Source organism: Mustelus asterias, chromosome 20 (assembly GCF_964213995.1).
Source record: "Mustelus asterias chromosome 20, sMusAst1.hap1.1, whole genome shotgun sequence".
Lineage (NCBI taxonomy): Eukaryota > Metazoa > Chordata > Chondrichthyes > Carcharhiniformes > Triakidae > Mustelus > Mustelus asterias.
The window spans coordinates 74284234-74356322 of record NC_135820.1 but is presented as its reverse complement, the minus strand read 5'-3'; the positions used below and the strand labels follow the sequence as shown (position 1 = coordinate 74356322).

Genomic DNA, 72089 nt, shown 5'->3' with positions numbered 1-72089 from the left:
GTTAACTGATCTCTGATGGGGTGATGGTGGTTTAAAGTGCTGGTTAATAACGCCTTGGGATTAGTGAATGGGGAAATAGTGAGGGCTCCTGCTCATAATCACCGACAGGGGCGGGGGGGGGGGGGGGGGTTTGCAGCTGTGGCCACTGGGATATGCCAGCGAGGGGCTTTTGTAGTGTGAAGAGACTGGAGAAGCTGGGATTCCTCTCCTTAGGGCAGAGAAGGTGAAGGGGAGAGGAGATTAAATGGAGGCGAATTGTGAAGGGGCTTGATAGTGTGCATCTGGAGAAACTGTTTCCACTCGCAGGCAGGTCAGTAATTAGACTCAAGATAACTGACAACAGAACGAGAGGGGAGATGAGGATAATAAAGTCTTTATGCAGTGAGTGGCTATTTTCTGAAATACACTTTCTGAAAGGGTGATGACGATTTGGAGATGCTGGTGTTGGACCGGGGTGGACGAGATAAGAGGTCACACGACACCAGGGTCGGGATTTTAAGGCCTCACTCAGGCGAGACTGGAAAATTCCGCCTGAGGTCAACAGAGATTTCCGTTTGTGGTAAACCACTGTTAGCTTATTGCCTGTGTGTGTGTGACACGCCTGGACACATCCCTGCCGGCCCTGCCCGAGACTCCTCCCCCCCGTGGTCCAGGTATAAAGGTGACTGCTCCCCACCCCCCTGCCTCAGTCTCTGGACCAGTTCATCAGCATGGGTGTGCTCCAAGTCTTTTGCTAATAAAAGCCTATTTGTTCTTGCATACAAACTAGTTTTTGCTTGATTGATAGTGCATCACCATTGTTGGACCCTCACCTGTGCCGATTCTGTGGTGGGTGAGGTGGTGGAGTTCTGGCCCCGGTTATAGTCCAACAGGTTTACTTGGAATCACAAACAGCGCTCCGAAAGCTCGTGATTGCAAATAAACCTGTTGGACTTTAACCTGGTGTCAGGTGAGTTCTCATCTCGAAAGGGCGATGGATGCACATTCAGCAGTCAATGTCAAAGGGGGGATTGGTTACACATTTGAAAAGGAAAAATTGGCAGGGTAGAAAGTGCAGTCAGGTTGGACTAATTGGGTCAAATAACTTACACGGGCGCAACAGGCTAAATGGCCACTTTCTGAACTGGATGATTCAATGATTTGTCAGTGACACCTGTCAAGGCTTGGTTGTGTAAATTGGCCACTTGGTAAGAAAATGGAGGGCACCTTCTAGCCTCAAAAACTACACTGAAGGAATGAGACAAAGTGGGAGCAAAATAGACTTAAGGGGCAACAAACATAATGTTTGTCTTGAGAAAGTGGTAACCTCTGGACACAGCTGGATATTAAGCCATCAAATACACAAAACATGACTACAACGAAAGTGAATGAACTTACCTTTCGAAAAGAAGGGAGAACTCGTGTAGAAATTATGAACAGGTACTGCTACTTCACCAGAGAAATTATATATTAGGGATAAGTCTTCCCATAACGGTGGCACAGTGGTTAGCGCTGCTGCCTCACAGCGCCAGGGACCTAGGTTCAATTCCTGGCTTGGGTCACTGTCCGTGTGGAGTCTGCACGTTCTCCCTGTATCTGTGTGGGTTTCCTCTGAGTGCTCCAGTTTCCTCCCACACTCCAAAGATGTGCGGGTTAAGTGGATTGGCCGTGATAAATTAACCCTAGCGTCAGGGGGATTAGCAGGGTAAATATGTGGGGTTACGGGGATAGGGCCTGGGTGGCATTGTGGTTGGTGCAGACTCGATGGACTGAATGGCCTCCTTCTGCACTGTAGGGATTCTATGAAAAAGCAGATGAACTGTAGGTTTGAGCACCAGGCCTCTGGTGCATCGAGATAGGCAGCAGTTACTTTAAGAAGCGGCCAGGTATTGCATTTTCACACTGAGGGATGGGGGAGACCCAAAGCAGGTATCATTGTGGATCACTCACACACAAGGCGAGCTGTCTCCTATCACTTGTTTTCCAAATGTCCCTGTGAGCCTGGCCTTCCAAACGTTTGATTCTATTTATAGAGATGGGCCACAGGGAAAGGCATAACAAGCCTAAGCTGCAGCTGCACAGTGCAGGCCTTGGCCAGCAAGGGAAACAGTAATGGTGGGAAAAGCCTGATGGAGAAGCAGTCATCAATGTGGAGCTCAGGGATACCCGGGAGCATTAACCCTTTGAAGTGCTCAGAATCTCCCTCATAATCTACTGCAAACAACCTCGCGCTAAACCTTCAGCTAACGACATGACAGCTGGTAATCTCCTCTGCCTGTCCAATGTTTACCCGTGGTGTGTGAGTCTACACGCAGAGTGTTGACGTGCTGTTGGACAGTGGAGCCTGCTCCTGTTCTCATCTGATCCTCGAGTGTGGACTTTACAACAGGGGTCATTCGACATCAGCTGCGCGTTGACAATACGGAACCCGATAACTATTTACTTTCTTCAAAGTGGACCCCAAACTGAATAAAACCAACTCAGAAGTCAGTTGAGTTTATTTTGATTCCTCACTGGGGGTTATAGTTCTGTGGGTGCTGCCTGCCCTCTGAAACCTCGCTCCGTAGGGCAGTCTAGATATGGACAGAGGGGTAAGCTCACTGTTGAGCTTGTTTCTGTCCTCACTTGATGGCCACACAAACAGTTTCCAGTGGGAGCCATTAGGCAGCGGACGGGAGCAGGAACTGTGGCTGACTGATTTTTCTCAGGGCACAGAAGGGAGATGTTTAAAAAATATATGTCCTACGGGATATAGTGGTATTTGTCCTTAAGTATCTGTATTCCAATGGAAGTTTTTTTGACTGCAATCTCCGGTAGATAAATACATCCACATTCACAGGGGCAGCACAGTGGCACAGTGGTTAGCACTGCTGCCTCACAGCACCAGGGACCCAGGTTCGATTCCGGTCTGTGTGTGGAGTTTGCACGTTCTCCCCGTGTCTGTGTGGGTTTCCTCCGGGTGCTCCGGTTTCCTCCCACACTCCAAAGATGTGCGGGTTAGGTGGATTGGCCATGGTAAATTGACCCTTAGTGTCAGGGGGACTAGCTAGGGTAAATGCATGGGGTTATGGGGATAGGACCTGGGTGGGATTATGGTCGGTGCAGACTCAATGGACCAAATGGCCAACTCATTCTGCAGTGTAGGAATCTATCTATCTAGGCTGACAAAGCAGGGAGGGTTGAGTGACCATTGCTCATTGTTCCCTACCGACCAGCCTTTCCTCAGTGGTGCACACACAGTGCTGCCAACTCAGCTTGCAGGCTGGACATATTCCTGGAAGTTTCCTCACTGGACCTTCCACCTCCAATTGCCCGCCTCCACTCCCAGGATTGGTCACCCAAGTCCATCGTCACGCTGCCCTACCTTTTCACAGCCAATCGGAAAGCGAATGGACTCCATTAAAGTTTTAAAGTTTAGTTATTTGTGTCACAAGTAGGCTTACATTAACACTGCAATGAAGTTACTGTGAAAATCCCCTAGTCACCACACTGTTTGGGTACACTGAGGGAGAATTTAACATGGCCAATGCACCTAACCAACACGTCTTTTGAAATGTGGGAGGAAACCGGAGCACCCGGAGGAAACCCATGCAGACACGGGGAGAACGTGCAGACTCCGCACAGACAGGTGACCCAAGCTGGGAATGGAACCTGGGGGTCCCTGGCGCTGTGAGGCAGCAGTGCTGACCACTGTGTCCAATCGGATGACTGTCAGTCAAACAGTTTTTCCTTCCCTCCTGTCCAGTATTTTTTAAAACTTAAATTGTTTAAAGAACAAACATTTGTTAAAAACGTGCCCTTTTGTCCTTTCCCCCTGGACGCTGCTCGCTGCCGTGCCCTGGCCATTAAACTTCAATTCCTACAGACCCTGCGACGATTCTGGAGAGTTGGCAACCCGAGGCACGTGTGGAGCCGGAGATTGCTGATTAAATCCAATTTGACCTGAGTTCAGGGAGCTCTTAATAGCTCCCAGTGGTTCCGTGGGACAGGAAGATGTCATAGAAGTATTAGGAAGGAAAGCACGCACAAGGCAAAGCTGTAAAGACAGTCTCCAAGTGGTTAGTTTTGGGTCAGAGCCAGGACTGTTGACGGCTCGGTTTAAGGTCTCGGCTTAGTTTCTAAGTGTAATTTTAAAATAGTTCCACCGTCCCCCACCAACCCCACCCCCCCATCTCTGAACCACAAAAACAATATATAAACCCTCACAGAATCCTTAATGAAGTTTCTAAGCTTCTCTCCTCACTATGTTTCTCTGGTTTTGCAGCACTCAGTTAAAGACTCTTGCTGAATATTAGCCAAGCAATGCCAGGTGAACCGTGCTCCAATATCTTGAAATGAAATGAAGTCAATCTGATTTTTGCAGCTGAGTTTTATTGCGTATCTGTTACAAGCAAAGCTCTGGAAAGATCGACTCACAGAAAACGCCACGGTCCAAGTTCCTATTGTTAACACTTCAAAGGCTTTTTGATAAAAACACTTCAGCTTTTAAAGTAGAAACCCATCCATGCAACAGTGAGGAAGGTTTTTAGAGGATTTTGTTTTTACTTGGTTCTCCACCCCTCCTGATTCTTTGCTGGGGTTGGAGCGTGCTAATCCTAACACCCTCTGTTGCCTAAACTGAGGAATCATAGAATCATAGAATCCCTACAGTGCAGAAGGAGGCCATTCGGCCCATTATGCCCACACTGTCAACAATCCCACCAAGGCCCTATCTCCGTAACCCCATGTATTTACCGTGCTAGTCCGTCTGACACTAAGGGGCAATTTAGCATGGCCAATCCACCCAATCCACACACACTAAGGTGGCACCGGAACGTGGCGACTTCTTGCAAGCTGTGCCCAGCATACCCTCTAGTTCGATCTTTTACTCTCATTCTATGCTTTTAAAACGCTACTCTTTATGACTGTAACACAACATTCTGCACCCTCTCCTTTCCTTCTCTATGAACGGTATGCTTTGTCTGTATAGCGCGCAAGAAACAATGCTTTTCACTGTATACTAATACATGTGACAATAATAAATCAAATCAAATCAAATCACTGAGGGAGAACTTAGCCTGGCCAATGCACCCAGCCAGGACATCTTTCAGATTGTGGGAGGAAACCGGAGCACCCAGAGGAAACCCATGCAGACACGGGGAGAACATGCAAACTCCACATTGACAGCCACCCGAGGCCGGAATCGTACCCGGGTCCCTGGCGCTGTGAGACAGCAGTGCTAACCTCTGTGCCACCGTGCTGCCCCGGGTCCCTGGCGCTGTGAGACAGCAGTGCTAACCGCTGTGCCACCGTGCTGCCCCGGGTCCCTGGCGCTGTGAGACAGCAGTGCTAACCTCTGTGCCACCGTGCCACCCTGGGTGGAATTTCTAAGCTGCACCCGCTGGCGGAATCTCCCAGTCTCGCTGAAGTCAGTGGGCTTTTGGACGGTTTGCTGCATTTTCTGTAGGAAAGTTGAAAAGAGCAGACTGGGGTCCCCTCCCCTGAAGGGTATGACAGAACCAGGGGGGGGGGTTATGACAATCCAGTAGTTTCATGACTATCATCAAGACTTTCTTAATTCTAGATTTATCATAGAATCCCTCCAGTGCAGTGGGAGGCCTATCGGCCCATCAACTCTGCATTGACTCTCTGGAAGAGTATCTTACGCAGGCCCTCTCCCTGCCCTATCCCCATAACCCCCACACATTTACCTTGGCCAATTCACCTAACCTACAAATCCCTGGACACTAGGGGGCAATTTAGTATAGCCAATCCATCTAACTGGCATATCTTTGGAGTGTGGGAGGAAACTGGAGCACCTGGAGGAAACGCACACAGGCATGGGGAGAATGTACAAACTCCACACAGTCACCCGGGTCCCTGGCACTGTGAGGCAGCAGTGCTAACCACTGTGCAATTGTGGCCACATGAATTAGTTGAAGCTGCTATGGTGGGATTTGAACTTGTGTCTCTAGAACATTAGTTTAGGTCCCGAAAACCGCTCGACCTGAAATATTACCACTCCGCTCCTGTCCCTCTTGTTGAAATTAGCGGGAGTTCTCTTTTAACCTGTGCAGTGATCAACTCCAGAGTGGCTCAGGAAGACAGCTTTCTGCACCAAAGGCCTCATTCTCCCCCACAATTCCTTCTGGGCCCCGGACGCTGCCAGGTGGCATCTTAAATCCCAGCTGCACCGGGTGGAAACTGCAGCAAATTGCGAGACAAAGGCAGCAGGCAGTGAATGAGTTAAGAGCTGACTGCAGTTTCCATACATACATCCTGTCACCTGTTTTTGTAACATTGGAGGCTTGTTGTTGCCTTTAGGGTCAAGGCCTAGTCCGCTTTCGTCAGTCTCCATGTTTAGTGGTCGTGTAGCCCTCTTCCTTTAGTGTTCCGTATTTGGGCCAGCGACACTCAAGAAACAGGTCAAAAGAAGCAGACTTCGCATTTCTGCGCAGAATATTATTACCCATTGACTGGGCTTCTGTTAAAGGATGGGTACATCCTTGGAGCCACCACTTCATGTCCAGTGCTGTAGCATTACCTTGTGCTCTGGGGGCCTTGCTGTACTTTGTGCTGATAAATCTTTAAAATTGATTTTTACCGATAGACTTCCAGATTTTTTTTTTAGGCATTGTTAAAAGCGATTTCACCAGAATTTCAGAAACACATCACATCTCTAAATGTTCCCATTATTTTCCCACCAATAACTGGTTCTATATATTTGACATCTGTGACTTATGCAGATGCACGACATTTTAAAAATTTATTCTTTCCATGGGATGTGGGCGTCGCTGGCTGGGCCAGCATCTATTGCCCATTTCTAATTGCCCCTTGAACTGAGGGGTTTGCTGGGCCGTTCCATTTCAAGAGTTAACCACATTGACTGTGGTTCACATGTAGGCCAGATCAAGTAAGGATGGCAGATTTCCCTCCCTGCAGGACATGAGTGAACCAGGTGGGTTTTTACGACAATTGATGATTGTTTCATGGTTATCGCCATTGAGACTAACTTTTAATTCCAGGTTTTATTAATTGAATTTAAATTCCACCAGCTGCCGTGGTGGGATTTGAACCTGTGTCCCCAGGGCATTAGCTTTGGCCTCTGGATTACTAGTCCAGTGACCACCTCACCACCATCATGGATAAGGTACACACATCAGACTGTGGGCCCGGTTTTCAATCAGAAAATTAAGGCTGTACAACATGAATTCTTTAAGAGAGGGTGTTTGGGTCTTTATCAGGGATTACAATTTTTATTTTCTGAACAACATTCCATCTTGGTTGCCTTAGGAGCAAGGACTGCAGTTACCAGACCAAATTAGCACAGTAAAAATCCCCTGAAGACAAGTCTCATCAATTAGTGACTGACTTGGGTCTCTGTTATGTATTTAAGTGGTTGCATGGTTGCTTTAAGAGCTGATCACATGATTTGATGGTGATGTCATTGGGGTTTCACAGACTCCTGCTTTTAGTTTATTTTTCTACTCTGTGCAGGCAACAGCCCCTTCAATAAATCTGTTGTTGTTATTTTCTTTTTGTTTAAAACCCACAACCCCTAACAGAGTTAGGACATTACAGTCACCCACCAATGCCTACAAATAGCTACATTGCAATTGACTCCACCAATTTTGATTTTCCCACCATTGTATTAGCATATACGAGGTTGGAGAACAGCAACAACAACTTCCATTTATAGAATCATAGAATCCTTGCAGTGCAGAAGCAAGCCATTCAGCCCATTGACTCCGAACCAACTCTCCGACAGAGCATCCCACCCAGACCTGATCTCCATAACCCCTATGCCACTGTGGAAGAGGAGACTGAGCTCAGCAGGGGGTCGGCCTGGGGGGGGGGGACCAGGAAAATTAGCACATCGGCAGCAGCATCCTCACTGTAGACTAGCTGTCTCTGCATATACATGAAATAGACAGCGCAGACAAAGGCGGACGTTTCACTCTATCTATCAACAGGACACAGCTGAATGTCCTTGCTAACAGCACCAAAACTGTGCTAAAGACATGATTAAGTGACCATTGCTTGAATGGACATTCTTTCCATCTACCACTAAAGATTATGACATTACCGATGGGACATGAGTAAACAGCTATTGTCTCTAGCCTACCCTCTTTGTATCACATGTAAATAGTGTGTGACTAGGTGCAATTATCTTCACTAGAAGTTGTAAGAAATGCCCTATAATAAAGGCTGACTGTGCACAATTGAACAGAGCAGCCTGGAGAAGCTTTAGGAATTCTCCAGTTCTCTCCTTATCGATAAGAAGGCAATAAAGGATTGATCACTCGTGAACGCTGTATCCGAATATCTTTCCAGCACTGACATCACCATGCGCCAATGTTGTAGGGCAACATTAACACAGTAAAATGATCTGAGGAACATCACAGGGATGTTACCAGACACAAAAGTTCACATTTTCAATTTTGGGTTGGGTTTGGGCGTTTTTGTGTTGGGATGCCGGTGCCAGGCTAGGTTTCCGATCCTGACCCCGTGTGGCATTGAAGTGACAGGCACACTGTGGTTTTTTTGGATGAAATACCAATTAGCTACCAGAAGGCACCCTTGCTGCCTGGTTAAGGATGGCGGGCAGGAAGTTCCTGATGCCAGAGCGGGAATAGGAGACCCTCCAGCACAGAGAGTGCAGGCCACCCACCGATGCTGGTGGTGGGGGGGGGGGGGGGGGGGGGGAGGGGTGGGGGGGTAGAGGGGGCTCCTCAAGATGGAGGCACTTTTCAAATTGTTGAAGTTAAAAACGGCCACAGCTGTTGCCATGGAGAAGCCCCCTCCACAGCATGGCCAATGGTTGTAGTTATGGCCGTTTGTAAGTCAGCTGTGTATTGGGAAGCGGTGGAAGGTGGGTTGGAGGAAGGGGTGGGGAGGGGGGAAACAAGAATTTAAAGGCAATCTGAAGCATATATTGGAACCCTCCAGTCTGCTGTTGGGAGATTGTCTCCTTTCACCAGCCACTGCAGGGGAGCGGGGCATCTTCTGGCTGGAAAATTGCAGTCAGGGTGAGACAGTGCCCTCAATCGACCCCTTCACTGCCTTAACTGGCTACCGGCAGCTTGTGGACCAGTAGATGTGGCACCTCTGGCCTGGCCTAGCCCAGAGGCAGGAAGATGCTGCCAGCACACCTGCCTCCCGCAACACCTTTCCTGCCCACCCACCTCAGGTTTTGAGAATCCAGCACCTGCTTCAATTCTACTTATAATTATCAAAGAATTAACTAGGGAGCTGCAAAAAGTGGTAATCTAAACAGGAGTAAATAATTGTTCGTTGTCGTTCAGCATGACTGTACTTCTTTGAATCACTTTTTTTTCCTGTGGGTTTTAGCAAAGATAAATCTTATTTTTTGCTCACACTGTTTGAATTTACTTCGATATTTGGGAGCAAATTTTCCCACCAATTTTCTCCAAAGCATTTGCACTGAAAACAAAACATGGAAAAACGCAATAAGATGGTTGTAATTATGGCTGTAATTATCCTTATTTTCTGCCCGGTGATGGAGCAGCACTCCTTCGGAATGCTGTGGGCATTGTTAGTCAAGAGACTGGGGCGTAACATTTGGGTTGATATGTCGGTACAGTACTGAGAGAGTGTCAGAGGTGCCAACTTTCGGATGAGATGTTGAACTGTTATCCTTTCTTGGGGTGGCACAATGGTTAGCACTGCTGCCTCACAGTGCCAGGAACCCAGGTTCAATTCCCGGCTTGGGTAACTGTCTGTGTGGAGTCCGCACGTTCTCTTCATGTCTGCATGGGTCTCCTCTGGGTGCTCCAGTTTCCTCCCAAAGACGTGCTGGTTAGGTGCATTGGCCGTGCTTAATTCTCCCTCTGAACAGGCACCTGAGTGTGGCGACTCAGGGTTTTTCACAGTAACTTAATTGCAGTGTGAATATAAGACTACTTGTGACATGAGTAAATAAACTTTACATTTAACTTTATGCCCTCTCAGATGGACGTAATAGATCCTACGATGCTTTTTCAATGAAGAATAGGGGAGTTATCCCCCGTACCCTGGCAAATATTTATCTTTCAACCAAGATCACTAGAATAGATGGTCGAGTCATGCGTTGCTGTTTCTGGGAGCTTGTTGTGAATTAATTGCCAATTGCCTTTCTGACATTACAACAGTGACTACACTTCATAAGTACTCCTGGGCTGTAAACCCTTTTGGGACGTCTTGGGGTTATAGAAATCTTCATACAGAATGTGATGATACTGTGCCTTAAAGAAGTGTTTTTGTGTCATGTTTCTGATGAAGGGACTGTTCTATACTTCAGCCTTGATTATGGTGCCAATTGTCCACAACTGGTAGCCCACTTGCTGAGCATGCAGAAGAGTAATTACTCCTAATTATTGGGGTCTTTGTTTTAATCTGAATTAATGCAGTTTTGTTATTTTTAGGGTTGTCCGCAGGGTTTTCACAGTAAGATTTAACTAGGTTGATTGACAAGTGTGTGTCATGTGCTAATGGGAGGAGCTTGGCTTGGGGAGGGACAGACAGGCAGTTGCTGTTTGAATTTGAAAAGAGCAGCAGCTCTTTTTTTCTTCCTCTCTCTTTCTGGAAATTGAAGTCTGGGGAGCTGCTAGAAAATAGGCATCTCTCTCCAGAGGTTTGCAAAAGGCAAGAGGTGTTCTCTCTCTCTCTCTCGCTGGAGTTCTGCTGTGTGAAGACAGGTTTTCCTCTGGAGGCTGCTGTCTGAGAGTCAGAAGATGGAGGTCTACCTGCATCTCTGCCCAGAGGGGTTAAAAGGCTGGAGGACTGGGAATTCATGTAAACCTGAATTGCAGTGGTTTAGCATTGCTGTCTCACAGTGCCAGTGACCCGGGTTTGATTCCCAGCTTGCGTCACTGTCTGTGTGGAGTGTGCACGTTCTCCTCGTGTCTGCATGGGTTTCCTCCCAGTGATTCAGTTTCCTCCCACAGTCCGAAAATGTGCAGGTTGATTGGCCATGCTAAATTGTTCTTTAGCGTCAGGAAAATTAGTAGGGTAAATATGTGGGGTTACAGGGATAGGGTCTGGGTGGGATTGTTGTCAGTGCAGACTCGATGGGTCGAATGGCCTCCTTCTGCACTGTAGGTATTCTATGATTCTGTGTGTCTTGCCAACTGATTGTTAAGAGGGTTTACTTCCATGGGGATTTTGCTTAAATTGAAACTAATGGAAATAGCTAGCATGTCAAGAATTATACCTTGCCATGTTTAAGTATTTCAATTGGTAAACATTATGCTAATAACTATGTCGTTGTTAAATAAATTTTGTTTCAATAGAAGTTTCCTAGTGGATCAATAGAATCACACCTGTGGCCGAACACCTTATGCTCGCGCTGATGCCAACATCAAAAATAGTTGGTGCTAGGTTAACTTCATAATATATCTTGGAGTTTCTCATCTGGTCCCTAACAAGAAAGAAGCTTAACAACACCAGGTTAAAGTCCAACAGGTTTATTTGGTAGCAAAAGTAGGTGTGGCTTTTGCTACCAAATAAACCTGTTGGACTTTAACCTGGTGTTGTTAGACTTCTTACTGTGTTTACCCCAGTCCAACGCCGGCATCTCCACACCCTAACAAGAAGACAGAAGATAGTAGAAGTATTAGCTCTGTTCCAATGGGGAAGGTGTCATGATAGCAAGAGGCCTGGGGACAAGTTGCCCATGTATCCACCAGTTTGATTGAAGGTATGGAAGAAAAATAGCAGATTGTCTCCCATGTGTAATAGAAATGATATTTCATAGAAATATTCCGATGAATGAAACTGAACCAAACAGAAGCCTGTTCCACTGCCTCATCTGCATGTTAATCCTTCTTACAGACAGACACAAAACTATTAAATACAGTTCAGTTCCTGCGATTTCTCATGAACCAATGTTTCTGTTGAGAGTAATCTGTCCTTGAGATGGCCGACCATTGTATAATTACAAAAGAATTTGAACAGTTTCCAAAGACAATTTCGATCCAACTCATCCCATTAATTGCTATTGTTTAAGTACAAGATAATGCAGACAGGGTGGGAGCCAGGATACCCTGTCTTCAGGCTGGAGGTGTAGTCATTTATTTAGGAAGGATTTGTGTTTAGTAAATTGGAATGGTCCACCACTGTATAGGGTACTTATACCTTCTCTAACCTCTCCAACTCTATCTTAAAATCACAATAAGTGTTTAATCAGAATATTTCCATCTTCAATATTGCTGACATGTGCCAAACTTTTCATCTTGCACTCATCAGGACAAACACAAGAATGCCAGATTTCAAATGATCACAACAATTGATACAACAGGAGAAAAGGGGTGCTGATTGGTTGGTATAGTGAATTGTGATTGGTCAAGGCATTGTCATGGAAAAAGCAATGATTTGATTTGATTTGATTTGTTATTGCCACATGTATTAGTACACAGTGAAAAGTACTGTTTCTTGCGCGCTATACAGACAGAGCATACCGTTCATAGAGAAGGGCAGGAGAGAGTGCAGAATGTAGTGTTGTTGTCATAGCTAGGGTGTAGAGAAAGATCAACTTAAAGTGAGGTAGGTCCATCCAAAAGTCTGACAGCAGCAGGGAAGAAGCTGTTCTTGAGTCGGTTGGTACGTGACCTCAGACGTTTGTATATTTTTCCTGATGGAAGAAGGTGGAAGAGAGAATGTTCGGGGTGCTTGATTATGTTGGCTGCTTTTCCGAGGCAGAGGGGAGTGTGGATAGAGTCAATGGATGGGAGGCTGGTTTGAGTGATGGGAACTAATGGGAGCTGGTGCTTTTGGGTAATTCTGGATAAATCCTTCTTCTTGTAGTCTTCTGAAGTTTCTTTTGGCACCCATTTTGTCAGTAATACTGATAGAAGTTATCTACTGGGTGGCACATTGCACTGACCTTTCACCCTTGAGGGCTAGCTCACAGACCTTTCACTTCCAGGACCAGTGATCGAATTCGGCCTGAGCTATTGGCTGGAAGGGCTTCATAATTTTACTAAATTGCAGTGTAAATCTGGTACCAAGGCAAAAGCAGAGCAAGACTCCTCCTAAGAATCTCACTTTGCTTGTTTCTCATGTTAGTCAGATCCTTAGTAGGATTGCTGTGAAGTTTCATGAGAAAAAACAGGGAGGTTCTATAAGAAGCAGAACTGCAGCGTGTGCTGTTAACATATGGATTCCTTTATTTTCCTTCTAGACTTTCTCTGCTGGTATATGGGCATGGTAGCCTTAAGTGGACGAAGTCCAAAAAGCAATTTTCAATACATTATATCCTATCCCTTCTCCGTGAATGAGATGAAAAGTGTGTTTTGATGGTTTGTTACCAAAGGTGTTAAGCAATAAACACAACTTGAAGTTTATTTATTAGTGTCACAAGTCGACCTATATTAACACTGCAGTGAAGTTACTGTGAAAATGGGCTGAACACTAGTGCTGTGTTCCACACACGCCTCCTCCACTCTCTTCATCTAAGTCCATCCTAATCCTTTCTCCTAATGTATTTATTGCGCTTCCCCTTAAATGTATCTATGCACATGTGAGCTCCATATCCTCACCTCTAACTGAATGAGGACATTTTTCATGGATTTATTAGTGATAATCTTATATTTATGGTTATTATTCTGGCATCGCAAGTGGAAACATCTTCTCTAAGTCTATCCTATCAAACTCAAACCTTAAAGACCCCTTTCACTGACCTCCTATTCTGCCCCAGCCCCTCTCCAACTATATAATTCTATATTTCTATCCCTCTTCAGTTCTGTAGAAGAGTAATATTGGACTCGATACATTAACTCTGTTTCTCCCTCCACAGATGCTGCCAGACCTATTAAGTTCATTCAACAATTTCTGTTTTTATTTATTGTATGTGTTAAAGACCCCTCTCAGAAACTCTCACGCTTCTCTTTCCCAGAGAGAAGACCCCCAGCCAGTTCACTCCTTCCTGATGGGTAGAACCTCTCGGTTCCAGGTTTTGTCTGCTAGTGAACACAAATGTGGAGAGTTAGTGGAGAGTTGAACAGATGGTTGCAAAGAAAGCCTGAGCATATTGTACTTACATACAGAACCCACACTCAAACTTAACTGGTTTGCCCCAAGATTTTGCCTAGATCTGGAGCCAAAAGCACAGGAAGGAACCTTCAGCCTTACATTACAATTGTAGAAGGAGCTTTATCCATGTATTGAACCCATGTTGTGTCATAGAAACATAGAAACTAGAAGTAGGCCATTCGGCCCTTCCAGCCTGCTCCACCATTCATTTTGATCATGGCTGATCAAAAGAACAATAGGATTCCTACAGAGCAGGAGGAAGCCCCATTGAGTCTGCACTGACTCTCCAAAACAGTATCTTACCCAGGCCTACCTCCTCCCGCCCTTTCCCCATAACCCCATGCATTTAGCCTGGCAAGTTCACCTAACCTGCACATCTTTAGACACTAAGGGGCAATTTAGCATGGCCAATCCACCTAACTTACACATCTTTGGACACTAAGGGGCAATTTAGCATAGCCAATCCACCTAGACTGCACATCTTTGGACACTAAGGGGAAATTTAGCATGGCCAATCCACCGAACCTACACATCTTTGGACACTAAGGGGCAATTTAGCTTGGCCAATCCACCTAACCTGCACATCTTTGGACACAAAGGGGCAATTTAGCATAGCCAATCCACCTAGACTGCACATCTTTGGACACTAAGGGGCAATTTAGCATGGCCTATCCATCTAACCTACACACCTTTGGGCACTCAGAGACAATTTACTATGGCCAATCCACCTAACCTGCACATCTTTAGACACTAAGAGGCAATTTAGCATGGCCAATCCACCTAACCTACACATCTTTGGACACTAAGGGGCAATTTAGCATGGCCAATCCACCTAACCTACACATCTTTGGACACTAAGGGGCAATTTAGCATGGCCTATCCATCTAACCTACACACCTTTGGGCACTCAGAGACAATTTACAATGGCCAATCCACCTAACCTGCACATCTTTAGACACTAAGAGGCAATTTAGCATGGCCAATCCACCTAACCTACACACCTTTGGACACTAAGGGGCAACTTAGCTTGGCCAATCCACCTAACCTGCACATCTTTGGACACTAAGGGGCAATTTAGCATGGCCAATCCACCCAACATCTGTGGAAGGAAACTGGAGCCTGTATGCTAACCACTGTGCCACCACACCACCTATGTGCTGATATTCGGGGTAAAAGGATCAGTGACACTCACAAATCACTTGTGAATTCCAATAGGTTGTCTCAAATTTTCCATGCCTTTACATTTCCCACACCACACGTTTCAAACAAAAAATTAGTTTGAGCTGCCTGGCCATATAATGTGGAGTTCATTAGAGAGCGCACACACCCCCACAAGTCAATCAGGTTGCAGGAAACAATCTACTGCATTATATCATGCTTCCACCGGACAGACATTAATGTCATCGGTCTTCGACGTTTAACAATGACAGCAGTTCTGACTCCTGCGTTAACCTGCTCCTGATGGCTTTAATTAATGGCTTTTAGACACGCACTCTGCAAGGATTCTGACGTTCAGCTTCCGAGTTTTTAACGACCTGTTATTTTTCCCTCAGAAGGGAAAAAGAGAGAGAGAGAAGGAGAGAGAGAAAAGAGCCTGTGTCTGGCAGAAGGCAAGTTGGGCTGGTTGGGGATGGGGGAGCAGATACACAGCAGCTATTGTAATGTTTGTTTGAATGCAGGGGAAACTCTGTATTCCCCTGTGTTGCCGAAGGAATTCAGACAATACAGACACGGCCAGGCCAGGCAGGGCAGCTCGCTCCTAGCTCAGACTCTAAAATCTACAACTCCCCTGCCGGAATAAGGCGGTGGACCCCAGCCAGGGTGAAACTCAGGTTAATTTCCAAATAAAAATTTCCAGAAAAAACATCAGCTTAAAGCTAAAAAAAGAGTGGCGGTGGGGCGGGGGGAATAGAATATTCTGCCCGTTCTATTCAAATGTTAAATTGTGCTCAAGTTTAACGTATTTCCATTTTAAAATCAATAATTGCCTATTTTGGGCTAAATAATAAGATTCTCCAGTCTGAGAGAGCCTCAAGTAAAGTTAAAGTTTATTTATTAGTCACAAGTAAGGCTTACATTAACACTGCAATGAAGTTATTGTGAAATTCCCCTTGTCGCCACAGTCTGGCGCCTGTTCGGGTCAATGCACCCTAACCAGCACGTCTTTCGGAAGGAAACCGGAGCACCCGGAGGAAACACACGCAGACACAGGGAGAACGTGCAAACTTCACCCAGACAGTGACCCAAGCTGGGAATCGAACCCGGGTCCCTGGCGCTGTGAGGCAGCAGTGCTAACCACTGTGCCACTGTGGGAAGCTATGTGGGAAAGTAAGTTCTGAGGAGGATACAAAAGGACAGGATTTTAACAGGGGCTTCGGGACTTAGCAGGGTAAGAGGCAACTTGATTGAAGGATATAAGATCCTGAGGGGTGTTGACAGGATGGATGTGGAGAGGATGTTTCCTCTTCTGGGAGAATTTAGAACTAGGGGTCACTGTTTTAAAATAAGGTGTCGCCCGTTTAAGACAGAAATGAGGACAATTTCTTTCTCTCAGAGGGTCGTGAGTCATTGGAACTTCCTCAAAAGGCAGTGAAAACAGAGTCTTTAAATGTTTTTAAAGCAGAGGTTTCAGAGATTCTTGATAAGGAAGAGGGTGAAAGGTTATCAGGAATGCCAGGAATGTGAGATTATTATCAGATCAGCCATAATCTTATTGAATGGTGGAGCAGGCTTGAGGGGCTGAATGGCCTGCTCTTGCTCTTATTTCGTGTGTTCATATGTATTTTCCCAACTACTTCCCTTACCCGCTCACCCCCCCCCACCCACCCCATCACCCAGCCTGCCATACAGGGGCCAGGAAATCCTCCCAATCGGTCTACGAAGGGATGTAGACAGATTCAGTGAGTGGGCCAGAAGATGGCATGTGCAATATAATGTGCGGAACTCTGAGGTTACCCACTTCGGTTAGAAAAACAGATGCTCTTTTTAAATGGTGAGAAGTGATTAAATGTTGGCGTTCAGAAGGTAGAAGGTCTGCAGAGAGATTTGGACAGGCTGAGTGAGTGGGCGAGGATCTGGCAGATGGAGTATAACGTTAACAAATGCGAGGTTATTCACTTTGGAAGAAATAGTAGCAAATCGGATTATTATCTAAAAGAAAGGAATTACAACATGCTACTGTGCAGAGGGATCTGGGGGTCCTTGTGCATGAGACGCAAAAACACAGTTTGCAGGTGCAACAGGTGATCAAGAAGGCAAATGGAATGTTGGCCTATATCGCAAGGGGGATAGAATATAAAAGCAGAGATGTCTTGCTGCGTCTGTATAGGGCATTGGTGAGGCCGCAGCTGGAATACTGTGTGCAGTATTGGTCCCCTTATTTGCGGAAGGATATATTGGCCTTGGAGGGAGTGCAGAGAAGGTTCACCAGGTTGATACCAGAGATGAGGGGTGTTGATTATGAGAAGAGACTGAGCAGATTGAGTTTGTATTCGTTGGAATTTAGAAGGCTGAGGGGGGATCTTATAGAGACCTATAAGATAATGAAGGGGCTGGATAGGGTAGAGATGGAGAGATTCTTCCCACTTAGAAAGGAAGCTAGAACTAGAGGGCACAGCCTCAAAATAAAGGGGGGTCAGTTTAGGACAGAGTTGAGGAGGAACTTCTTCTCTCAGAGGGTGGTGAATCTCTGGAATTCTCTGCCCACTGAAGTGGTGGAGGCTACCTCGTTGAATATGTTTAAATCACGGATAGATGGATTCCTGATCGGTAAGGGAATTAGGGGTTATAGGGATCCGGCGGGTAAGTGGAACTGATCCACTTCAGATCAGCCATGATCTTATTGAATGGCAGGGCAGGCTCAAGGGGCTAGATGGCCTACTCCTGCTCCTATTTCTTATGTTCTTATGTTCAGAGGGATTTGAGTACAGTTGTGTATGAAACACAGAAAATTAACATGCAGGTATAGCACGCCTCTACTGAGGGGCAAATGGCATGTGTGTTTTATTACAAGGGAGTTGGATTACAAGAGTAAAGAGTAAAGTTGTAGTTCAGACTAGGCCTCACTCAGTAACTGATGTAGAATAATTATAGAGTCATAGAGGTTTACAGCATGGAAACAGGCCCTTCAGCCCAACTTGTCCATGCCCCTTCTTTTTTAAAACCCCTAAGCTAGTCCCAATTGCCTGCATTTGGCCCATGTCCCTCTATACCCATCTTACCCATGTAACTGTATTTTTAAAAGACAAAATTGTACCCGCCTCTACTACTACCTCTGGCAGCTTGTTCCAGACACTCACCACCCTCTGTGTGAAATAATTGCCCCTCTGGACCCTTTTGAATCTCTCCCCTTTCACCTTAAGCCTATGCCCTCTAGTTTTAGATTCCCCTACCTTTGGGAAAAGATATTGACCATCTAGCTGATCTATGTCCCTCATTATTTTATAGACCTCCAGAAGATCACCCCTCAGCCTCCTCTGCTCCGGGGAAAAAAGTCCCAGTCTATCCAGCCTCTCCTTATAACTCAAACTGTCAAGTCCTGGTAGCATCCTAGTAAATTTTTTCTGCACTCTTTCTAGTTTAATAATATCCTTACCTTTATCCTTAGCTTACCTTTTCACCAACTCTGTATCATTGGCGAACTTTGATACATTGCTCTTTGTCTCCTCACCTATGTCACCAATATAGATTGTAAATAGCTGAGACGCCAGCACTGATCCTTGCAGCACTCCATCTGTCACAGCTTGTCAATCTGGAAATGTCACATTTCTGCCTACTCTCTGCTTCCTGTCCATTAACCAGTTCTTCTATCCATGTTCATATGTTACCCCCAATTCCATGAACCATAAACTTGTGTAGCAATCTTTTGTGTAGCACCTTATCTCTCAAAAATTCAGCACTGCACATATAAACATACGAAATAGGAGCAGACATAGGCCATTCAGCCCCTCAAGTCTGTTCCAGCATTCAATAAGATCATGGCTGATCTGTTTGTGTTGAGTTCCACTTTCCCTATCTACCCCCGATAACCTTTGGTTTCTTTACCCAATAAGAATCTATCTACTTCCATGATATTCATGACCCCACTTCTGCCTCTTTCTGAGGCAGAGGATGGAATTTTCTCATTGCACTGGCCATGGGAATCATTGCGGATGGGACAGGATCATGCAAAGGTCCATTGACGTCAGGTGGGATTTCCCGGTCTTGGGACGAGCATGGCCAGAAAATCCTGCCCAGAGTGTTCCAAATTCATACAACCTTCTGAGAGAAAATAATTCTCTTCATCTCTGTCCTAAAAAGGTGACCCCTAATTTTAAAACAGTGCCCCCTAGCTCTGGACTCACCCACAGGAGGAAACATCCTTTCCACATTCACCTTGCTGAGACCGTTCAGGACCTTATATACGTCAATCAAATCACCCCTCACTCTGTTAAACTCCTGCAGAAACAAGCCCAGTCTGTCCAACCTTTCCTTATACACAACCCACTCTTCCAGGTATCAACCCAGTAAAACTTCTTCGAACCACTGCAATGCATTTACATCCTTCCTTAAATAAGGAGACCTAAACCACACACATTATTCAATATGTGGTCTCACCAATGCTCGGTATAACTGAGGCATAACATTCCTTATTTTTACGTTCAATTTATCTTGTAATAAAGAACAGCATTTGATGAGCCTTCTTGATTACTTGCCGTGCCTGCAAACTAATCTTTTGTGAATCATGCTGTAGAACACCCAGATCCCTCTGCATATAGGGTGGCACAGTGGCACAGCGGCTAGCAGTGCTGCCTCACAAGCATCAGGGACCCAGATTCGATTCCCGGCTTGGGTCACTGTCTGTGTGGAGTCTGCACGTTCTCCCTGTGTCTGCATGGGTTTCTTCCGGATGCTCCAGCTTCCCCCCACAGTCCAAAGACATGCAGGTTAGGTGCATTGGCCATGCTAAATTCTCCCTCAGTGTACCCAAACAGGTGGCAGAGTGTGGCAACTCGGGGATTTTCACAGTAACTTCATTGCAGTGTTAATGTAAGCCTACTTGCGACACTAATAAATAATTCTTGGCTTTCTGCAGTCGCTCTCCGAACTCTTTCCATAAATTCAGATGAAGCAGACGTTAGTCACCTGCAGGTTTTCCGACCTGTTAAGTAACGTTTGGGCTCCCTTGCAGCTGAACTTAATTTCATTGGTGAGTGACGAGAGAATACTTTGATTGGACTAAGAGGTGCATGTTTGAAAATTTCAGTGTCGAATCAGCCAGCGATGCTGAGTGATGCCAGTTTGGAGGGTTCTGCCATAGGCAGGGGGTGTCTGTGTGAGCAGCCTTCCCAGGAAGGGTGACAATGCAGGCCATGCCAGAGGCTGCTGGAGGTGCATTGTGCTCCAACTGGAGGGCCACTGGTTTCCAAAGCACCCTCTCTAGCAGCCCTATAGACCCAGATTTCACGCTGAGGAGGTCAAAAATCCTATTCTGGTGCAAAACATATCAGGATTGCTGTTGTTTTAGTCGGTAATATCAAGTTTAAATGTGGGTCAACATGGCATTAAGTAGAATTTCTTTACGCTTCTTTATATCTAAAATTCAGACCTTTGATGTTGAGTAAAAATAGGAAATGAAAACAAAATTTGCACGTCTGATATCTGAACCACCTCCTACAAGCTTTTCTCTGCATGAAAAATGATAACTCCTTGAGAAGGAACAGTTCTTTAGGACCATGCTGTAACTTAACTCCCAGGAACCGGCAAAACTATTAATCTTTCCTCTTATTTCTCTCTTTGCTGATTGTCCTTCACTTTCCCTTTTTGTTCCTCTGACTATCTTGTGTCCTTTTTTCGATTAGTTGCTCCTTTTCTCTTCCTCCCCTCCAGAGGTGGCCACATTTCTGTTGGGATCCAGGTCTATGGGTTGGGCACCACCTGATGCCTTATCCAACTGGAACCTGCAAACTGGACAGAGCAGCAGAACATGGTCAAATGGAAGGAACTGGAGTGGCATCACATTCCCATTCGCACCCAATATCCACAGCCACGTGCAGACATGACTGCTTAATAATCTGGAACTGTGGCCACTATTTGATAAGGGACAGTTAGGTCAAAGATTAAAGATTAAGAAAATCCTACCCTAAATCTTCCCATATGTTTATGGTTCAGTTTTGGAAACTAGATCATTCTGGGAATGAGTGCATCCCTGGCAAGGCCAACATTTATTGCTCATCCCTAGTTGCCCTTGTAAGGGTGCCTTGTTGATCCATTGCAGTCCATCTGGTGTAGGTACACCCACAGTGATATTAGGTAGGGGGTTCCAGTATTTCAACCCAGTGACAGTGAAGGAACGTCAATATATTTCCAAATCAGGATGGTGTGTGACTTGCAGGAACTTACAAGTTTCAGTGTATCTTCTAGGTGCTGGTTACTCATGTCCATTAAGACCATAAGATATAGGAGCAGAATTAGGCCATTTGGCCCATTGAGTCTGCTCCACCATTCAGTCATGGCTGATATGATTCACATCCCCATTCTCCTGCCTTCTCCCCCTAACCCTTGATCCCCTTATTGATCAAGAACCTATCTATCTCTGTCTTAAAGACACTCAATGACCTGGCCTCCACAGCCTTCTGTGGCAATGAGTTCCACAGATACACCACTTTTTGGCTGAAGAAATTCCTCCTCATCTCAGTTTTAAAGGAGCGTCCTTTCACTCTGAGGTCATGCCCTCAAGTTCTGGTCTCTCCCACTAGTGGAAACATCCTCTCCACGTCCACTCTATCCAGGCCTCTCAGCATTCTGGAAGTATATGAGGTATCGGGGAGGTGTTCGCTCCCTGGTTTAGCCTGATTCTGTTCTATCATTGCTATTGCTAGAGTCATGCCACAGCTATGCAGCCAGGAGTGCAAGGCACCACTGAATGCATTCCATCCTCTTAATGCTTTGCTGTGCAGTGTTTTTCGTCTCAGAATAGCTGTAAGAAGATGCCAGCTTAATAGCACAGGTCAGAGGTAGAGGATGCAAACACAAAGGACAAACATTGGTGAGATGAAGGAGAAACACATGGAGAATATGCAATGACCGTAAAGATGCATGATGGCAGCTGAAAGCTGGTGAGCTGAAAAGCAAGATACAGTTAAAAATAGACGATGCTGGAATGTGTTCAACAATGTAACACAATCTCTGAAGTCAGATGATTGCATAATACGCAATGACATTACAATCCCCAGGTTGTGTCAAATCTCTTGCCATGTCTCAGACCAAATCTTATTCCCTCGATGGAGTTGACATTCAATAATATTACCATCTCTGAATCCCCCACTATCAACATTCTGGGGGTTAACATTGACCAGAAATTGAACTGGACTAGCCGTATAAATACTATGGCTACAAGAGCAGGTCAGAGACTCGGAATCCTGCATCGATTAACTCAACTCCGGACTCCCCAAAGCCTGTTCACCATCTACAAGGCACAAGTCAGGAGTGTGATGGAATACTCTCCGCTTGCCTGGATGAGTACAGCTCCAACAACACTCAAGAAGCTTGACACCAAGCAGGGTAAAGCAGTCCACTCGATTGCTACCGCTTCCATTCAATCCCTCCACCACAGTAGCAGCAATGTGTACCATCTACAAGATGCACTGCAACAAGATTTCTTAAGCAGCACCTTCCAAACCCACGACCACTACCATCTAGAAGAACAAGAGCAGCAGATACATGGGAACAGCACCACCTGGAGGATCCCCTCCAAGGCACTCACCATCCTGACTTGGAAATATATCACCGTTCCTTCACTGGCGCTGGATCAAAATCCTGGAACTTCTACCCTAACAGCACTTTGGGTGTACCTACACCATATGGACTGGAGTGGTTCAGGAAGGCGGTTCACCACCACGTTCTGAAGAGCAAATAGGGATAGGCAATAAATTTTGGTCTACCCAGCGACACCCACCTCCTGGAAGTGCATTAAAAAATTTAGATTCAATGACGTTTTAGCATATCAAGAGACAAAGTCCAAGAGATAGAAAGGGCCGAGTAATGATTAAAGGCATATGGCCGGGTTCTCCACCCCCCTCAAAAGAGGCGGCTTACCATTGGCCGCTGGATTTTCCAGTCCACCAAAGTCAACGGTCCAATTTGTGCTGATGTCCCACCAGGCCACAGGGAATCTTGTCCCGGAGGGTTGCCTTCAGCAGGACCAGAAGATCCCAGCAGCGGGAAAGGCCGGAAAGTCCAAAGATGCGCGCATTATGTGGATTGGCCATGCTAAATTGCCCCTTAGTGTCAGGGGGACTAGCTAGGGTAAATGCATGGGGTTTTGGGGATAGGGCCTGGGTGGGATTATGGTCGGCGCAGACCCGATGGGCCGAATGGCCTCTTCTGCACTGTATGATTCTATGATAATGTCCAACCGGTTTATTTGGTAGCAAAAGCCACTAGCTTTCGGAACAGGCTGTTCCTTCGTCAGGTGGGTGGGAGTTCTGATCACAAACAGGGCACAAAGACACAAAGTCAATTGACATGAATAATGATTGGAATGTGAGTCTTTACAGCTAATCAAGTCTCAAAGGTACAGACAATGTGAGTGGAGGGAGCATTAAGCACAGGTTAAAGAGATGTGTATTGTCTCCAGACAAGACAGCTAGTGAGATTTTGCACATCCAGGCAAGCTGTGGGGGTTACAGATAGTGTGACATGAACCCAATACCCCGGTTGAGGCCGTCGTCATGTGTGCGGAACCTGGCTAACAGTTTCGATGATGTGGAGATGCCGGTGTTGGACTGGGGTGAACACAGTAAGAAGTCTCACAACACCAGGTTAAAGTCCAACAGCTTTATTTGGTAGCAAATACCATAAGCTTTCGGAGCACTGCTCCTTTGTCAGATGGAGTGGAAATGTGCTCTCAAACAGTGCAAACAGAATCATGCGCTGTCGTGTGTCGTGAAGGCCGCCTTGGAGAACGCTTACCCGGATGTGCAAAATCTCACTCGCTGTCCTGTCTGGAGAAAATACACATCTCTTTAACCTGTGCTCAATGCTCCCTCCACTCACATTGTCTGTACCTTTAAGACTTGGTTAGCTGTAAAGACTCACATTTCAATTGGTGTGTCTGTTTGCACTGTTTGAGAGCACATTTCCACTCCATCTGACGAAGGAGCAGTGCTCTGAAAGCTTATGGTATTTGCTACCAAATAAACCTGTTGGACTTTAACCTGGTGTTGTGAGACTTCTTACTGTGTAACAGTTTCTACTCAGCGACTCTGCGCTGTCGCGTGTCGTGAACGCTTACCCGGATGTGCAAAATCTCACTCGCTGTCCTGTCTGGAGACAATACACATCTCTTTAACCTGTGCTCAATGCTCTCTCCACTCACATTGTCTGTACCTTTAAGACTTGATTAGCTGCAAAGACTCACATTCCAATCATTATTCATGTAAATTGAGTTTGTGTCTTTGTGCCCTGTTTGTGATCAGAACTCCCACCCACCTGATGAAGGGACAGCCTGTTCCGAAAGCTCGTGGCTTTTGCTACCAAATAAACCTATTGTACTTTAACCTGGTGTTGTTAGACTTCTTACTGTGTTTACCCCAGTCCAACGCCGGCATCTCCACATCATGATTCTATGATCCCAGCCATAGTCTCAAGTTGCGATGGTGTTGGAAAGGACAATTTAGATTCATTTACTTTATGCTGTGAGTGCCAGAGTATTGAGCAAGGAAGGAAAAGAGGAATGGGCTTAGGCCATTCAACCCCTCGAGCCTGTTTCATCTAAATATTGGCCAAGGCGCTGGGGTGAACATCCCTGCTCTTCTTCAACTCGAGCGATGGGCTCGAGGGCCTCTGTTTAAAATCTCATCTGAAAGGTGGAATCGTCAGCTGAGGGAGGCAATGAGGGCTGACCGCGTCAGAAATTCAAGAGAAGAGTTGGTACGAGGCTGGAGAAAGATTTAATGGAGGAACCTGAGAGATAACATGGGATACAATATTTCTAAGACCATTATGTTTACTGTGGTCTTTTCAGGTCCAATGATGGAGATAGTGAGAGACAGAGACGGAAACAGAGAGACAACCAGTATTAAACAGTATTGAGGCAAAAGCAGAGAAGCAACAGAAGGATAGAGGGAGAGTTACAATATTTATGAAATGTACTGCTAGTAGTAACTTGCCCACTGGGACCACATATCAGGAATTCAGGCACTGACTTCCCATGACGTTATTCCATTTAAAGGACAGACATCATGGGGCGAGCATGCACAAATTCCTGAAATGTGCTCCCAATGGACAGGGCTTTGCACTGAGAGAATAATTTCATGAAATTACAGGGATAACGACAGCGAAACAGAAAGATAAGAGCAAAAACAGACATGGGGACAAATGGATAGAGAGAGAAATGCAATGACGTTAAACTGGGCAGAAAAGCCACGACAATTGAAAGGAAAAAATAGTTCAGACCGGTATTCTTATTTCCCCGTTCTTGCTGTTTTTTTTCCATACGGATTGGCCACCGGGTGTGAGGGACCCAATGTTGGGGTCGTGAACCCACTCGAAGCCCTCTGCCATGCCCTCTGGCTGAATTTTCCAGGTACAACATGGGATGGATTCATGATTGAATGGCAGAGCAGACTCGATGGGCCGAATGACCTAATTCTGCTCCTATATCTTATGGTCTTACGGAGGTACAATCCTGATAATGAGACCTCACACCCAGCAATATCCAGCGGTCTTGCGGGCCGGTGAAATGTTAGGATTTGCCAACCTTTGTAGGTGGATGCCTATCTGACCCTCGAAAGTGAACATAGCTTATACATCTCACGGCACCCCTACGCCTCTTACTTTGGTCTGGCTTTCTGTGGGTAGGTGACCTGCAGACAGGCAGGGATCCTGTGCATCAGCGGCAAAATTGGGATCCCTTATTAAAAGGGTCACTGATGGCTCAGTTATTGCCCGCATTGGCTCCCTGCCTCTACTGAACCCCCCTCTCCCTGAAGCCACCTCTGGAAAAATCAGGAACAGGTGGGAGATTTGGGGAGGAGCGGTCCCAGCACGGTTTTTCTCTAAATTTCCCAGACCGCTTCCAAAACTGGGCTGGGAAAATTCTGCCAAGACATCCAGAGAAAGTGAGGGCAATTTGAGCCTCACCCCTGGCATGGGGGGAACTGGCATGATCAGGAGAAATGCTGGCTTGACATTGTGATGCCAATATTGCTGCCCATCAGATTAGATTAGAATTGCCATCAGAGAGCCAGGAGTACGATGACGCAAGTCATGGGGGAGACAATGGCATTTTGTCACTGGACTACTAATTCAGAAACCCAGGGTCTGCTCCGGGGCTCCGGGTTCGAATCCCACCACGGTAGATGTTGAAATTTGAATTCAATAAAAATCTGGAAATAAAAGTCTAATGGTGATGCATGAAACCATTACCAATTGTTGTAAAACCCATCTGGTTCACTAATGTCCTTTAGAATCATAGAAACCCTACAGTGCAGAAAGAGGCCACTTGGCCCATTGAGTCTGCACCGACCACAATCCCACCCAGGCCCTACCCCCATATCCCTACATATTTACCTCGCTGCAAGAAAGGATGTCCCAAGGCATGGTACATTGGGGAAACTATGCAGACGCTGCGACAACGGATGAATGAACACCGCTCGACAATCACCAGGCAAGACTGTTCTCTTCCTGTTGGGGAGCACTTCAGCGGTCACGGGCATTCGGCCTCTGATATTCGGGTAAGCGTTCTCCAAGGCGGCCTTCGCGACACACGACGGCGCAGAGTCGCTGAGCAGAAACTGATAGCCAAGTTCCGCACACACGAGGATGGCCTCAACCGGGATATTGGGTTCATGTCACACTATTTGTAACCCCCACAGAGTTTCACTGGCTGTCTTGTCTGGAGACAATACACATCTTTTTAGCCTGTCTTGATGCTCTCTCCACTCACGTTGTTTTGTTTCTTAAAGACTTGATTAGTTGTAAGTATTCGCATTCCAACCATTATTCATGTAAATTGAGTTTGTGTCTTTATATGCTCTGTTTGTGAACAGAATTCCCACTCACCTGAAGAAGGGGCTTGGAGCTCCGAAAGCTTGTGTGGCTTTTGCTACCAAATAAACCTGTTGGACTTTAACCTGGTGTTGTTAAACTTCTTACTGTGGGAGGAAACCAGAGCACCCAGAGGAAACCCACGCAGACACGAGGAGAATGTGCAAACTCCACACAGACAGTGACCCGAGCCGGGAATCGAACCCAGGTCCCTGGAGCTGTGAAGCATCAGTGCTAACCACTGTGCTACCGTGCCGCTTTAGGGAAGGAAATCTGCCGTCCTTACCCAGTCTGGCCTTAAGGTGAGCCCAGACTCATAGCAATGTAGTTGACTCTTAAAATTTGGTTTGGTTTTGATTTGATTTGATTTATTATTGTCACATGTATTAACGTACAGTGAAAAGTATTGTTTCTTGTGCACTATACAGGCAAAGAATACCGTTCATAGAGAGGGAAAGGAGAAAGTGCAGAATGTAGTGTGTTAGAGAGTTTAAAAGAATTAGAATGAAGTTTTAGGAACATAGTACGAGAGTAAAAGATAGAATTAGAAGGTATGTTGGGCACAGCTTGCCCGAAGTCGCTGCTCTCCGGCGCCATCTTAAAATGCCTAAGTTCGAGGGCAATTAGCGATCGTTAACAAATGCTGGTCCAGCCAGCAGACACCCACATCCCATGAAAGAATAAAGAAGAAAAAAAGGCACAGAACTAAAGACAGATAGATAAAGAGAGACATTCAGAAGCAGAGGGTTACTAGGAGGTTTGGAGTGATAATGTTCATGCTGGACATTCACTGGGAACAGGATTTAATGAAACGACAGAATGGAAAATTCTGGACAGCCTCCTGTTTCCAGGCGGCCTCTGGTGAGCAATGTTAAAGCATTCCACACAGACATAAGGCAGCAACAAGAGACAACCGTATATGTACAGTATGGTGACTCAGTGGAACTGTTGGATTTTACACTGACCGAGACAAGATGCTTTTAAAAATAGAGCCGGGTAAAGTTATGTGGGTCCAGAGCATCAATTTTCAAAGGGCAACTCTTTAAACTTACTGGGAGATTAATGTTCAAATCTTTATCACATGGCAGCTAATCACAGACACAGTAAAAGACTTATTTGATTTGATTTATTATTGTCACATGTATTAACATACAGTGAAAAGTATTGTTTCTTGCGCGCTATGCAGACAAAGCATACCATTCATAGAGAAGGAAAGGAGAGAGTGCAGAATGTAGTGTTACAGTCATAGCTTAGGTCTAGAGAAAGATCAACTTAATGCGAGTTAGGTCCATTCAAAAGTCTGATGGCAGCAGGGAAGAAACTGTTCTTGAGTCGGTTGGAACGTGACCTCAGACTTTTGTATCTTTTTCCCGATGGGAGCAGGTGGAAGAGAGAATGTCTGGGGTGCGTGGGGTCCTTAATTATGCTGGCTGCTTTTCTGAGGCAGCGGGAAGTATAGACAGATGGATGGGAGGCTGATTTGTGTGATGGACTGGGCTTCATTCACGACCCTTTGCAGTTCCTTGCGATCTTGGACAGAGCAGGAGACATACCAAGCTGCGATACAACCAGAAAGAATGCTTTCTATGGTGCATCTGTAGAGGTTGGTGAGAGTTGTAGTGGATATGCCACACTTCCTTAGTCTTCTGAGGAAGTAGAGGTGTTGGTGGGCTTTCTTAACTATAGTGTCCACATGGAGGGACCAGGACAGGTTGTTGGTGACCTGGACACCGAAAAACATGAAGCTCTTGACCATTTCTACTTCGTCCCTTTGATGTAGACAGAGCTTGAATTTATAGTGCATCTTTGCACATCCCTCAGAAATGTATCAATGCACGCCACATGTGATAAATTAGACTGAAGTGAAGCTATTGTTCTTAGTTAAGCACTCAAGGTAGCCATGCATCAAGGCTGCAGCAATGGTGTAAGTGACTGCATAGTCTAGTGGGGTTGGCCAATGGGAGAATATATCTGGGACACTTACCTGCTTCCCTTCAAACAGGTTGGGCCCATTGAGTTCAAAAAAATGAGAGGCGATCGTGTAGAAACATAAAAGCTTTTGAGGGGAGTTGTCAAGGTCGATGCTGAGGGGATGTTTCCTCCTTGTGGGAGAGACTAGAACGAGTTTAAAAATAAGGAGGTCACCCATTTAAGATGGAGATTTCTTTTCTCTCCGAGAGTTGTTAGTCTGTGGAATTCTCTTCCTCAGTGGAGGCTGGATCACTGAATATTTATAAGGTTGAGTTAAGTGGATTCTTGGTTGACGAGGGAGTTATCGCGGGGGGGTGGGCGGGGAGACAGGAAAGTAGGGATGAGGCCACAGTCAGATCAGCCATGATATTATCAATAGGTATATATTATCAATAGGTATATATTATCAATAGGTATATATTGTCAATAGGTATATTCATGATGTGGAGATGCCGGCGTTGGACTGGGTTGGGCACAGTTAGAAGTCTCACAACACCAGGTTAAAGTCCAACAGGTTTATTTGGAATCACGAGCTTTCGGAGCGCTGCCCCTTCAACCCACCCCTGATCTTATTGAATGGCGTGGCGTCACGGTGGCACAGTGGTTAGCATTGCTGCTTCACAGCGCCAGGGACGCGGGTTCAATTCCCGGCTTGGGTCACTGTCTGTGTGAAGTTTGCACATTTTCTCCGTGTCTGCATGGGTTTCCTCCGGGTGCTCCGGTTTCCTCCCACAGTCCAAAGATGTGCAGGTTAGGTGGATTGGCCATGCTAAATTGCCCCTTCGTGTCAGGGGGACTGGCTAGGGTAAATGTATGGGGTTATAGGGATAGGGTGGGATTGTGATCAGTGCAGACTCAATGAGCCGAATGGCCTCCTTCTGCACTGTATGATTCTATGATTCATTAGCTGAGTTACCTGATGAAGGAGCAGCATTCCAAAAGCTCATGATTCCAAATAAACCTGTTGGACTTTAACCTGGCGTCGTGAGACTTCTTAATAAGTATATTGAAGGCTGAGGTCAGTAGATTTTTGGGCAATATGAGAAATGAGGGATAGAGGCAGAAGGCAGGAGAGTAGAGTTGATGAGGAAGTCGAGTCATGGAGGTGAATCTTTCCGTTCTGCCCACCAGGTGGGGGGCGGACCGTGGAAAGGTCCGTTGACCTCAGGTGGAATTTTCTGGTTTTGGGACGAGCGTGGCTGGAAAATCCCCCCTCTGATCTTATCGAATGGTGCAGCAGACTTGACTGGTTGTATGGTTTATTTCTGCTGCTGTTTCTTCTTGACCTCCACATGAGAAACAAACTAATATCTTGCAGTTCTGAGGGAGTGCAATGCTGTCAGAGACGAGATGCTTTTGGATGAGAAGTTAAACTGAGGTTTTCATTCATATAAAACCTCCGATGTGACAAAGGGCACAGGGCACTTCACACGAATATTATGGATCACAATTTGACACCAAGCCACGTAAGGCGAAATTAGGTCAGATGACCAAGAGTTTGGTCAGAGAGATAGGGGGCAATTGTCCCACTCTGCACTGGGATCAACGATACAGAGAGGGAAGGGGGTGATTGGGGCTGGCCGTCTGATTGGGGGGGGGGAAGGGTTGGGACTGCCGGGAAGGAGGGGTGGTCGGGGAGATCGGGGCTGGCCGGGGGGCAGGGGGGGACATCCTGACCCGGAGAGATCCAGGAGGTCAGAGATTGGAGGGGAGGGGGGGGGGGGGGGGGGGGTGGGGTTTTGGAGGGGCAGCAATGTGGGGTCACGGGGCTGGCCAGCGATCAGGAGGCCGGCAGAGCGGGGCTACTGCGCGTGCGTCGATCTCCACACTGACAGACTGGCACATGTGCAGGGCCTGCTCAGCGTTACACTGCCAGCCTCTCCAGCAGGAATGGGCCCCACCCACTGATTTTCAGAGTCAATCCTGTTCAGGCTCTCTGTGATGCACAGAGTGCGGGAAACTCAATCCGAAAATCACACTAAACAAATCAGTGGGAGTTACTCCAGTTTTCACTCAAATTCAGCATTTAGAATTTTTGGGGGAGAATCACCCTCATAGACTTTAAGGAGTATCCTAAAGGAGGGAAGGGATGCAGAGAGGTGGAGAGGTTTCCAGAGTTCAGGCCTAGACAGCTGAAGGCAGGTCTGCCCAAATTGGAGGGACTAAAACTGGGCTGCCCAAGAGGCCAGAGTGAGAGGAACTCAAGATATCTTGGAGGGTTGTGGGACTGGAAGAGATTACCGAGGTACAGAGCGGTGAGGGATTTCTTCAAATTGGTAAAGGGATCTTTAATATCCGCCTGAGGAGGGAAGACATGGACACTGTTTAAAGCCACAACCAAAAGTCAAGATCTTCACCAGTGCAGCACTCCCTCAGCACTGCACTGGCAGTGCCAGTCTGGATTATGGACTAAGGTTTCTCAACTGGGAAATGAAACCATGACCTACTGGCTGAGAGGAGAGTGGGCAACCATCAAAGCCATGGCTAAAATGAAGCGGCCCTCTTATTCACTTTCCAGGGACCAATCTATCGATATTTGATTTGATTTGACTTATTGTTGTCACATGTATTATCATACAGTGAAAAGTATTGTTTCTTGCGCGCTATTCAGACAAAGCATACCGTTCATAGTGAAGGAAAGGAGAGAGTGCAGAATGTAGTGTTACAGTCATAGCTAGGGTGTAGAGAAAGATCAACTGAATGCAAGGTAGGTCCATTCAAAAGTCTGATGGCAGCAGGGAAGGAGCTGTTCTTGAGTCGGTTGGTTCGTGACCTCAGACTTTTGTATCTTTTTCCCGGCGGAAGAAGATGGAAGAGAGAAGGTGGAAGAGAGAAACAGAGTTATCACTCACAAAAAACTTAAAGCTTTTGTCTGCATGAATTTACCCAAGAACAGTGTGTGGAGCCAGGGTGGGGAAATGTATGAAATCTAGGGAAGGCAAAGGGGTAGCTGAAAAATGACTACCCCTCCCCTGCCCCATCCCCAGGGGTGGGGTACCGCAGTAATGTGCAATGCTTTATTCCAAGCTTCAGTTCAGAGCAGACAGACCTTTTACATTGGGGGCTTCTGAGGATAGAATGCAGGCACATCAATAGGACAGAGTAGATGGAACTTTAAGTCTGAAACAAAGCAATGGTTAACTACATAAGCTGGCTTTGAAATAACCGCAAAAAAGCTTTTATTTCTCCAGCTACAATATGTTTTTCCATTTTGAAAAGACTGCAATATTGCAATTTGGAGGTTGCGCCGTTAGAGTCTGAATCAAACTCAGTGTTGGGATAATGAGTAATCGACATGTCAAGTGAATGAATTGTGTCTAGATGATTCTAACCTGGTGTTGTTAAACTTCTTACTAGATGATTCTCTCCAGTGTATTTTTTTTTTGTTTTTCTGAGGGCGGGATTGCCTATATCCCCCTGAACTGTGCCTGCAGATTTACACCCTCACCGCCTCTCGCACAGCTGCACAATCTCCCAGCCCAGGATGTGTTCATGCATTTTTACCATGCCTAATCCTTACCAGACCCTTACTTAACAAGCATGTGCTTCAGAAAAAAACAACCTACCGGGGGGAGAGAGAGAGCAGAGAGAAAAAAAATCAAATCCCCACACACACAAACCACCGGGAGCCCGAGCTCAGTGCAAACCTTTAACCAGGAAAAGCTCATTTTAGCCCAATGAATGATCACACTTACTGCGTCTCTCTAATCTATATTTCACACATAAATACAGCATAATGTTAAAATGGGGATTTGTTTGGGGTAGAATGTGATATTTTTGCTTCTCAAGCCACATTTTGTTGGTTAATGAGGTACTTACCCTCAATACTGCCACTAGTCTCAGTATCAAGTGTTCCTGGAATGGGAACAGCATGGGTTAACTACAGGATCAGGCCACCTAAGAGTCAGACTATAAATTTACTGCCAGATATTACATATATATATAATCCTGTGGATATGCTCTACTGGAGATTGATTTGAAACTGTCCAAAATGTCTTTCAGTTAGGACTCTAATCACCATCTGAGATAAAGTAAACTCTCAGTCCAGCCATTCGCTCAGCACACTGAGAGTCCCAGTAGTGAAAGGAAAATGTCTTTTCGTTCCCCTCCCCTCCCAGTTTTCTCTCCTCCTCTCCTTTTCACTGTGTTTCCTTGGGAGCCAGCGACCCTGCTGTACCATTTCCCCCATGTGGCCATCATTGCAGTGCAAAGGTCAGCCAGTAAACATCAGCAGGCCATTCCGATGTGGGGGGGCATTAGAACCAGGTCTGATTCTGACCTCACCTGTCAGCCGCCGCACGCATGCACTTTGCAAGGGTCACTGGGTGGTAATCGGGAATGGGGGATCCCGGTTGGTCTTTGTCCTCTCTGACCCAGGGCGCTGAGGTCAGAATCCGTTGCTCATGGTTAAGATCAGCTAAGTCAACACAGTTCGTCGGTTAAACCTGGCATTCTGTTATGTTGTCTGATCAATACATTAATGAGCCAGTTTAGTGATAAAATGGCCACTCCCTGTCAACCGGGATCTTGGGTTCATGTCACACTATCTGTAACCCCCACGACTTGCCTGGGCTTGCAAAATCTCACTAACTGTCTTGGCTGGAGACAATACACATCTCTTTAACCTGTGTTTAACCCTCTCTCCACTCACATTGCCTGCATCTGTAAAGACTTCATTACCTGTAAAGACTCACATACCAACCACTATTTTATAAATTGAGTTTGTGTCTGTATATGCCCTGTTTGTGAACACAACTCCTCACTCATCTGAAGAAGGAGTGAGACTCTGAAAGTTCGTGCTACCAAATAAACCTGTTGGACTTTAACCTGGTGTTGTGAGACTTCTTACTGTGCTTACCCCAGTCCATCTCCACATCATGGCTACATCAGCTTTCTCATAGATCGAGCCGTAGTGATAGAGAAAGAGAGCTTTTTGTTTATGTACCACCTTTTAAAGGATGGCCCAAAGTTGATAAGCACTTTTTGAAGTTGTAATCTAGAAAATGTAGCAGCAATTCAGACACATGTCGCGCTGGTCTAAAAACCGGATATTCCCACCCGACTGTCAATGGACTTTCACATTGTCCACAACCCACCTGCTACAATCTCAGTGGTGGGCGGGGTGGGAGAATTCCAGCCAAGGTTCCCCGACTGAGGGATGGATTTTGGCTAGGACACCAGGGAGAATTCTCTTGCTCCTAAACTTCAGAAAGTGCCAGGGGGTCATTTACAGGCACCTAAGAGACCCTTAATTTATCACATCACACCTGAAAGAAAGCACCTCCAACAATGTAGCCCAGTCCAACAATGCAAGTCAGCCTCCCATCGATTGACTCCATCTACATTTCCCACTGTCTCGGGAAAGAGCCAGCATAATCAAAGATCTCACACACCCCAGACATACTCTCTTCCACCTTCTTCCGTCGGGAAAAGAGTCAGAACACGTGTCAACCAACTCAAGAACAGCTTCTTCCCTGCTGCTGCCATCACTTTTGAATGGACCTACCATATATTAAGTTGATCTTTCTCTACACACTAGCTATGACTGTGACACTACATTCTGCACCCTCCTTTCCTTCTCCCCTATCTACTCTATGAATGGTACGTTTTGTCTGTATAGCACGCAAGACACAATACGATTCACTGTATCCCAATACACAGTCCAAAGATGTGCGGGTTAGGTTGATTGGCCATGCTAAATTGATCCTAGTGTCAGGGGGATTAGCAGGATAACTACATGGGGTTACGGGGATAGGGCCTGGGTGGGATTGTTGTCGGTGCAAGCTCGATGGGCCGAATGGCCTCCTCCTGCACTGTAGGAATTCTATGATGTGATGATATTAAATCAAATAAAAAAAATGTAGCAACCCCTCAGTCCTAAACTAGGAATATTAACCGAGACCCAAGACCAGGAGTTGAACATATCACCTTTAACAGTCAGAGATGTGACCACTACCCACAGAACTACATTGGAGGTGGAAAGTGTTTGTTTTGTGAAGAGATGCTCCTTATTGCTCATTCAGCAACTTCTCACTCTGCTGCCTATTCCACCTGGCATACACAAGGAGATCAGTGTATTAGGAATCTAGCTTTGGAACAAAGCAGTGTCTTGGCTGTCTGCATCACATGGCTACCACTAACCCAGGCTCTTTGGGGACTGGGGAGGGGAGGTACTGTGACTCCTGATAAACCATCCTCATAAGTTTTACACCTAGGTTATACATGTCTGGCAGGATTTCAACTCTGGCCTCTGATTGATTTGAATTAAATTCCTCTGCTAAGAACGACAGTGTGTTTACATGGAACAAGCCAGATAGTGTAACTCACAGCGGAAAGCATTAATGTGCAGGAATAGAGCCTGGAGACCAGTGTTGAGGCCAAAATATGCTCAGTATCAGCCAAGAGCATTTTGTAATTGAACACCGCACGGTCCACGTGAACTTAAACGCACACAACCCAACCACATTTTTCCCCTGCAGAACCCGTCAGTGACAGTAAAGAGGACACTCTTGTTACCGGCAGGTCAGCGATGAAACTCATGCTGAATTTTATCTTTTATGGAGAAGTTGCTGATCTCATTTCCTTTTCCTCAAACAAAATCTCCTGATACGTGCTCCAGTCAGAACACACTGTTCAGGGGATTGGCAACGTTGAGAATACTTTACATTTGGAATTACGCCTCCAGTAATTCTTCCCCCTCCCCCCTTTCTTGGACTTTCTTGACCCAGGGCTGTATGATTTTGAAATGAATGTACAAAAATTGGCCAATGACGCATTCTCAAGAGAGCACTTTCTTGGGAATGGGAGTGTCCTGCGATGGGGAAGGGGGTGGGGTGAGGCCACTAGTTTGTTTCATTCCATGGTCCATTGGAACCACCATTAAATCGACCACCTTGATCAAGAGCTACACCCATACCCTACAGGGTTGGAAGGGGCGATGAAATTGAAACAAGGTCAATTCAGGCAATTTGTAACTCTACCCCCTCAACCCCAGTTCCCTCCCAGCCCTCCCCTCCCTCCCTCCACTCCGTCCAGCCCCCTCCCCTCTCCTCTCCCCTTCCAGCCCCCACCCCTTCCAGCCCTCCCCTCCCTCCCTCCACCCCGTCCAGCCCCCTCCCCTCTCCTCTCCTCCCCCTCCCCTCCCCTCCCCTCCTCCTCCCAGCCCCCTCCCCTCCCCCTCCCCTTCCCTCCCAGCCCCCTCCCCTCCCCCTTCTCCCAGCCCCCTCCCCTCCCCTCTGAGCCCCCTCCCCTCCCAGCTCCCTCCCCTCCCCTCCCAGCTCCGTCCCCTCCCCTCCCAGCCCCCTCCCTTCCCGCCCTCTCCCCTCCCATCCCCTCCCCTCCCAGCCCCCTCCCCTCCCCTCCCAGCCCCCTCCCCTCCCCTCCCGCCCCCTCCCCTCCCCTCCCAGCCCCCTCCCCTCCCAGCCCCCTCCCCTCCCCTCCCAGCTCCCTCCCCTCCCCTCCCCTCCCGCCCCCTCCCCTCCCCTTCCAGGCCCCTCCCCTCCCCTCCCAGCCCTGCCCAGCCCCCTCCCCTCCCCTCCCTGCCCCTCCCCTCCCCTCCCTCCACCAGCCCTTCATTAACTAGTCCTGAACAGCTGCTAACACACATCTCTCCTGGAACAGTAGCTGTTTGTCTGTTAACCAGGATAATGAATGCAATTGGGATGATATTAACAGGACTCTATTGTTTCCATGTATGGGTGGAAGTGTGGTGTGTCCCGGTATTCCCCACACATCAGCCCCCCTTCACTTCTTGCTGAAAAAAAATTGGATTGGACAGAAGTTGGGTTTATAATTTTAGATCTGGACAGATGGCAATAAACAATAACTATTTTTATTCATACAACATCTTAACATAATGAACCATCGCAAGGTGCTTTGCCGTAGCATTATAAAACAAAGTGTGAAATGACCGGTATTCTACGACCTCGCCCGGGATTCTCCGGTCCCGCTGCAGTATATGGAGATTTGGCTGAGTGCCAAATTCTCCATCCTCGCTGGCAGTGGCGGCGGGGTGCGAATGGCCAGAACCCTCCTGTCCACATCAGGAGAGATTGGGTCAGATGAGCGCAATCTTTAGTCCAGGAGGCAGGTTTGAAGGAGCAGCTTAAGGGAGGCAAGCGAGGCAGAGAGACAAGGAGATATAGGGAGGCAATTCCAGAGCTTGGGCCCAGACAACTGAAGGCACGGCCACTAATGGCAGAGCAATTAGAATTGGGAATGTACAAGAATTTAAGGAGTATATCCTCCAAATATACACTTTGGAGGAAATAATAACAAATGGGATTACTATCTCAATGGAAACAAATTAAAACATGCTACCGTGCAAAGGGACCTGGGGGTCCTTGTGCATGAGACGCAAAAGCCCAGTCTGCAGGTACAACAGGTGATCAAGAAGGCAAATGGGATGTTGGCCTATATTGCGAGGGGGATAGAATATAAAAGCAGGGATGTCTTGATGCACCTGTACAGGGCATTGGTGAGGCCGCAGCTGGAATACTGTGTGCAGTATTGGTCCCCTTATATGAGGAAGGATATATTGGCATTGGAGGGAGTGCAGAGAAGGTTCACCAGGTTGATACCGGAGATGAGGGGTTTGGATTATGAGGAGAGGCTGAGGAGATTGGGTTTGTACTCGTTGGAGTTTAGAAGGATGAGGGGGGATCTTATGGAGACTTATAAGATAATGCGGGGGCTGGATAGGGTGGAGGCGGAGAGATTCTTTCCACTTAGTAAGGAAGTTAAAACTAGAGGACACAGCCTCAAAATAAAGGGGGGTCGGTTTAGGACAGAGTTGAGGAGGAACTTCTTCTCCCAGAGGGTGGTGAATCTCTGGAATTCTCTGCCCACTGAGGTGGTGGAGGCTACCTCGCTGAATATGTTTAAAGCGCGGATGGATGGATTCCTGATCGGTAAGGGAATTAAGGGTTATGGGGATCAGGCGGGTAAGTGGTACTGATCCACGTCAGATCAGCCATGATCTTATTGAATGGCGGGGCAGGCTCGAGGGGCTAGATGGCCTACTCCTGCTCCTATTTCTTATGTTCTTATTGATATCTGGGAGAGTTGTGTGGTTGGAGAAGATTACAGCGATAGGGAGGGATTTGAAAACAAGGCTGGGAATTTTAGGATCAGGATGTTGCTTGATTGGGAACCAATGTGGGCCAGCGAGCACAGGGATTGGAGGGGAATGGGACTTCCTGCGGGTTAGGGCAGGGGCAGCAGAGTTTTGGGTGACCTCATATTGACGGAGTTAATGAATGGAATTATTCCACATCCCCATTCAGGATTCGCCTTTTCACTGTAACCTAGCAACCTCCCTGGTCTGAGTGATGAGCTTTGGCTACACATCAGGGATTGAAGGCAAAGTTGTCGAAATGGCCTGCATAATGGATCTGCCAGGTGAGAATCTCCCAGACATCCCAACCGAGGATTCCCCTCTCCCGAGGCACTACCTCAGGGCGAGCTAGGGTTTCACAAGGTGCCTCCGCCAGAAATCTTCAGCCAAGTGTTCATGTGTGAATCTCAGCAGGCTTTTCACAACAAGCCTGGCCAGATCCTGCCCTGCCCCATTGCAGGAGAGACCGCTTGAGGGAACGGAGACCTGGCAGGTGGAACCAGTCACAGTAAAGAGTGACCCACCCACTCCCAAGCATTCCCCCTTGTCTGATAACCCGGAAAATAGCCATGCTGAATGTCCCACCCAGGGTCCAACACCTTGTCACATGTGGTTGTGCCAGGCAGCAGGTATGAGTTCAAGTATGGGCTAATGTTCTCAGCTGCCACCTCAGTGCAGTACTGCGGGAGTGCTACACTGTCAGTGCTCTACTGAGGGAGTGCTACACTATCAGCGCAGTACTGAGAGCATATTATACTGGTGGCATGGTGGCACAGTGGTTAGCACCACTGCCTCACAGCACCAAGGACCCGGGTTCAATTCCCAGCTTGGGTCACTGTCTGTGTGGAGTTTGCATGTTCTCCCCGTGTCTGTGTGGGTTTCCTCCGGGTGCTCCGGTTTCCTCCTACAGTCCAAAATACATGCTGGTTAGGTACATTGACCATGCTAAAATTCTCCCTCAGTGTACCTGAACAGGTGCCGGAGTGTGGCGACTAGGGGATTTACAGTAACTTCATTGCAGTGTCAATGTGAGCCTACTTGTGACAATAATAAATAAACTCTAAACACTGCCAGTGCAGTAGTGAGGGAGGGTGACATTGCCAGTGCAGTAGTGAGGGAGTAGGACACTGTCAGTGCAGTACTGAGGGAGTGCTGCTCTGTCAGTGGAGGAGGAGATGTGAAACCCAGCCCCCATCTGCCCTCGACTCTATCTCGAAGATCATGGGACTCCATCCCGCAAGCAACAATCACTTAAGAAAAACAAACGATCCTGTCATTAATTTGTGGACTCCTGCTGTGCACAGACTGACTGCCATGTTTCCTACATCACAACAGTGACAACACTTCAAAAAGATACTCGCTGAAGGCGCTATGTAAATGCACGTTCCTTTTTTAAATGCCTCTCTACAAGTCTCCAGGGAAGTGTTTTAAACTCAAACCATCCTCAAAAGTACAAACACAACATCCCCCGACAGAGAACACATCTCTCCTTTATTTATTTTTTGTTCACATTTTGGCTCGATTTTGAAAAAAAATTTTACAGCAGATATAACAACATAAAAAAAACTTAGAAAAGGCCAGATCTCCCCAAATGGAGATAGACTTCAGCATATTTTAAAGTGTCACACTCTCTTTTTGTCCCACACTAGGCACACGCTCTGTGTATAGTCTGTGGCTTGTAAGCCGGACTCGAACGCTCAGTTCCAACTCCAGATACAAAAGCTTCTGCTTCGATTCATTCTTGGGGAAGGGAGCAGAGGGTTCAGGGCTGTGTCCATATGCTCCTTGTATAAAGTTTGCCATTTGTATTATTTTTTTTTGGGGGGGGCGGGTTGCAGCGAGCACTCTTTGAACTCCTCACGATTGGAGTCTGGTGGTCGGTTGCAGTCTCAATCTCTCTGTCCCCCCCTCACTCTTCAGCCGTCTCCACCGTGCCCTCTCACTGTCGCTGCAGCCTCAGAGTCCCCGGTCCCCTGAGCTTCGAAAACCCGCTCTTGCCGTCTTTGTCCTTAACCTACAAGGGCAGAGAGAGAATAAAACAAATCGACCGCTTTCAGTCAACACCAACGAAATATTTATTACACAACTCGCATTTTGAAATCGCCCTCATACTTTAAAACAGTAAACTTTTACAAAACCTTAGTAAACTTTTTAAAAGTTTACTAAAGTTAAACAATAAATTATAATCTAGTATGGATTAATGTTATACTGCGAATTAAAATGTTTGCTGAGTTTGTTAAAGTTTGTCAAAGTTTACTAAAGTTTCTAAACGGTTACTAAAGTTAAAGTTAGAAAACATTAAATGTTATACTACGAATTTAAAAGTTTACTAAAGTTTGTAAAAGTTTACTAAACTTTGCTAAACGTTGTAAAACATTAGTAAACTTTAACAAACTCAGCAAAATATTTTAATACGCGGTATAACATTTATCCATATTAAATTATAATTTAACGTTTTCCAAAACATGTATAAATAATATACTAATAGAGATTTTGGTTAGTCTAATATTTTTATAATACGTGCACGTTTATTTTATATATGCATATTTTCGATGTTTCTATATTATAGAAAGCTTAATGTGCAAACTGCCACCATTTTTGTGAATCTATCGCTGGTTTAACTTGGAAGGGAATTCATGTTTTGCTTTGAGTCAGGATTTAGTTGGGTCTCTGTTTAAAACGGGAGAAGAGGGAGCTCCCATTCCAGAGGTGATCGAGTAACAGATTAATGACACGCCGTGTGTAACAGTAGAACTGTGACCAATGGGTAAGGCGATACACTCCCCATCGCTGTTTGTTCTACGTGGGGGTCAGTTAGAAAAACAACACCCGGCTTCCTGAAATGTTCCCTGTTTCGCCGGCTCCCTTCCCGCCCCTTCATGTTCCCCGTTCTCAGGCACACCTGACGTCCCTAATGGCTTTTATTACCCCGTGGCTGGGAGACACGCATTTCTTGAAGGTAGTTTTGGGCGCTGTGTGGTGGAGTTCAGAAATGTACACTGCTGGGATTGTGTTTTAACAACATCCCCGCAAGTTCAAAAAGTGAACCAAGTAATTAAACGTTAGGCTAAAATAGCTGACAACGTTACTGGAGCGCGAGCAAGCTGAGGTTAGACCAACACGGTTGAGCCAACACATTTAAGGAATTTCCGCAGACCAACAGGCCATTCGGCCCAATCCGTCTTACTCTCCACATCAGGAGATAAAAAAACAATGAAAATCAATGATATAACCCAGAGAGGGGGCTTAAAACAGGAGCAAAAAAAAAAGCCATGTCCTCGGGCACATTTATAAAGTTATGAAATACCAAAATCCAATTTTGATTTTAAGTCACGACTCTCCCCCAGGGGAACCTCTTTTTTATATGGGGGCTACGTGAAGAATTCCACCCCCCCCCCCCTCCCTCCCTCCCTTAGTAACACAAACGACACATGTGCAATAATAATGTAGGAAATGAGCTACAATGTGTGTAATTGAATCGAGTGGTTCAGGTGGTGTTATGGACATTAAGTGCTGTACAAAACTCGGTGGTTTTGCGAAAACTGGCAGAACCCATTTAATTTGATACTTCACATTTACTGCCGACAATTCAGACTTATTGATTAAATACAGTCTGCAAGTTAAAAATGTAAAAGCCCCGCAGTGTAAGCAGGGAAAAAGTCCTGCCGAACTGGAAACCAGCATTTGGCAAGTTCTGTTATTTTAAGAAACGAGATGTATTAAGTTCTGATCAAAGTCATCCACTTTAAAACGTTAAACCTGCCTTCTTTCCACAGATGCTGCTTTGACCTACTGAGCATATGCAATTTGAACTCAGATTATTTTGTGTGTACACCATCAGTACACCACATATCTTCATATACCTATTGGTAAAAGATATTCTCTCTTCCACCTTCTTCCGTCGGGAAAAAGATACAAAAGTCTGAGGTCACGTACCAACCGACTCAAGAACATCAGACTTTTGAATGGACCTAAGTTGATCTTTCTCTACACCCTAGCTATGACTGTAACGCTACATTCTGCACCCTTTCCTTTCCTTCTCTATGAACGGTATGCTTTGGCTGTATAGCGCGCAAGAAACAATACTTTTCACTGTATACTAATACATGTGATAGTAATAAACCAAATCAAAAATGGCTGGCCGTCCCTTTTGAGAAATCTGATTTGCCAAAAAAAAGTTTCATAGAAACCCTACAGTGCAGAAGGAGGCTATTCGGCCTATCGAGTCTGCACCGACCACAATCCCACCCAGGCCCTAACCTCACATATTTACCCGCTAATCCCACTAACCTATGCATCTCAGGACTCTAAGGGGCAATTTCTAACCTGGCCAATCAACCTAACCCACACATCTTTGGACTGTGGGAGGAAACCGGAGCACCCGGAGGAAACCCACGCAGACACAAGGAGAATGTGCAAATTCCACACAGACAGTGACCCGAGCCGGGAATCGAACCTGGGACCCTGGAGCTGTGAAGCAGCAGTGCTAACCACTGAGCTACCGTGCCGCCCCAACAATTTGGCGGCTCTTTTTCACAATCTCATTGGTCAATAATAAAAATTGGCCCCTTCTGTCAATTCCCAGCGATTTCATTAGCTGTGGTAATGTAGACACGTGTCTATTTGTGTTTAATAATATTCAAATATATGTTTGACAGTTATCAATTACTTTTTGGGATCTATTTATGACATTACTCTGTTAATCGTTAGCAGAGTTGAAAGGCTTTTTGGAGTAAGCATTTAGTTGAATTCCTATTTTATTCTCAGTTAACAACTTTTAAGTCTTTGATTATTCATCTACTTCCAGATGTAAGCAGCTTCTGTGAGTCAGTCCTATGGATTTGATGACTTTAGACATTTGGTGTAACTTTTTCGTACATGGGATTCCGGAGCCCGGGCTAAATGTTTCACCCATTGTCTGAGAGTGGTCAAAAAGTCAAACTCAAGCCTCATTCCATTGTCACCTCCCTTTTACATCCAATTTGATTGTGTTTTGACAGAACATTTTCTCTCCGGGTCACTTGATATCCCTGGTCCACGTGGCTGGAAAGGCAGGCGTGTGGCTTGGCCCCATTCTTTGTGCTCTGACCCAGGGAGCATCCAATAAATGCAGAGCTGGGAGGGGCTGGGGCATGGAGATGACTTTACCTCCAATCTTTCCTGTTTCCATTTGGGATGTTCCAAGTTTCCACTTGGCATGGAAATTTGGTTCTTCATTCTCTTCCAGCAAAAATTTTTTTCCACAATTGAGGTATTCACTTTATCACATTGTTCCCACTTCTCTTTCATCAATAGTTTTCTGAAGTAGGTCGGAATTGATATTCTGCGTTGCTAGCTGCAGCCCCTGCACTGTTTATATACACTGAGCTTGAATGAGGTTTGATCCATCTTCAAGAACAATAAAATAAAAGCTCAAACTCTAAAAATAACCAAACTGGTATTTACACACCAAACACCAGGGCTGGTTGGCTGTGTGGTTTCATTAACCCTGGGTGAATTCCTGATGCATTAGTCTCATGAGCTACTTGCCGTTGGAGGACAATTCTATTAACTCATGACTCTCCATTGCAATTCTCTCAAAACAGTTTGGAAAACATGCCAATATCACAAGGCACAGTCCTAAAGTGGCTAACCACGGTGGCACAGTGGTTAGCACTGCTGCCTCACAGCGCCAGGGACCCGGGTTTGATTCCCGGCCTGAGGTGACTGCCTGTATGGAGTTTGCACATTCTTCCCGTGTCCGTGAGGATTTCCTCCCACACTCCAAAGATGTGCGGGTTAGGGTTGACAGGTCATGGTAAATTGTCCCTCAGTGTCAGGGGGAAATCAAAGGGTAAATTCGTGGGGTTATGGGGATAAGGTCTGGGTGGGATTGTTGTCAGTGTGGGCTGAATGGCCTCCTTCTGCATTGTAGGGATTCTATGAAGTGAGTCAAATTGAAAATTATTTGCTAAAAATTATTTTAATTATGAAATTACATTGAGTTAAAGGTTTATTAGCTGGATGGTGTCACATTTTTCATAAATTTCAATTCAATAAAGAAAATATTCTTAAAATGGCTTCTCTTTAATCTCCAGTTCAATTATTATAATAAATGTTACAGATATTTAGTGTTAGGCCAAAAACCACTGTAATCTTAAATCTGTTTATATTGCTTCCAAATAGAGGTGCAATATTCTGTTTCTCTCCCCACTGTCGCTCCCAAACTTCCTCCACAGATACAGACATTTTCCCTGACATGTTATATTCATACTGAATGGAACTATTTCTGGTGTTTATGTAGTAGCTTTCCTGTTGAACAGGTGGACGACATTGGGCTATTATGTCTACAATCAGGGACTGACCCACAAACAGTATTGTGTCTGCACAGCAACTAAGATCAGCTTCTCTGGGGCCTAAAGTATCATTAACAAAATACACTGTGTGTGTATCATTTTATATATACACCTACACACCCTTTAATATTTTTTTGCTATGCTGTGAACTAAACCAACATTCTGTCTCTATATTTTTCCAAACACATTTCATAAGATCACAATCTGGAGAATTGTAAGTAACAAAGCTTAGATTTTATATTAAAAAACACCGGAGTTTTAAAAATCAGCAAAGTCAATATTTATAGCACATTTTATATTTGTTTACTTTTATGCAAATCTACAGAATTTGTTATATAGATTTCTTTAAGTTATGGGAAGATATATTGACTGAGAACGCAAGATATTAATGAATTGTATGTATGACCACATAACAGTCAGGGGCGGCACCTCACAGCCCCAGGGACCTGGGTTCAATTCCTGGCTTGGGTCACTGTCTGTGTGGAGTTAGCACATTCTCCCCGAGTCTGCGTGGGTTTCCTCTGGATGCTCCGGTTTCCTCCCACACTCCAAAGATGTGCGGGTTAGGTGCATTGGCCATGCTAAATTGCCCCTTAGTGTCCCAGGATGCATAGGTTAGAGGGATTAGCGGGGTAAATATGTGGGGTTCTATAGGGCCTGAGTGGGATTGTTGTCGGTGCCGACTCAATGGGCCAAATAGCCTCCTTCTGCACCATAGGGATTCTATGATCCATCACCGGACTTCAATATCAATTTGTTTGAAGTACTTAAAGTCAGTTTATCACTTAAGAAGGAGCCAATCTCTAAATGTAAGCTCTTGCATTGTCATTTACCACATAATTAGGAAAAGGATCCATATAAATGCAAATAAATAAATCAGAGTTAATCACTCATAATATTTCCGGACATTGATTTTTGATGGTGAGTTATTGTTTATATTCTAATTATTGACTGGAACAACAACATTCTTTTTGGAAGTTAAGACATGTCGTAAATGACAACGCAAGGGTTTAAAGTTAGAAAATTAGAATTGATGGGAGATTGTTAGAGTGGTGGCCTAAATCACGAGTGATTTGCATCGGGTACAAATGCCATCACATTTAAATCACTAGTTTGGAAAGGATTATTTGACCAGTTGGGACAAATAGTTCTGTGGTATTTTGGAATACAAATTCTGGAGCTATCTAAGACACAGCTGCATTTTTCCAGCTCGGATTCAGCCAATTATTCCATCGTAAAATGTACGAAGGATCGTATTGCTCCTCTGGTCAAGTCCAACCTATGACTTTGAATATTTGACCAATAGTCAGTCACTCCCAACAGATGAGGATTAACAAATTTCGAAATGAATAAAACTAAAATCAAAGGTGTGAACATAATACCAAGCAAAACCAGTTACTCAAAATCAATTAAATATTAATACTAAATCAGGGATTTTTTAGCAGCAGATCCAGCATGTCAGTTATGGCTCCGTTAGTAGTACTCTCACTTTCAAACTGCAAGGTTCTGGGTTCAAGTCCCAATCCAGGGTTTGAGCCCAGAATTCTACACTGATACTCTTAAGTACAATACTGAGGGAGTGCTGCACTGTTGGTAGTGCTACCTTTTGGATGAGGCATTTGAATCAAGGCTCCACTTTGCTGCTCAGGTGTAAAAGATCTCATGGTACTATTTTGAAGAAGGGCAGGGCATAACAGCCCACCCGCCCCCTCCGTGTCCTGGTCAATATATTGTCCCTCAATCAAAACAAATGATCTGGTCATTCACACATTTTATCTTGCTGTGCACAGCCAGCTTGACTGCTGTGCTTCCTGCATCACAACATTGACTAGGTTCAAAAATACTTCATTGGCTGTAAAGCACTCAGAGGCATCTTGTGGTGGTGAAAGGCACTATATAAATGCAAATCTTCCTTTTCTTCTTTGTATTGTATCTTTAACCCCAGGAGGAGTCACAAGGTACTTCATAGGGTGCGATCAAACCTAAGACCATAAGACTTAGGAGCAAAATTAGGCCACTCGGCCCATCGAGTCTGCTCCGCCATTCAATCATGGCTGATATTTTTCTCATCCCCATACTCCTGCCTTCTCCCTATAACCCCTGATCCCCTTATTAATCAAGAACCTATCTATGTCTGTCTTAAAGACACTCAATGACCTGGCCTCCACAGCCTTCTGCGGCAAAGAGTTCCACAGATTCATCACTCTCTGGCTGAAGAAATTCCTCCTCATCTTTGTTTTAAAGGATCGTCCCTTTAGCCTGAGGTTGTGCCCTCTGGTTCTAGTTTTTCCTACTAGTGGAAACATCCTCTCCATGTCCACTCTATCCAGGCCTCACAGTATCCTGTAAGTTTCAATAAGATCCCCCCTCATCCTTCTAAACTCCAACGAGTACAGACCCAGAGTCCTCAACCGTTCCTCATACCACAAGCTCTTCATTCCAGGGATCATTCTTGAGAACCTTCTCTGGACCCTTTCCAAGGCCAGCACATCCTTCCGTAGATATGGGCCCAAAACTGCTCACAATACTCCAAATGGGATCTGACCAGAGCCTTATAGAGCCTCTGTATTCTACAGAAATTATACTGATGTAAAGAAGGTGAAATAAGGCTGTTAGGAATGGGTGACTAAATCAATGGGGGGGTCTAAAAGGACGATATCAAAGATGATAGGCCAAGTTGTTCAGTGAGTGAATGCCAAAGTTTGGGGCCTAGACAGCTGACGGCACATTAATGCTAAGTTGAAGGGAGCTGGGATATGCTCAAGAAACCAGCATTGGAGAAGCAGAGTTCTTGAGGGGTGTGTGCCTGGGAGAGGTGAGTGCCTGTTCAGGTACACTGAGGGAGAATTTAGCATGAAGGGGCAGCGCTCCGAAAGCTTGTGGCTTGTGTTACCAAATAAACCTGTTGGACTTTAACCTGGTGTGAGACTTCTTACAATGCACCCTAACCAGCACGTCTTTCGGACTGTGAGAGGAAACCGGAGCACCCGGAGGAAACACACGGGGAGAACGTGCAGACTCCGCACAGACAGTGACCCAAGCCGGGAATTGAACCCGGGTCCCTGGCGCTGCGAGGCAGCAGTGTTAACCACTGTGCCGCCCGAGGAACACATTTTTAAATTCAATGTTGGTGGCCTGGGAAATGCAGCAACTGATCGAAAAGTTGGCTCTGTTCTCTCTCCACAGAGGCTGCCAGACCTCCTGAGATTTTCCAGCATTTTCTGTTTTTGTTTCAGATTCCAGAATTTTGCCTTTATTTATAGCGGGTTAAACCTTTTTGACCAAACGTTTGGTCACCTCTGATGAAGAGTCATCCAGACTCAAAACATTGGCTCTATTCTCTCCCCACAGATGCTGTCAGACCTGCTGAGATTTTCCGGTGTTTTGTTTTGGTCACCTGTTTGTTTTTATTTGACCTGACCTTTACGTTCCTCACAGCTCAGTGCAGCTAACTAGGATGCTTTTCTATATTAAAAGCTTTATGTTCTTAAGAACCTCCATCTCGAGCAATGAGACTACTGATTCATAGAATCACTACAGTGCAGAAGGAGGCCATTCGGCCCATCAAGCCTGCACTAGACCCTTTCCCCAAAACCCCACGTAGTTACCCTGCTAATCTCCCTGACACTAAGGGGCAATTTAGCATGGCCAATGGGAGGAAACCGGAGCACCCGGAGGAAACCCACGCAGACACGGGAAGAACGTACAAACTCCACACAGTCACCCAAAGCTGGGAATTGAACCCAGGTCTCTGGCGCTGTGAGGCAGCAGTGCTACCACTGTGTCACCGTATCATCCTATTGACTCCTTTCTTTGCTCTTAGCGCTGACCCTTCAAACCTGTTGAATTTTTGACTATAATCTGACCATTTGAAATACTTTGGAAAAAGAAGCGAATGCAAGTATATTATTTGTATAATAGTTCTATATGAACTCAGTCCTCCGAACAACCTGAGATGTAACCTTTCAAGTATTCACAAAACAAGAATTCAAACTTATTTTTTGGTATTTTGTGTTTTGTTGAAGGGTTACATCTGAGGTTGTTAAGCGACACAGCTCACATATAAATATATATATTTAAAAACTTGATAATTAAGAGTAACATCAACATGTTTGCCTAATTAATGAATCCAAATACATCTTCCTTTTGGGAGAATGGTTTTCTCCGGAAAGGGTGTCTAAAATGGTGATGGAATTGGGTTCAAAATAACTTTCATAGAATCCTACAGTGCAGAAGGAGGCCATTCAGCCCATCGAGTCTGCACCAGCCACAATCCCACCCAGGCCCTATCCCCATAACCCAATGCATTTAACCCAGCTAGTCCCCCTGACACTAAGGGGCAATTTAGCATGGCCAATCAACCTAACCTGTACATCTCTGGATTGTGGGAGGAAACCGGAGCACCCGGAGGAAACCCACGCAGACACGGGGAGAGCGTGTAAACTCCGCAGAGATAGTGACCCAAGCCGGGAATCGAACCGGGGTCCCCGGCGCTGTGAGGCAGCAGCTGTGCCACTGTGTGGAGGGAGGGCAGGGGAGGGGGTGGGTGGGTGGCTCCAGGTTGGGGGGCCATGGCTTTCGCCATGCTGAGACCGGTTGCTGCTCGGCCCCACGGTGCCCCGAGTATTTATCCAATTTCGAAAGGAAATTGGATAAATACTTGAAAAAGCAACAAAACAGGTGTAAAGTGCGATTGATTGGATGGCTCCTTCCAAGGGTCAGCACAGGCACAACGGGCCGAATGGCCTCACTCTGCTGTATCTAATGGGTTGATTTCAGAGCAGGATTACTGAGCATTTGGAACATGTTGAGATGGGCTGTTTTCCTGAGCAGGGCCCCACTCACAGTCAAGAGAGAAGGCTACCTACCCCTTTCCTTTGGTTGCTGAGGCAGAAGGTACAGATGGATCTGGGCTGCGAGCCCTCATACTCATTCTGGCTGCTGTAGACGGTGGCCAGGCACGGCTGCCCATCCAGGCACTCCTCCCCCACCAGCAGGATGTTGCCCAGGTGGGAGATGTAGCTGGAGGCCAGGCGGAGGGTCTCGATCTTGGAGAGCTTCCTGTCGGCGGGCTCGGTGGGGATGAGTGTCCTCAGGGCGCTGAACGCCGTGTTGACGCTGTGAGTCCTGTCCCTCTCCCTGGCGTTGGCTGCCTGTCGGTGCTTCACCACCACCGTGCTTTTGGAGAAGGCCACCCTCCTCCTCTTGCCAGAGCCGTTGCAGCAGTCGAAGGACTGGTCGGATCCCTCGCTCTCGCTCTTGTTCTCATCATCGTCGGAGTGCAGGCTGATGTCCGGGTAGAAATGCCGAGCAGCAACCGGTCTCAGCATGGCGAAAGCCATGCCCCCCCCCAACCTGGAGCCACCCACCCACCCCCTCCCCTGCCCTCCCTCCACAACAGCCTCTCAGTGTCTGTCCCCTAGTGAAGGCTGCTGCACTGGAGACCAGGGGGACAATCAGCCAGTGGCAGAAATCACAGCGGCGCCCCACAACACGCCTGCTCTCATATCATTGAAATCTGTTGTGATATAAATCCCCAAGTTCATTTATAACTTGGAGGAGGGGCTTGCGGGAGACACGCAAGCCCGGCAGAAACCAATAGGGGGGGAGCTGTCTGTCCCCAAACTCCCATCAATAACTCCATCCATTGGATGTCAGCTGCAAACCAAACTGTACAGGGGGAGAGAGATCCTCAGCTGTGTTCTCAAACTGAGAAACAGACCGTTTTTTAAAAAAAACTTTTTGCAAACTTTAAACACCTGACTTTTTATTGGGGGGTGGGATGGAAAAGTAGCAGATTGCGTTTGAGATCCTGGCTGTTTTAGCTAGAAACTGTAGCCCAGGTTTACGCTCCCACATTTCTCCTCTAAGTGGGATTTCTGCCGGGTCCTTCCCAGCCGTATACACTTCTCATTCCAGCTTCACCGAGGTTTAATTACAAGCCCATATTCCCCCAGCTCCCCCGCGTCTGTTAAATATTGCAGCTGGTTTTCCGTTTCAGAGTACCTTGCCTGTGTGTGTGTGTGTGTGTTTGTGCAGTCTCCTGGCATTATAGAAACCAGATTCTAAAGTTCTCCAAGCGCTCTCTGGCTGGGCTGATTCCCCCCTCATAGGATCCCGAGGTTTAAGATTTCAGTAGGAAATTTATTGAAGGAGGAACAAAGCGCACAGGTAACCCGCTTTATGTTTCCTAGTCTCGGCATAATTGCCATTTATGATTATTTTTTTGTTATATTGTTGTGGTCGGTTGATCTTAAATGTACTTTAAATGATTTCAACATTAGCCCCAAAGAAGGAGGAACGGGAACCTTGGGGCACTGTTACAGGAGCTGGTCCATGTCATCTCGACGTGTTGCACACTGCCATTCGTCAAATACTCACCTCATATTTTCTTTGTGCACTCTTTGGTATTTCTGTCCCACTCTAATATACTAATTTGTGGGTGGGTGGGGAGGGAACAGAACTGAAAATATTAAGGTGGAGGTGGGGGGTCTTTTAAGCGTCACCTGTTTCACTCACATCTGCCATTCACTGCCACCAATTCCACTCTGTGAAGTACACACCGCACCAGAAACAGTGACTAGTTCCCTGTCTCACCCCAAACATCCTAACCCGCAACGCGGCTGAGAAGCTCCAAGTCCTTCCAGTCACCAAGCCGCCTGCTTGTGCGCGTTTCTAACCCGCTTTCCCTCAGCGGTTCTCCGTCAATTCCGGCGGATTAAATGATTTTATAGAGTAATGGGAGACGGTTCACTAATACTGACTGCCCAGCTGACCCCCACATCCCCTGAACCAGCAACACATTGAACTGGGATCCGCATCTTATTGACTATCTGTTAGATGCCAAGGGGCCATGCGTTTACTTTGCGGTAAATATTAACAATGTAGGCGACAGAATAAGTGTCTTTACACACATATACACAGACAGGTGTACACAGACACAAATATACGCATACAAACATATTTACACAAATGTACGCCAATGCAAACACATTTACGCGCACACAAATGTACACAAATAAAGATGAGCAGGATAAAGGAACAAGCACTATCAAACATACATATTTTTTTAAAATACTCAATTCTTAAAGTTACAAAGCCAATGTGCAGAGCCGACAGGACAACTCCTGAATCCATCTCCTTGCTTGCTCCAAAAACGAATTCAAAATCCAATTGAATCCAATTCACGCTCCCCGCAAGAGAGATAAACAAGATCCAGGCTGACAAGGTGAGGCGTTGCACCAAATATTGGGTTTGATCTGACGCTTGATCTTAGCCAAAAGGCCGAGAAGCGGCACACACACACACACTCGCTCAGTTATATTTGATGGTAGTGTGTGTTACACTTCACTCAGGAGTCCGTGTTTCTTGTGACTACTTTCACTTTTACTCGCAAGTTGTAGCCTGGAGCTGTGGATGGTGGTGGTGGAGGCTCCCACATTCTTTTCATTACATGGTTGCCCAAGACTAAACATTGGAGCAGGAGGAGGCCATTTGGCCCTTCGAGCCTGCCCCGCCATTCATTATGATCATGTCTGATCGTCCAACTCTCTCCCACTCTCACCACCTGCCATTGCTGCAGCATTTATATATTGATACTGAACCTATTTGGCCGCGTTAGGAATCATAGAACCCCCTTCAGTGCAGAAGGAGGCCATTCAGCCCATCGAATCTGCACCGACCGCAATCCCACCCAGGCCCTATCCCCATAACCCCACACATTTACCCTGCTAATCCCCCTGACAACAGGGTCAATTTAACATGGCCAATTAACCTAACCCGCACATCTTTGGACTGCACCTTCCTTGACCATCAAGTCCTAGGGTGGAACTGGAACCCAGATCTCCTGAGATATGAGCCGCTGCAACAAAATAAACTCCGCCAAATCCATACACAAATGTGCAAATACGTACAGGCATTGCGGGAGCACCACAACGTGCAATTGTGAAGTCCAACACGCTGCCTTCCCAAGAGCAACCAGAAACAGAGGAACAGGAGTAGGCCATTCAGCCCGTCAAGGAGATCGTGGCTGATCTGCAGCCTAACTCTATGTACCCCCGCTTTTGCCCTATATCCCTTTACGCCTTTGGCTGACAAAAATCAATCAAGCCCAGAGTTAAAACTTATAATTGATCCAGAACCAATTGCCGTTTGTGGAAGAGTTTCAAACTCCCACTGCCCCATGTGTGTAGAAGTTTCTGCTGATTCCACTCGTCACATCCTGCATATTCCGATACCTGTCCATTATCCCCACACTCTGTCTCCCTCTGCCTTGCAAGTTCCTGAACAGGTCAATAACTTGCCCTTAATTCAATGGGCTTCAACTTGGGATGGGCAATCCATTGGCCAGTAATGTCCATATCACGAGAATAGATATCTAAATTACAAACACACACACATACATGTACCTATGCAGTCAGACAGACATATACACAGACAGCAAAAACAGAAAATGCTGGAAAATCTCAGCAGGTCTGACAGCATCTGTGGAGAGAGAATGGTGAGTCTGGATGACCCTTCGTCAGCGGACAGTGATAGACACAGATAGACCTGTTGACAAAAACACACGTGCACACTGTCAAACTAGGTATACAGTTTCATGTACCAGCAACAACGAAGGGGAATTGAATTCTATTGTGATTCACACATTTTGGTTTCGAAGGAAGCGGTTGGATATTTAACTGGCATCTCGCACCCAAACTGGGATAGGTGAACGGGGAGGAATTTTTTTTTCAGGGATTTCTGGAATGCCAGTATCTAGCGGGCTCCTTCACCCCTCTATTGTGGTTTTATAATCTAGACTAGGAGCCATTGCACAGTGAGGTTCTGGACTTTGACAACACCACAGTGTAGGTGACACGGTTAAACACACACACACACAGGAATCCTGAATCACACAACACCGTTCATTTTTCCTCATCAAATACTGTTTGCCTGTTGTTTTTTCCTCCAAGAATTTCAGTTCAATTTCAGACTTGCGGCGTTCCCAGATTTCCCCCCTTTTAAAATTATGGATATCTCGCTAAAACATTGTTGCATCGCCCGACCGTGAGGCTATTTAATCAGAATCCAATCAAGGTTGGACCCTGAAGTCATGGAATCATAGAATCCCTACATTCGACCCATCGAATCTGCACCGACTCTCTGACAGAGTACCCTACCCAGGCCCTATCCCCATACTTACCCCCACGTACTTAACCCACACATCTTGGGGCAATTTAACACAGACTGCACCCAGAGGAAACCCAAGCAGACACGGGGAGAATCCCTCTGTTATGAGGCAGCAGTGCTTACCACTGTGCTATCGTGGCTGCCTTGTAATTGGAAATAATAACAAGAACGATGTAGCAATGTGACATTTAATTCCTTTCAACTTGTAACAAGATCCCGCGGATGGGAAGGATCAAAATTTAAAATAAGTGACTTCGAAAAGCTCGATTTCTCTCTTAAATCTCGTTTGGGAGGCCAGATATCAGCTTCAGAGTCGATTCGCCGAGTTTGTGAAGGTGTATATTTCATTTCAAAGAACATTTGCCTTAAAGCGCTCTGTAAGACAGTAAAAACTCATGAAACAAGAATCGCAGGATCGATTAAAGGGGTTCATCTCTCGATCTTTCCGATTGCTTACGATATACATTTAATTACTAAATTAAAAAAAAGACTTTTGCAATTGTGTAGCCGGTACGATTATAAACTATTACAAAACCTACGGGGAGACTTAATTATCTGAATCCTGTCCATCTATGTTTTGGTTGAAGGTTTTTTTTCACTAGCGACGGACAGTTTGGTGTTGCAACCCTTTCTGGGCAACTGCACCATTGTAAATATTCGTAACATTCGCTTTACAGTTGCAATTTGTCATTGGATAAAGCGGCAATCGAGTTTCAACTGTTATCACTGCAGCCTGTAACACACTCACGGGGTGTTTCACCGCACTGAAAGACTCGAGATTTGGGTGCTGGGGGGGGGGAGGGGGGGGGGGGTGTCCAATGCAAATATTTGTCTGTGCGCAGCACCCTGGTGTTGGAAGCCCCCCCTCGGGTTTTTACAGGCAATGCTGCCTAGCTCTGAGTTTCTCCTTGTTTAGCTTCGCCGCGGTTCCTGGAGCATTAACCCACAGGTGCGCATTCTTGAATCCAGCCGGCTTGTTATCTCAGTCTGCCTCCCCTGCAAAAAAAAACCCATCCCAGGAGAGGCAAGAGAGAGAGAGAGATGGGTGATTTATACAGCACTTTCTACCGCTTCTATTTGCACTAAACCATTTATTTCAGAAACATGCTTCAGCCGGGAGAAGACAAACCGAATGCAAAATCGCCTCCTTTTGTTTTTTAACTATTGTGGAATTTTAGATAAATATTTGCTGTGCAAACATGTATTTATTATCTCAAGTGTCCTTCACTTTAAAAAAACATTTTACTCTGTGCTCATTTAAGATGCATGAAGGTTTTCTTTTCCAGCTATTAAATTAAATCACCCACCAGTTTTACTGAAAGGAGTGGGGAGAGGGGGCTTTTGTACATTTGTTCCAGATCGATTTGATGTGGATGTTTATTCGAACTGGACTTGTAAATTAAACCGTGTGAGTGTCAACTAGCATTTCTGGCACTGACTTGTCTGGTATCGTAAAAAGTCTCACAACACCAGGTTAAACTCCAACAGGTTTATTTGGTAGCACAAGCCACTAGCTTTCGGAGTGCTGCCCCTTCATCAGGTGAGTGGGAGTTCTGTTCACAAACAGTAGCTTGTGCTACCAAATTGGACTTTAACCCGGTGTTGTGAGACTTCTTACTGTGTTTACCCCAGTCCAACACCGGCATCTCCACATCTTGTCTGATATCCCCGTGTACATTCAACCGGTTCAAAAGTGAACTACAAAAGGTCGTGAATGTAGCCCAATCCATCACGCAAACCAGCCTCCCATCCATTGACTCTGCCTATGACTTCCCGCTGCCTGGGCAAAGCAGCCAGCTTAATTAAGGGCCCCACGCACCCTGGACATTCTCTCTTCCACCTTCTCCCGTGGGGAAAAAGATACAAAAGTCTGAGGTCACGTACCAACCGACTCAAGAACAGCTTCTTCCCTGCTGCCGTCAGACTTTTGAATGGACCTACCTTGCATTAAGTTGATCTTTCTCTACACCCTAGCTATGACTGTAACACTACATTCTGCACTCTCTTGTTTCCTTCTCTATGAATGGTATGCTTTGCCTGTATAGCGCAAGAAACAATACTTTTCACTGTATGTTAATACATGTGACAATAATAAATCAAATCAAATCAAATCAAAAATTTGGCTGTTGCAGTCCATGTCAGCTCTGTAGATCAATTGAACCAGCTCCTCTCCTTCCCCATCCCCTTCCCCATTGGCCCTCAACATTTAATCCCCTTAAATGCCCATCCAATTTCCTTGTGAAATCATTGGTCTCCCTTCTGCCACCCCCTGTGGGTAACAGGGTCAAGTTTCCATGTGTGACATGGCACCCAAGTGTAGAATTAGTCCAGCCTGGGCTCCCTCCTACTGTCTCCTCGCTAATTAGCTGGGAATATCTACCCCAATCTTACTGTGCAGCATGCCCTATGCAACTTCAGATCCAAACTGAAAATGCTGGACATACTCAGCAGGTCAGGCAGCAACAGTGGAGAGAGGGTCAGAGTTAATATTTTGGGTGGATGACCTTTTGAACATTAATATTCTCTGAACATTAAGGATTTCAAACTGTTTGAATTAGACCATAAGACATCGGAGCAGAAGTAGGCCATTCAGCCCATCCATCCTGCTCCGCCATTCATAGAATCCCTACAGTGCAGAAGGAGGCCATTCAGCCCATCAAGTCTGCACCAACTCTCTGACAGAGCATCTTACACAGGCCCTCTCCCTGTAACACCACATATTTACCCTGCAAATCCCCCTAACCTACACATCTTGGGTCTCTAAGGGGCAATTTAGCTTGGCCAATCCACCTAACCCGCACACCTTTGGATTGTGGGAGGAAACCGGAGCACCCAGAGGAAACCCACGCAGACATGGGGAGAATGTGCAAACTCCACACAGACAGTGACGCAAGGCTGGATTGAACCCATGTTCCTAGCGTTGTGAGGCAGCAGTGTTAACCACTGTGCCACTATGATCTGATATGATAAAGCCACAGGGATCAGTGCTTGGTCCTCTGCTATTTGTAATTTTTATAAATGACTTGGAGGAGGGGGCTGAAGGGTGGATCAGTAAATTTGCTGATGACACCAAGATTGGTGGAGTAGTGGATGAGGTGGAGGGCTGTTGTAGGCTGCAAAGAGATATAGATAGGATGCAGAGCTGGGCTGAAAAATGGCAAATGGAGTTTAACCCTGACAAATGCAAGGTGATTCATTTTGGTAGGACAAATTTAAATGTGGAATACAGGGTCAAAGGTAGGGTTCTGAAGATTGTGGAGGAACAGAGAGGTCTTGGGGTTCATATCCATAGATCTCTGAAGGTTGCCACTCAAGTGGATAGAGCCGTGAAGAAGGCCTATAGTGTGTTGGCGTTCATTAACAGGGGGTTTGAGTTTAAGAGCCGTGGGGTTATGCTGCAACTGTACAGGACCTTGGTGAGACCACATTTGGAATATTGTGTGCAGTTCTGGTCACCTCACTACAAGAAGGATGTGGAGACACTGGAAAGAGTGCAAAGGAGATTTACCAGGATGCTGCCTGGTTTGGAGGGTAGGTCTTATGAGGAAAGGTTGAGGGAACTTGGGCTTTTCTCTTTGGAGCGGAGGAGGTTGAGAGGAGACTTGATAGAGGTTTATAAGATGATGAGGGGGATAGATAGAGTGAACGTTCAAAGACTATTTCCTCAGGTGAATGGAGCGGTAACTAGGGGGCATAACTATAGGGTTCATGGTGGGAGATATAGGAAGGATGTCCAAGGTAGGTTTTTTACTCAGAGAGTGGTTGGGGTGTGGAATGGACTGCCTGCAGGGATAGTGGAGTCAGAAACTTTAGGAACATTTAAGAAGCTATTGGATAGGCACATGGAGTACTTCGGGATGATAGGGAGGAAATAGCTTGATCTGGGTTTCAGACAAAGCTCGGCACAACATCGTGGGCCGAAGGGCCTGTTCTGTGCTGTACTGTTCTATGTCTGTGTCTATGTCTAATCCTAAACTCCATTTTCCCATTTTATGTCCATAACCCTTACCTTACTGATTAAAAATCCATCTATCTCAACCTTGAATGTGCTTACTGACCCGGCCTCTACAGCCCTCTGCGGTAAAGAATTCCTCTGATTCACTCCCCTTGAAGAGAAGGAACTCCTCCTCCTCTCTGTCTTCAATGTGTGACCCAAATATTCCCTTCTGAGAAATGTGTGGATGTCGGGTGAGGCAGAATCTGGGTTCATCTCTAATTCCTTCACAGATGAGATTCCTGCATGGAAAGTAATTGCTTGGATGAGGTCACCGGACACCGGGGGACTGCACTTCCAATAAGGAAGAAAATTGTGGTGTGAGTGTCTGTGAATCATAGAATCCTTACAGTGCAGAAGGAGGCCATTGAGTCTGCACCAACAACAATCCCACCCAGGCCCTATCCCCACAACCCCACACATTTACCCCATTAATCTCTCTAACCTACACATCCCAGGACGCTAAGGGGCAATTTTAGCATGGCCAATCCACCTAACCCGCACATCTTTGGACTGTGAGAGGAAACTGGAGCACCCGGAGGAAACCCACGCAGGCACGGGGAGAACATACAAACTCCACACAGACAGTGACCCGAGCCGGGAATCGAACCCAGGTCCCTGGAGCTGTAAGCTAACCATTGTGCCACCGTGCCGCCATGTGTGTGTGTGTGTGTGTCTGTGTGTGTGTGTGTGGGGGGGGGGGGGAGGGGGGGGGAGGCGGGGAGGTGTGGTTAGGGGCAGGCAAGAGAGTGAAATATAATTCAGCAGACATGTTTCTTAGCTTTCCAAACACAAACTCAAGTTGAGGGAACAGGCACAAAGTGTATAGGTATTGTATAGGTTGTTTCTGTGTGTAAACATTTTATTGCCTTATCTCCTGTATACTCTGTGAGGTGTTGTTTTATAAACCTTGAATGCGTTTTCATCAAACCCCCTGTACCCAATTTAACAGAGGTGTGAACCCACTATTGTCTCGGTTAAAACAGCAGACACGGGAATTTCATCCAAAACACCTTTAAAGATTCATGGAATAATTCTGCACTGAGTGGCTTCTAGGCTTAGATTTCCTATTTAGGTTTGGAAATATTTTTTCATTGTAATTTATTTTATTTGTAATCAGTTGTAGGATGGGGCTCACTTCCAATGCAATCAGCATTTACATTAGCAAATGTGGATCAGGACATTGCTAATATTTGAAGATCGCAGCCCTATGTAAAACCTGCCCTTCCCCCCATGCAGGAATCAGAGATTCATAGAATCCTACAGTGCAGAAGGAGGTCATTTGGCCCATCGAGCCTGCACCGACAACAATCCCACCCAGGCCCTATCCCCGTAACCCCATATATGTGCCCTGCTAGCCCCCCTGACACTAAGGGGCAATTTAGCATGGCCAATCAACCTAACCCACACATCTTTGGGAGGAAACCGGAGCATCCGAAGGAAACCCACGCAGACACGGGGAGAATGTGCAAACCCTACACTGACAGTCACCCAAGGTCAGAATTGAACCCGGGTCCCTGGTGCTATAAGGCAGCAGTGCTAACCGCTTTGCCACCGTGCTGCCCAGGAGCCAATAGTATAGAAGGGAGTTGCTGAGACATGATTTTCCCATTGATTCTGGAAGGCTGCCAATGATGATTGGATCTTGGAGCTGTCGAGTCCAGGGATAGGGATAGCCAAGGCAATGGAATACATAAACACCAACAGCCATGTATATCAACTCAGGCATTTCCTTTGTGGTTATGCCTTCTAGTTGGGATGCTTAGGAAGTTCATTGGGTTTAGGGCAAATACAGGACTACTCTCTATTTTAAATGGGGGGTGAGGGGCTGGTGGTGGGTGGTGGTGATTGTCATCCTTTGTCCAGCTAGTTACTCTTCTCTGCCCTGATTTGTCTTCAAAGAACAAAGAACAGTACAGCACAGAAACAGGCCCTTCGGCCTTCCAAGCCTGCGCCGATCATGATGCCTGCCTAAACTAAAACCGTATGCACTTATGGAGTCTGTATCCTTATATTCCCATCCTATTCATGTATTCATCTAGATGCCCCTTAAATGCCACTATTGTACCTGCTTCCAGCACCTCCCTGGGCAGCACATTCCAGACATTCATCACCCTCTGTGTAAAAAACTTGCCTTGCACATCTCCTCTAAACGTTTCCCCACACACCTTAAACCTATGTCCCCTAATGCTTGACTTTTCTACCCTAGAACAGAACATCTGACTATCCACTCTGTCCAGGCCATTCATAATCTTTTAAACCTCAATCACTCCTTGGAGTGATGGAATGGGTAAACCTTTGTCTTTGTTCTGGAGATTCAGATATGACGACCAAGGTTTTGCGTTTTGGATAAATTTGCCATGGCAATTGGCAAAGTAAGAAGAGTGGTTTGAGTTAGAATAATGTTGGCCATGACCTAATTGAATGGTGGAACAGGCTTGAGAGGCTGAACAGCTTAGTCCTGTTCTTCTGATCCTATCTTCTGTCTGTTGAAGTTCTCTCGTTCCACTGCTCTGATATAACAAGAAACACAGACTCTCATCCCTAACAGCTATATCCAACAGCTGGAAGCGTAGTCATCCTTGGTCTGTCTAGCAGTTGTGAAGTGAGCCCAGGCACAAAAAGCTGGCACTGAAGGGCAGAAAGCACAGTGCCAGACTGCAGTGGAAGAATTAGCTTACCACCCTGTTGGATGGATGGACTGAATCACTGCAATCCTAGGAAATCCATTAGGACCTCACTTCCTTTTCCCTCAAGTGAAATGTCGAGAAGGAGCATGGATTAAGTAGTAGGATACACTCACCGTACATGTTCACAAATAGAGATCACTGGGCTACAATGCATGAACAATGCTTTGTTAGTGAACTAAATGTCTGGAATTGGGTCTGAGTTTTTTGTCGGAAGTTCATTTTTATTGGGGTGCATTCCTGTATGTTCAGTTGGTTAGATGACCAGAGTGTGATTCTGAATGATGCTAACCCCATACTGGCTGTGGTTGTTCATGGAGACCCTGCCACCATGCCTTGCCGCCTGCCCCCACCGCCTTGCAGATTGATGCCCCTTTGTGGAGTGATGCCCCTTAAGCTGAACACAGCTAAAAATGTCTCTATGGTGGTGAATGATGCCTTTAGGACTATGGCTAGATGCAGATACAGACATCTCCGATAAGCGGTCTTAGTGGGTAAACCATAGAAACCCTACAGTGCAGAAAGAGGCCATTCAGCCCATTGAGTCTGCACCGACAACAATCCCACCCGGGCCCTGTCCCCGTATTCCTACATATTTACCTGCTAATCCCTCTAACCCTCATATTTACCCACTAATCCACGCATCCCGGGACACTAAGGGGCAATTTAGCTTGGCCAATCAACCTAACCCGCACATCTTTGGACTGTGGGAGGAAACCGGAGCACCCGGAGGAAACCCACGCAGACATGGGGAGAATGTGCAAACGCCGCACAGGCAGTGACCCGAGCCGGGAATCGAGCCCAGGTCCCTGGAGCTGTGAAGCAGCAGCGCTAACCACTGTGCTACCGTGCCGCCCCTAGGGTAGCATCCTAGCTTTTGAACCAGATGTTCCGGTTTGAAGTCCCACCCCAGGAATTGATGGCACATGCATAATGTGGCAAAGCAAGTTGTGTAATAACCTTCCAAAACAAACCAATAATGGGCAGTCAGTTTGGAGAAAGTTCCTGATCAGCCATGTAATGGAAAGAAAGTTGGAACATCTACCATTGCTACCCATAGCTCCAGACTACAACAGGCATGTAAAAGTGGACTCCCTGACTGAATATACCACATGTCTGGACTGTACATGTCTGCTGGCTTAGATAGCGATTTCACCTTCTCAATAATGTGCCTCATTATAAATCTTTTTGATGCAATTCTTGGATTTTATTCCAGTGTCTGAAATTTTGGCGGAGAAATGGAATCCCTTCTCACCCACGTTCCATTTTGGGTGGAACTGACGTGGGACTGCAGAGTGACATGGATGATGGATTCAGGGCAACCTCCAGATATCTGATATTGTCAGATGATGGATATATATACAACCTCGGCACCAATGAAGCACCTCATGCTCAAAAATGGTGTAATATGGCCCCAAGGGTTCCAATGAAGCCGCACTCAGGTCAACCTTTTCAGGAAAAGTGATGTAGTCCTTGACTCTGATAAACAGTGTGTCAGTGGGTGAGTGTATGTAGTGATGCAATATGAGCCAGCTAATGCAGCAAATGCCATTTGAGGCAGTTTGAAAGGGATCATAGAATCATACAGTACAGAAGAGATCCTTTGGCCCATCAAGTCTGCACTGATAAAACGACACTAAATCTACACTAATTTCACTTTCCAACACTTGGCCCATGGCCTTGAATGCTTTCACATTTCAAGTGCTCATCCACATATTTTCTTCTATTTGTTCATGGGATGTGGGCGTCCCTGGCTGGGCCAGCATTTATTACCCATCCCTGAGGGCATTTTAAGAGTCAGCCACATTGCTGTGGCTCTGGGGTCACATGTAGGCCAGACCGGGTAAGGTCAGTAAATTTCCTTCCCTAAAGGACATTAGTGAACCAGATGGGTTTTAACAACAATTAACAATGGTTTCATGGTCATCCTTAAACTTGTAATTCCAGATTTTTATTGAATTCAAATTTCACCATCTGCTGTGGTGGGATTCGAACCCAGGCCCCCAGAACATTACCTGGGTCTCTGGGTTACAAGTCCAGTGACAATACTGCCATGTCACCGCCTGCCTCTCAAAGATTGTGAGGTTTCCCACCTCTACTGCCTTCCCAGGTAGTGTATCCCAGACTCCCACCGCCCTCTGGGTGAAAACATTTTTTTTCAAATCCCTCCAAACCTCCTGCCCCTCACTTCAAAATTCTTCCCTCTCATTATTGACCCTTCAACTAAGGGGAGTGGCTGCTTCCTATCCATTCTGTCCATAGCCCTCATAAATCTTGTACATGTCAATCAGGTCCCCCCCACCCCCCTACCCCCCACCCCCCCCACCGCCCCCCCACCCCCTCTGTACCCTTTCCAGCGCAATCATATCCAAGGTTGGAAGATGCTGTGACTTGCACCTCTACGAGCTTTTGGAACAGTTATGTGTTCTCAGTGCATTTCAGGCATTAAGATTCTGGCTTTCGTCTTTCAGATGAGAAGTTAAATTGAGACCCCCCTCACCCCCCCTCCCCCCCCCCCCCCCCCCCGCCCCCTTCCCCCCTCGTCCCCGCCCCCTCGGCTGAATGTAGAAGGTCCTATGGCTCAGTTTCAGACAAGAGCTGTGAAATACCCATTGGGCCCAGATGAATATTGGTCCCTCAGTCAACATTGCAAAAATAGGTTATTCGGTCAATGTCACATTGCTGTTCACGGCAGCTTGCTACCCTCAGATTATCTGCCATGTTTCCTACATTATCACAGTGACTACTCTTCAAAAGCACTTCATTAGCAGTAAAGCACTTTGAGATGTCCTCTGGTTGTGAAAAGCACTAAACAAATGCAAATCTTTCTTGCTTCTCCTTCCCATGCACCAGATGTATTTGTGGGGTGCCACGGTGGCACAGTAGTTAGCGCTGCTGCCTCACTGCACCAGGGACCAAGATTTAATTCCCGGCTTGGACCCACTGTCTGTGTGGAGTCTGCACCTTCTCCCCGTGTCTGCGTGGGTTTCCTCTGAGTCCTCTGGTTTCCTCCCACAGTCCGAAAGACGTGCTGGTTAGGTGCATTGGCCAAGCTAAATTCTCTCCCAGTGTACCTGGACAGGCGCCGGAGTGTGGCGACTAGGGAATTTTCACAGTAACTTCATTGCAGTGTTAACTTGTGACACTAATAAAAATAGATAAATAAATAAGTAACCCCACATATTTACCCTGCTAGTCCCTTGACACTAGGGGGAAAGTTAGCATGACCATAGCATGGGGAGGTGATGGCCTAGCAGTATTACCGCTAGACTATTAATCTAGAAACTCAGCTAATATTCTAGGGATCTGGGTTCGAATCCTGGCACGGCAGATGATGGAGTTTGAATTCAATAAAAATATCTGGAATTAAGAATCTACTAATGATCATGAAACGATTGTCAATTGTCGGAAAAACCCATCTGGTTCACTAATGTCCTTTAGGGGAGGAAATCTGCTGTCCTTACCTGATCTGGCCTATACGGCTCTCCTCTGCCCTCCAAGGGCAACTCGGGATGGGCAATAAATGCTGGTCAACCAGCGACGCCCATGTCCCAAGAATGTATAGAAAAATCAACCTAACCTGCACATCTTTGCACTTGCGCTTTTAATTAAGTATCAATCAACTGAAGGAAGATCCCTGCAGAAGTTGTGCCCGCTACATGCTTTGCAACTGTTGAGGATCTGCCTTCAGCTAACTGAGTCACAACACAGGGTAAAAGCAGCAAATCCAAACCCAGGCTTATGAGAGGCCTTCAAAGGGAAAAGTGCAAAAGTCAAACTTATCGTAAACGTTAGTCACATCTTTCTAAAATATGACACTTTATAAGTCTTCTAGATGTATCATAGCTTCTTGTGGATTTTAGAAGCTTTAGTTACAAAGAAAAAGACAGCAAATTAAAACTTTCAGTAAGATCCCACTTTCTGTGTTTTCTTCACTTCCTTCAACTGGTCAGTTAGGATTGGTCATTTTCATAACTCTTTACACTGCCTTTCATTCATTTCTGATTCTTGTCCTTTTAGATTGTTTCACTTGGTATTTATCAATAAGATTAAGACAAAAATAGTGTTTCAGGGAGGGGGGCCCTTGCAGCAAGTGCTTTGCTGGACACATGAGGTTTATAATGCTGTAAATGTATTTTTTATTGTACATTTTTTATATATGCGTGGGTGTATGCATCTACTGTCAAAGTGTGCAGGCACCGAGAGATGGGAATGAGGGGCTTTTTTTTGATGAGGTTTTTCTGGAGTAGACTACCACCTGCAACACGTCTGTTTATTGCAGGAGCCTGTAGTTTGAGCTTTATAACCATTCCAGAGAACAATATGCAGCGCACAGTCTGGGCTGTTAGATGAGATTTCTGCAGATGGATAATATTAACTTATTTTCACAGGGTGTTAACCTAACTGTTAGGGGCTGTTTAAACAAAAAGCGAGCCCCAGCAGACGCCATAGCACAAAATGGCACGTAAAAACCTGAACGTTTCAGAAAATGTCATTTTGGTGCTTTTGCATATCTTAGTTATTTTAGGTTGTATTGGTTGATATTGTAGGCTGGGTGGTCACATGGATGCTGTGATGACAAGGGTATAAAAGGGGGTCACATGTCTGTTGCATGGGAATTCTCCCCGAAGCGCGGACACACACATCGGAACATAGAAAATAGGAGCTGGAGGAGGCCATTCACCCTTTGAGCCTGCTCTGCCGTTCATTATGATCATGGCTGATCATCCAACCTGTTCCCGCTTTCTCCCCATATCCTTTGACCCCTTTAGCCCAAGAGCTAAATCTGACTCCTTAAAAACCTACTGTTTTGGCCTCAGCAGCTTTCTGGGTGAAGAGGTTTCTCCTCATTTCAGTTGTACCCTGTGTCCTCAGACCCTGTGTCCTGTGGATCTGGAATCTGCTGCCATCAGGAACATCCTTCCTGCATCTACCCTGTCCAGTCCTGTCAGAATGTTATAGCTTTCTATGAGGATTTCCCCCTCATTCTTCTAAACTCCAGCCAATATAAAGTTTAAAGTTATATTTGTTAGTCACAAGTAAGGCTTACATTAACACTGCAATGAAGTTACTGTGAAATTCCCCTAGTCACCACAGTCCGGTGCCTGTTCAGGTCAATGCATCTAACCAGCCACATCTTTCAGTACGTGGGAGGAAATCGGAGCACCCGGAGCAAACCCACGCAGACATGGGGAGGACAAGCAAACTCCACACAGACAGTGACCCAAGCCGGGAATTGAACCCAGGTCCTTGGCGCTGTGAAGCAGCAGTGCTAACCACTGTGCCATAATCCTAATGGGCTCAAACTCTCCTCCTACATCAGTTTCACCATCCCAGGAATCAGTCTGGTAAATCTCCACTGCACTCCCTCGATAACAAGAACATTTTTGATTTGAGTTAATTTATTATTGTCACATGTATTGGCATACACTGAAAAGTATTGTTTCTTGCGCGCTATACAGACAAAGCATACCGTTCATAGAGAAGGAAATGAGAGAGTGCAGAATGTAGTGTTACAGTCATAGCTAGGGTGTAGAGAAAGATCAACTTAATGTGAGGTAAGTCCATTCAAAAGTCTGACAGCAGCAGGGAAGAAGCTGTTCTTGAATGGGTTGGTAGGTGACCTCAGACTTTTGTATCTTTTTCCCAACAGAAGGAGGTGGAAGAGAGACTGTCCGGGGTGCATGGGGTCCTTGATTATGTTGGCTGCTTTGCCAAGGCAGCGGGAAGTGTCAACAGAGTCAATGGATTGGAGGCTGCCTCCCATCCATTGACATTCTTCCTCAGATAAGGAGACCAAAACTGCTGCACCTGCAAGCTTACTTTCAGACCCCCTATGCCAATGAAAATGGATGTTCCTCCAGCGGCCGATGCAACAGGCCCTATAGCCACTGGGTACACTGCAAGGATGCCTGATGTCATCCACACTGAGAACACCAACACGAGGGCATCTCCAACACAGCCAATTGGCACAACCACATGCTCAGAGCATATAACTAAACCAGATATAAAGTTCCAGGACTATGTCATGGACTAGTCTACAACTGGCCTTCACTTAAAAAAAAGGGTGGGGGGGAAAGGAGGCTATTCATCAGCTGCAGCAACCCATTCAGTGTTTCGCATAATGTATGTTATTAACATGGGGCGGCATGGTGGCGCAGTGGTTAGCATTGCTGCCTCACAGCGCCAGGGACTCGGGTTTGATTCCTGGCTTGGGTCACTGTCTGTGTGGAGTTTGCACATTCTCCCCGTGTCTGTGTGGGTTTCCTCCGGGTGCTCGGGTTCCCTCCCACTGTCCAAAGATGTGCAGATAAGGTGGATTGGCCGTGCTAAATTGCTCCACAGTGTGAGGGGGATTAGCTAGGGTAAATGCATGGGGTTGTGGGGATAGGGTGGGATTGTGGTCGGTGCAGACTCGATGGGCTGAATGGCCTCCGTCTGCAGTGTAGGATTGTATGGGGTTCTATGATTCTATGTTCAACTTGTATGTTGTAAATAGTTTGCATCCAATGACTGTTCTTGCACACTGTTACACTACAGTCCTACCAGGTGCTCAACTTAAACAGGGGTGATGTAGGCTGGGTCACCACATGGACTCAGTGATGATGCAGGTACATAAGGGGCCATGCATCGTTGGTGTAGGAGTTCACCCCGGAGCGCAGGCACCTGCACGCCTAGCCTATAAGAGCTGCTCAGAGTATACAATAAACCTTTATTGTTCCATGTCCTTAGTTGCCAGTCACTGGAACCAGCACCTCTGCAGATAACTCAAGTGCTTTGACTTGAAATGAATGTAACAATAAAGAGCTTTTGTCCTGATGTGGTTGGGATGCAGAAAACCCTGAAGGAGACCCTGTGGCCTGCTGTAGTGTCTGAGCTGGAGATAGACACATGCAACGAGCTGTTGTAAAGAAAGAAAGAGTTTGCATTTATACAGTGCCTCTCGTGTGCTAAGCCTGTGTCAGAGTGCTTGACAACCAATGAATGACTTTCAAGGTGCTGTCAATTTTCCAGAGGCAGTCACAGCAATGAGCTGTACCTGGCCGCAATGACTATGACTAGTTAGGGCTATTGATGTGGAGATGCCGGTGCTGGACTGGGGTGGGCACAGTAAGAAGTCTCACAACACCAGGTTAAAGTCCAACGGGTTTATTTGGAATCACGAGCTTTCAGAGCGCTGCTCCTTCATCAGGCGCTCACCTGATGACTTCATACAGTTCGGGCTATTGGTTGAGGGACCAGAGCTCCTAACTGGTCTTCCAGTAACATATCACCATTGATACATCTCTAAGGAGGCAGGCAGATCCTCTGGCCAGCATTTCAACATTGACAGGTTAACAAGGAAAGATCCAACATGTTGGGGCTCCACTCGCCAGAAATCAGAGGCTGAATGTGTGACCTTTTCATTTGTTCATTCATGGGATGTGGGTTTCACTGGCTATTTGTTATATGAACAGAAAATGCTGGAAAAGCTCAGCAGGTCAGGCAGCATCTGTGGAGGGAGAAAATACATTAACATTTTGAGTCTGTTTGTCTGCTCAGAGCTGAAGAGAGGGAGAAATTAAAGTTTATTTATTAGCGTCACAAGTAGGCTTACATTAACACTGCAATGAAGTTACTGTGAAAATCCCCTAGTCGCCACACTCCGGCGCCTGTTCGGGTACACTGAGGGAGAATTTAGCACTAGGGTTGAGTGGGGTGGTGGTGGTAGTTTGTGGATTGTCCTGAAACTTGCTAATTTTCCATTATGACTCTCGAGTTTTACAGCATTCATTGAATCATAGAAACCCTACAGTACAGAAAGAGGCCATTCGGCCCATCGAGTCTGCACCGACCACAATCCCACCCAGGCCCTACCCCCATATCCCTACATTGTGAAGTTGGTCCCACATTTTAGCAGTGTGCACTGCGGAATTCTCCATTTTGCTATCAGAGTGCGGTGACGGGAAGTGCCAGCAGTGCCAATTCCGTTTGTGGGAGTGGCGGCCAATTTACTGCTTTCAGCCTCATTAATGAAGCACGAGCGAGTATCTCTCCGCATCACCTGGCGGATTGGCAGCTGACTGGTCCACCTGCCATCAGCTGGTGGCTCCAAAGGTCCTGGCGCCATATTAAAACATTAGTCCAGCTCACTCTGTCCGGCCCACCTGCCTTCACCAGACTGTGCAGGATGTCAGCAGCCCAGAGGTGAAATGTTACCGGCTTCAAAAATAAATCTGCACCCACTTCCAACCACCTTGCCCTCAAGGTCTTGATTCGAGGAGTCTGGGCACAGAGACATGTCCTGTACCCCAGGGATGGTTCGTAGAAGCACAGTTACCTCACCTCTCCAGCCTGGGAGGCTGTTGTCCAGGAGGTTAGTGTGGCTGGCAACCACACCGAACGTGCCACGCACCCAGCGCAGGGAGCAGCTGAAAGACCGGATGGTGAACTTTCACCTTTATTACAGGACAGAGTTCAACCTTCCTCCCAAAGAACAAAGAACAAAGAAAATTACAGCACAGGAACAGGCCCTTCGGCCCTCCAAGCCTGCACCGACCATGCTGCCCGACTGAATGAAAACCCCCTACCCTTCCGGGGACCATATCCTTCTATTCCTATTCTATTCATGTATTTGTCAAGATGCCCCTTAAAAGTCACTATCGTATCCGCTTCCACTACCTCCCCCGGCAGCGAGTTCCACCCTCTGTGTAAAACACTTGCCTCGTACATCTCCTTTAAACCTTGCCCCTCGCACCTTAAACCTATGCCCCCTCATAATTGACTCTTCCACCCTGGGAAAAAGCTTCTGACTATCCACTCTGTTCATGCCTCTCATAATCTTGTAGACTTCTATCAGGTCGCTCCTTAACCCCCTTTGTTCCAGTGAGAACAAACCAAGTTTCTCCAACCTCTCCTCATAGCTAATGCCCTCCATATCAGGCAACGTCCTGGTAAATCTTTTCTGTACCCTCTCCAGAGCCTCCACATTCTTCTGGCAGTGTTGCGACCAGAATTGAACCCCAATGCTCCCTCACCGTCCATGTGCCCCGATATTCCTGGAGACTCGCCATGCGCAGGTAGAGATGCCACCTGTTATTCTCCAACCTCCCCATAATACTGGATCCTGTTGTTGCGGTGGACATTGACACACTCTTCTCCCGTACCTCTGCCCATGCCCCACATGGGCCTCTACCCACCACACCATCTGGAGGCTGTGTGCACCATTACGTACAAAGTCAACCCCCCCGCCCCCCCCCCACCTTGCCCCATGAGAGGTTCACATATCCCCCTGACCCCTGTATTAAATCTTCCTTATTTACAGGCTGGTGATACCCCCTGTGATCACCATGCCCTCAGCAGCCCAGTACAGAGCCTGCTAAGCCCAGGAACATTGACTATAGGACTATTGGGAACCTGTCTCGGGGGCAGGGAATTCAGATGGTGTTCGTGGAAGTGGAAATGAATAGGGTTGGGAAGCATTTTCCGATCAGGGCCAGTGTGATCTCCTGGACTCGTTTCGATCGCCTCAGGGGGTCGGAGAGGAATTTCCCAGATTTTTTTTTCCCCATATTGGCCCTGGGGTTTTTCACTCTGGGTTTTCGCCTCTCCCTGGAGATCACATGGTCTGGAATGGGGGGGTGGGGGTGAGTTAATAGGTTGTGATGAACAAAGCATCGTAGCTGTGAGGGACAGCTCGGTGGATAGGCTATTAGTATGTAGATAGGCTGGAAAATTGGGCGGGGATCCTGGATTCAGGATTCAATCCTGGACCGGGGAGCGGCGCGGGCTTGGAGGGCCGAAGGGCCTGTTCCTGTGCTGTATTGTTCTTTGTTCTTTGTTCTTTGTTGACAGCCCTGCACACCAAGCTGTGCGTTTTTGATGTGAAAAACACAGCCCTTACTCCTCCCTCCCTGCAGCTGGGGGTATACCAGGCTTCAACTGACTGCTTCTGTTGTATGGCTACTGCTCTGCTGCACTGTCTCTTAGCTCTGACTTCAGGCTGTGAGGTCCACATCGCCCCTGGACTGCCTGTCACCTGTGACTTCATTCCAATTCCCAGGAAGAACGCCTGCATTCTCTGACTCCTGTTTTTTTCTTGTTCATTTGTGGGACATGGGCATTGTTGGCTGGTCAGCATTTATTGCCCATCCCTAGTTACCCCTGATTGATACAACTGAGTGTCTCGCTCGGCCATTTCAGTTGAGAGTCAACCACATTGCTGTGGCTCTGGAGTCACATGTAGGTCAGACCAGGTAAGGGCGGCAGATTTCCTTCCCTAAAGGGCATTAGTGACCCAGATGGGTTTTTCCGACAATCGACAATGGTTTCATGGTCATCAGTAGATTCTTAATTCTAAATACCTTTTGTTGAGTTCAAATTCCACCATCTGCCGTGGCAGGATTCGAACCCGGGTCCCCAGAACATTAGCTGAGTTTCTGGATTAATAGTCCACTGGGCCATCGCCTCCCCGGCCGTCTGCCAGCCCCTGAACTAAAACAGGAACCTTGACATCATTTCCTGTTTCAAAAGAGGATTAAGGACAATAGTGACCCTCCCAAACCACTAGAGCCCCAACTTCTGAGTGCTGGTGCGAACCGACCTGAATGTGCCACGCTAACTAATCCCCACCCCATATATTGGAGTCCACGTGCACCCTCTTCCTGTATACAATGTGGCCTCCCTTGTTTGTCAGCGTTTCAGACAGCCTTATTGGGGTCCAGCTTCCCAACCCTCTATCCTGCCTCTCCTTCCATTGTTCATTATCCTCATCCACCTTCTGCCATCTTGCCCTCTTGCTCTCCCCCCGTTCTTGCTCAGCCCTCCTTCTACATTGTCACCCGATGACAATGGGCGGCACAGTGGCACAGTGGGTTAGCACTGCTGCCTCACAACGCCAGGGACCCGGGTTCAATTCCCGGCTTGGGTCACTGTCTGTGCGGAGTCTGCACGTTCTCCCCGTGTCTGCGTGGGTTTCCTCCGGGCGCTCCGGTTTCCTCCCACAGCCTGAAAGACGTGCTGGTTAGGGTGCATTAGCCGTGCTAAATTCTCCCTCAGTGTACCCGAACAGGCGCCGGAGTGTGGCCACTAGGGGATTTTCACAGTAACTTCATTGCAGTGTTAATGTAAGCCTACTTGTGACACTAATAAATAAACTTTAAAAACATTGCCCCCTTGTATTTGTCAGCGCCACCACCCCTTCACCTCACACCCTACCCCCAGTTGAGCTTTGTCCCTGGAGTGGAGGCTGTATGAGTCCTGCAGTGGAGATGCCGGCATTGAGAGTCCTGTGCTGTTCACACAGATGATGGTGTGTGGCACCGGAAGCAGAAGACTCAGGCGCACCCCAATGCCAGTCACAGTCCTGATCCCAGTCACTGGAAAGGACTGTCTATGAGTCTAGCAGCACTGTGCTGTCCATCAAGACCAGCTTGGCATGGTTCTGGAGGTCACGAACCAGCCTGCCCCAGCAGAGTGGCGCTGATCGCAACAGGAGAGGTGCAGCGCTATGGCAGGGAGGCTACGTATGTTGCACTCACCTCAAAGTCACGAGTGAACTGAGGTCCGCCTTGTGCACGCCGCCCTTTTTCAAAAGGGTTTGAAGCCGACATCATTTCCTGCTGGCCTGACGCAAGGTTGGAAGGCCTGATGAGATTTTGGCGGGCAGCTGTTTTAATGAGTACTCATGAGATGCAAATGAATGCAAATTACATTCGCACCACCAGCCAGCATCCCACCATTACCCCGCCATTGGGAGAATTGCAAACTGTTTTTATGCCGGTGGGTTTCCGACTTTTCCACTCCTGTTAGATTCCCTG

General features: G+C 46.5%; 1 protein-coding gene across 1 annotated transcript; it reads right to left on the bottom strand.

Annotated features, from left to right (window-relative positions):
• Window positions 1–36800: 36800 nt before the first annotated feature.
• Window positions 36801–49967, bottom strand: tcf15 (transcription factor 15). Its single transcript, XM_078236172.1, has 2 exons — window positions 49308–49967; window positions 36801–40118 (listed from the first exon to the last, which is right to left on the bottom strand). Exons 1-2 carry the CDS (start codon window positions 49779–49781, stop codon window positions 40044–40046), a joined length of 549 nt encoding a protein of 182 aa, XP_078092298.1. The 5' UTR covers window positions 49782–49967; the 3' UTR covers window positions 36801–40043.
• Window positions 49968–72089: the final 22122 nt, after the last annotated feature.

Coding starts and splice junctions, on each gene's coding strand:
- tcf15 (XM_078236172.1), bottom strand. CDS start 49,781: ATGGCTTTCGCCATGCTGAGACCGGTTGCTGCTCGGCATTTCTACCCG. Junction 40,119..49,307: donor TCAGCAACCAAAGGAAAGGG/GTAGGTAGCCTT, acceptor CTGCCCTTGTAG/GTTAAGGACAAAGACGGCAA.